The 70,388-nt window shown below is 44.8% G+C and overlaps 6 protein-coding genes across 6 annotated transcripts in view; 5 read left to right on the forward strand and 1 right to left on the reverse strand.

Annotated features, from left to right (window-relative positions):
- The window catches only part of LOC136393708 (keratin, type I cuticular Ha3-I-like), a 5,822-nt gene extending 903 nt beyond the window's left edge, over positions 1-4,919 (forward strand). The window contains exons 2-7 of the mRNA XM_066366337.1: positions 1,352-1,434; positions 2,213-2,369; positions 3,265-3,426; positions 3,520-3,645; positions 3,820-4,040; positions 4,793-4,919. Of these exons, the coding sequence (XP_066222434.1) occupies positions 1,352-1,434; positions 2,213-2,369; positions 3,265-3,426; positions 3,520-3,645; positions 3,820-4,040; positions 4,793-4,919 (876 nt within the window). The remainder of the gene's footprint in view (positions 1-1,351; positions 1,435-2,212; positions 2,370-3,264; positions 3,427-3,519; positions 3,646-3,819; positions 4,041-4,792) is intronic.
- A 7,291-nt stretch (positions 4,920-12,210) lies between these two features.
- Positions 12,211-17,671, forward strand: LOC136392162 (keratin, type I cuticular Ha3-I). Its single transcript, XM_066364213.1, has 7 exons — positions 12,211-12,597; positions 14,019-14,101; positions 14,578-14,734; positions 16,124-16,285; positions 16,379-16,504; positions 16,679-16,899; positions 17,099-17,671. The coding sequence occupies exons 1-7, from the start codon at positions 12,250-12,252 to the stop codon at positions 17,214-17,216; spliced, it is 1,215 nt and encodes a 404-aa protein (XP_066220310.1). The 5' UTR covers positions 12,211-12,249; the 3' UTR covers positions 17,217-17,671.
- A 12,689-nt stretch (positions 17,672-30,360) lies between these two features.
- Positions 30,361-30,911, forward strand: KRTAP17-1 (keratin associated protein 17-1). The gene has a single exon (XM_066366338.1). It carries the CDS (start codon positions 30,361-30,363, stop codon positions 30,697-30,699), a length of 339 nt encoding a protein of 112 aa, XP_066222435.1. The 3' UTR covers positions 30,700-30,911.
- An 8,120-nt stretch (positions 30,912-39,031) lies between these two features.
- On the forward strand, positions 39,032-40,882 carry KRTAP16-1 (keratin associated protein 16-1). Its single transcript, XM_066366339.1, has 2 exons — positions 39,032-39,486; positions 39,772-40,882. The coding sequence occupies exons 1-2, from the start codon at positions 39,032-39,034 to the stop codon at positions 40,880-40,882; spliced, it is 1,566 nt and encodes a 521-aa protein (XP_066222436.1).
- A 5,359-nt stretch (positions 40,883-46,241) lies between these two features.
- On the forward strand, positions 46,242-47,192 carry KRTAP29-1 (keratin associated like protein 29-1). Its single transcript, XM_066366340.1, has one exon. The coding sequence runs from the start codon at positions 46,242-46,244 to the stop codon at positions 47,190-47,192; it is 951 nt and encodes a 316-aa protein (XP_066222437.1).
- Positions 47,193-68,454: 21,262 nt separating this feature from the next.
- LOC136392330 (keratin-associated protein 4-12-like) lies at positions 68,455-68,886 on the reverse strand. Its single transcript, XM_066364426.1, has one exon. The coding sequence runs from the start codon at positions 68,884-68,886 to the stop codon at positions 68,455-68,457; it is 432 nt and encodes a 143-aa protein (XP_066220523.1).
- Positions 68,887-70,388: the final 1,502 nt, after the last annotated feature.

The raw sequence follows: 70,388 nt of genomic DNA on the forward strand, positions 1-70,388 counted from the left end.
CACGCAGGAGGAAGTGGGACTAAGTATAGAGTCAGCACACAGGCGGGATGTAATGTATAGGGTAAATCAAGGAGAGCTTCCGGAAAAGGCACCATCTGAGCAGAGTTTGAAGGATGAACGCTATACCAACTGCACAGGCCCTTGATTCTCAGAGGGGATCTACTGTCCGCTGTTCTGGCAAAGTGAATGCCAGAGAAGGGCCTTGTAATTTGAGGAGCATGCGTTCATTGACCCACACTCAGTACTAGGCCTGGTGCTAGAGTGAAGGAGGAAGAGTATCTAATAGCAGAGAGAGTTGTGGAAACGAATGACCATGGTGAAGGTGATAAGAAGCGTAACCAGCTATGGGCAAAGTACTGTGAGGGTTCACAGAGGACGTGATCCCCTGTAGGAGCTGGAGAAGGAGGGAATGTGGGCTATGCAGGGGATCTTGCTAGGTGGGTGAGGGCCTCCCAGGGCACTCCAGCTAGAAAGAGAAGCTTTGTCAACAAAAGCCTGTCCAACGTAACATGAGGGGGAAGTGGAGAGAGGTCAGCCCGGCATATAGTGGGTCTGAGAGTAGGATAACCAACTTGTCCCAGTTTGCCTGGAATCTTCTGGGTTTAGTGTCTCAGGATCCCCCTAGTCCTAAGCAAACTGGGACACTGGTCCCCCATGTGAGGCTTGGTACTCAGCATGCCCAGTTCCTACAGAGAGCCGACAGCAGACCAAGAAGAGAGACTTTATTACAGAAGGCACATTTCCCATTGTTTGTGTGTGTGTGTGTGTGTGTGTGTGTGTGTGTGTGTGTGTGTGTGTGTGTGAGACAGAGACAGAGAGGGGGACAGATAGGGACAGACAGGAAGGGAGAGAGATGAGAAGCATCAATTCTTCGTTGTGGCACCTTAGTTGTTCATTGATTGCTTTCTCATATGTGCCTTGACCCGGTTGGGAGGCTACAGCAGAGTGAGTGACCTCTTGCTCAAACCAGGAATCTTGGGCTCAAGCCAGTGACTTTGGACTTCAAGCTAGTGACCTTTGGGCTCAAGCCAGTGACCATGCTCTCAAGCTGGTAAGCCTGCACTCAAAGCAGATGAGCCCATGCTCAAACTGGTGACCTCGAGGTTTCGAACCTAGGTCCTCCTCATCCCAGTTCGACGCTCTATCCACTGCTCTACCTCCTGGTCTTGTGACTGTTTCAGTTTTGAAATGATCAGTTTTATGCATCCTTCTTTTATCCTCAAACTGAAAATCTGACAAGATTCTAAGCTAACTGGAAGACATGTGGCTGAAATAAAATAGCTTTTCATGTGAAGACACAAGGTACTCTCTCTTAGTATATAACTCATTTCACAATTCATCCTGGCTCCAGATCCTGTGCAGCAAGGCGGAGAATGCCCGGCTGGTGGTGCAGATTGACAACGCCAAGCTGGCCGCGGATGACTTCAGGACCAAGTGAGAATTTCCTAATGATCAGAGAAAGTCTAGAAAGGGGCAGGCTGAACTGCAAAGTGGTGGACTCTGCCCTACGAGCCCAGGAGCAGAAGCTGTCTGGATGCTACAGAGGGGAGGGGGCTCCTGCGTTGGCTTAGCAGGGTCAGTGTGCCAAAGTCTCCTCCCTGAATGCCAACATGCTGTGTTTTAAGTGTAGTGTGAGGGAGCTCAAGAAATCACCCACGCTTTCTCTTTTTCAACTTACTATCTGAAAAGTGAATTTCACACCAATTTCTTGGTATACGTGAGACACCCTCAGCCCATTAAAACACAGGGGGCAAAATCCATTTCAGAGAATCAGTCAATTTTGTCTAGGTATGGCCATTACAATCATAAGAGCCTTTGCATTTTGTTGGGACTCTACAGTTGACATTGCAATTTTACCTATCTTTTCCCTTTACCTTCAGGCCAACCCATGAAGTGTTAGTGTGGTTCCCATTTCACAGACTGGGAAATCAAGGCTCAGAGAGTATGGAGTTTATAGACTAGACTCGCTTAAAGCAAGATGACAGGGCTTACTTGACAGCAACTTGTGAATGAGACGTGTAAGGCGAATGCAGTTACTATTAGATTAGAACCTTCTCTCTGGGTCTCAAAAGAAATAGGTCTTTTATTCAGCACGGTGATATTATTTCCCTTTCATAAACTTTGAAAAAATTCAAAATATAGGTCAGCCAAGTAAAGCCTGGGAAAAATTCTCCCTCTTCAAACCTCCTTTGACCTTTGGCTGTGTGCTCAGGTACGAGACGGAGCTGGGCTTGCGGCAGCTGGTGGAGTCAGACATCAACAGCCTGCGCAGGATCCTGGATGAGCTGACCCTGTGCAAGTCCGACCTGGAGGCCCAGGTGGAGTCCCTGAAGGAGGAGCTGCTCTGTCTCAAGCAGAACCATGAGCAGGTAAGGAAGTCCCAGCCCCCGACATCCCAATACTGAGAGTTCCATGACAAGGTGGGTCTTTGCTAAGCACCCTTGAGCTAACACAACATCTGCTAGTTGCTCCAAACATATCTGGAGGATTACTGTGGAATGAGTCATGGGTCTCCATTCTTTTTTTTTTTTTTTTTTTTAATTTAAAAGAGTGTAGTCAGCTGACCTATTTCTACTTTGGGGCCAGACCTGTGGCCAAAAGTCCTGACAATAATGTTTAAAATCCTTTCCACTATTTGATAAGATCTATTATCTTCTGAAGAGATGCCAAATGAATGATTAAGACTGAAAAGAGATAGCAAACTCTTTGTATATGTGTCACCTGGATATTAGAACTCAAGCTGGATGGATGGATGAGGACAATGGGAGAAATGAAGGAACTCAAATAATGGTTGATTCAGACCTCCTGGGTGAATGTAATACTAGGAAATCAGATGCTTGTCTCAAATACTAGATGTTTTGATGACAATGGAATAACCCTTAATAGCGAACATATCATGGTAGCAGACATGAAATAAATGGGAGCTGTTAAAACTGGTTTCTCTATATTTAAGTAGAAACAATTATAAACCAGCTACCATGCCAGACATATCACTGAGAAAGAGAAAATCAGAAGAAAATGAAATGATAGCATCTTGGAGAGGGAAGAAACATTAGCAGTCATTTGATCAAGCAGTCTGACGAGCCAGGAGAGACAAAGGCAGGAAGCCTGCCTCAAAGGAGGGTGCTTAGCTGGGCTTCGCATCAACTGGGCTCCTGAACCCTAGATTTCAGTGCAATCCTCTTCCTACCACATTAGACTCCCTCCAAGACAGTTTATTTTAGACTCTTTCTGTGGGTTCACTCTTCCCCCTTCCTCCACCAGGAAGTCAACACCCTGCGCTGCCAGATTGGAGACCGCCTCAACGTGGAGGTGGACGCTGCCCCCACCGTGGACCTGAACCGCGTGCTCAACGAGACCAGGTGTCAGTATGAGGCCATGGTGGAGACCAACCGCAGGGACGTGGAGGAATGGTATACCAACCAGGTGGGCATCTCGGCGCATGGCCGCTCAGAACCCCAGGCCCATTACGGCCCTTAGGGCAGGGCCTGATCCTGTGTGTCACCTTTGGTGTTTCAGACCCAGGAGCTGAACAAGCAGGTGGTGTCCAGCGCAGAGCAGCTGCAGACCTGCCAGGCGGAGATCATCGAGCTGAGACGCACGGTCAACGCCCTGGAGATCGAGCTGCAGGCCCAGCACAACCTGGTGGGTGTCGCTCAGACTTCCCGGTGACAAGGGTCAGGTCGGGGAATCAGAGTCACAGGGATGCCCTTGGGGTCCCAGTCTCCTTGACTCTTGAAGCTTGTGAGTTCTGTGGAAGAAAGCCCATGGAGGAACCTGGTCAAGCAGCAGCTGTGTGACACCCCCGTCTTCCCACAGAGAGACTCACTGGAGAACACGCTGACGGAGACCGAGGCCCGCTACAGCTCCCAGCTGTCCCAGGTGCAGTGCATGGTCACCAACGTGGAGTCCCAGCTGGCGGAGATCAGGAGTGACCTGGAGCGGCAGAACCAGGAGTACCAGGTGCTGCTGGACGTGCGGGCACGGCTGGAGTGTGAGATCAACACGTACCGGGGCCTGCTGGAGAGCGAGGACTGCAAGTGAGTACCCGGCAGGCAGCGCAGGCCCTGTGCTGCCAAAGGATGAAAGAGGGACTTCGCGGGTCAAGTTTCAGAAGGCAGTGTGTTTGTAGGGACTAGTTCTATATTACAGCAGTGGGGAGTGGAAGGGATTTGTTCCTACCATTACCTGGACTAAAGGTATTTTCTGGACCAAAAGATACTTGAGAGACTTGATTGTTTTCCCCACTGGTGAGCTTTTGGATGCTGATGGGTAAATAAAACTTTATACCTTCGAGGTTCTATTTAAACCAAACACTTAAATCCATTGTTTCATAGATTCCAGCCAGACCCATCTGAGGCAGGCAGAGTAGGGACTGAATCATCATCATAAAGATGAGCATTTGAACATCAAAAGGGAAGATGACTCAATAACTCATAGGGTCCAGCACTTGTCACTTAACACAGAATCTTGAACAGTCTTGTGGATTTTTCGCAACTCTGAATGGTAGGTCTTACTCATCCTGTCTTATGGGAGAGGCTGAGACTTAGAGGGATGGATTGACTTCCCCGCGTCTGCAGGGTTACGGAGGAAGGCCTGGGATCACACCACATCTTTGTTCTTTTCTGCCTGTACTGTCTCGGACTTTGTAGGAGCAACTGGGACAGGCTTGGCTTCCCCAGATGTCAGAGAATGAATTCTACCTGTTTCCTTGGGTTGAGCTCCCTCTCTTTTTCTTTTTTCTTTTTAATTATCCCTTTCATACTGACAAGCTAATGATTCTGTGTCCCAGGCTGCCCTGCAACCCCTGCGCCACGACCAACGCGTGTGACAAGCCCATCGGGCCCTGCGTCACCAATCCCTGCGCCCCGTGTGGCTCCCGAACCCGCTATGGACCCTGCAGCACCTTTGGGTGCTAGACATCCTGGTGCCAGCAGGAGGACTGCACAAAGACAGAGGGACCACCGATGGACCAGCCTGTTTCTCTGACAACCACCACAGGACCCCACCCCGAGCATCGTCATCAATCATGGTCTGGGAGAACTTATGCCCAGGGCGTGGCCGGCTCTGAGCCCAGCCTGATCCTCTTCATTCAAGGCTGTTCTCCTGTAGTTATTCTGTGAGCTGAAGGTCTGACAGGTGTGGGTCTGAGATGTTTTGTGGTTCTCTCTGTTGCTTTGACCTTTCCCCTTGGCAGTTCCCCAGTCCCTTTGCACACCCCCTAATAAACTTTCCTCTCGCAAAGCAGAGATGATCGTATCATTCTTTTCCAAGTGTTTGCTCGATGTGTAAGTACTCCACATAAATGCACTGGAAAGCTTAGGCGTACTGTGTAGTAGAATCCTCTCCTAAAACATCTTCATCATTATTAATTAACATTCATTAAGCACCATGGGCTCCAGCATGCTCTCAGGCCAGCAGAAAACCAGTGGGACCACTAAGGCAAGAGGCCTCATCTAAATATGATAAACATATTCATTACGGGACCTTGCTCAGTAAAATACAACGGTTACCATTTCTAGAAGGTTACACTTTATTTTTTTTTCCAAGTGCTTACAAGAAGAGGGACAGGAGCTAACCTCCACTGAATAGTAATCAAGTGCCAGGAACTACACTACTGATTTTTTTTCTTTTCTTATTTGCTTAATAACAACCATGGGACTGACCCCAGAGCTCACTCTCCGAATGTCACTTACATGTGAGGTGTGACTAGGAGAAAAAAAAACTGATTTCAAGCAAGCACACAGTTTGTATGTCTTTCAAAACTGTCACCTGGGGAAAAAGGTCGCTAGTAGTACCCCGAACATCTCTTGAAACTCTTTGGGAAATATGGAAGAACTCATATAACGGTAGAAAGAGCCATCTCTTATATTTGAGTATTACCCCACAGATTTCTGAACTGTTTCTCTTCTCATTTGAATGTTTTAACCATTGGGACTAAATTTGGACTTTGAGGTTTCTCCCTCCAAAAAGATTTCTAGAATCAAACTAAGACACTGAATATCAATGGAAAGGTGACAGTTTTGCTGGTGCCCTGCTCCTGCTGGTGCCCACTGACGTCTGCTCAAGGTTACTCTAAAGCAGGGGGAGTCAACCTTTTTATACCTACCGCCCACTTTTGTATCTCTGTTAGTAGTAAAATTTTCTAACCGCCCACCGGTTCCACAGTAATGGTGATTTATGAAGTAGGGAAGTAACTTTACTTTATAAAATTTATAAAGCAGAGCTACAGCAAGTTAAAGCATATAATAATAATTACTTACCAAGTACTTTATGTCGGATTTTTGCTAAGTTTGGCAGAATAAATCTTTATAAAACAACTTACTATAGTTAAATCTATCTTTTTATTTATACTTTGGTTGCTCCCCTACCACCCACCAGGAAAGCGGGAACACCCACTAGCGGGCAGTAGGGACCAGGTTGACCACCACCGCTCTAGATCTTTGAATGTTTACTCCACTGTTCAATGCCACCATCCCAGTCTTTGGCCAAACTACTAGTTATATCTCCTTTCCTTCAGATGAAGCTGACACCATCTCCCCGGGCTGTGACCAATGCCTGCTCCAATCTTGGTCTTAAATTCTTGAACTCTCATACTCAGCTCTTTGAATGTTTACTCCCCTGTAGCTGATATTGTTGGAGCTCCCTTACGCATGAGACCCTGGGAGGCAAACGAGTGACACTCCACGCTGTGTACAGAACGTCCCAGAGCCAGGTGCATTCAGCCTCTCTTCCTCGCTCCTGGTCTAGATCTCCAGGTCTTGTACAAATACCCTTATCCAATATATCTCATCAGTCTTCTGTACAGGCTGGGACCACTGTCCACCAATACTTACCTGTGGGTGCCTTTTCCAGGGACAGGTACCTCTCAAACACCTTTGTCTTTGAGTTTTGTTGTCACTGTTGAAAAGTCTATTGCCAATTTAATTGTTGATAATCCGTTTGTTTTTTTTATTTTATTTATCTTTAACTGTTTCAAAGACTGTCTTTTTGTCACCGGTGTTGTGTCGCTTCACAGCATCATCTCTAGGGGTGGGTCTGGTTTTGTTCTCCTGCTTCGGATTGAGGTGCTTCCGGAACTGATTCATGTTCTCAATACCTGTGGGAAGTTCTCAGAATATTGCTTCTGTCCTATTGTTTTCCTCTTCTGAATTATTATTATTTATTTATTTATTTATTTATTTATTTTCTGTATTTTTCTGAAGCTGGAAACGGGGAGAGACAGTCAGACAGACTCCCGCATGCGCCCGACCGGGATCCACCCGGCACGCCCACCAGGGGTGACGTTCTGCCCACCAGGAGGCAATGCTCTGCCCCTCTGGGGCGTCGCTCTGTTGTGACCAGAGCCACTCTAGCGCCTGGGGCAGAGGCCAAGGAGCCATCCCCAGCGCCCGGGCCATCTTTGCTCCAATGGAGCCTTGGCTGCGGGAGGGGAAGAGAGAGACAGAGAGGAAGGAGGGGGGGTGGAGAAGCAAATGGGCACCTCTCCTATGTGCCCTGGCCGGGAATCGAACCCTGGTCCCCCGCATGCCAGGCTGACGCTCTACCGCTGAGCCAACCGGCCAGGGCCTCCTTCTGAATTATTTTTAAAAAATAGCTTTATTGATGTCTAACTCATAATATACAATATAATTCATATACCATAAAATTCGCCTATATGAAGAATATTGTTCAATGATTTTAAATCTATTGATGGAATTATGTAACCTTTACCACAATTGTAGAACATGTCATCACGTGCAAAAAGAAATCTTGTACCCAATCAGTAGTCACTCCCATTGCCCCCACCCTCCAGGCTTAGGCAACTCCCATTGTCTCTCCATAGACTCACCTATTCTGCACATTGTCTAGACTTGGAATCAAACAGTCTGTGGTATTTTGTGATTGGCCTTTTAAAAAAGATAGCAAAGTGTTTTAAATATAACCCGGTAAGAGACAGTTCAGCTTCTTCATTTCTTTCTTTTTAAATCTTCCTGTAACAACAAGCATACATTTTTATTTTATTTTTTAAGTTCACCTTTTCGTTAAGGGTACAGTCTTTTGAGAGATGTGGCTTTTTTCTAAGGTCTGAGTTCCAACTGTCTCACAAAGACCAAAGGCCTTGTCTTCTGTCCCTCATTTCTCTAGTCTAATTTACCTTTTTCCATTTTAGACGCTTCCACAAACTTGCCGTGTGAACTTTGGCAAGTTTCTCCCTGCTCTGGGTCAATGTTTTCTCCATTTGCAAAGTGAAAGAGTGAGTGAGATGACTGTCTAGGGCCCTGGTAGTGCCAGCATTCTAGGATTCTAGACTCCAGATGACTTAGACACTCTTTGCAGGAATGAAATTTTATCGTCATATATGTATGTGGGAAATCCCATCTGAGGACGTCGCTCAGTGAGGTGACCCTAATCCCCAGCCTTGGGCTGCGGGCTGACAGTCAGTTGGTAGAGTTTCTCCAAGGCTTGCTCCTCTTGGCCCTCTCTCCCCCTGTGGCTCAGCCCCACACACCAGTCAGTTCATGGGCTACCGGCCGTTTGATCCCATAGGAAGCTTAGTTTCCCTTCATCACTTCCTAATAGCTCCCGTTTGGGATTGGCAAGCTCAGTAGTTACCACAGGGGTGTGAATGCCAATCATGACTAAGGCTTTATTTCAGAATAACAAGCTCAGGTGCACTTTAATGATTATGTTGGAATGGGAGCCTCACCTGGCTCTTTAGAAGACTTGTAAGAATTTCCTTTCGTAATTTTTAATGTCAATTTTATGTCTTCTTCTTGTGCAAAAGTAAGGTATATGTTTTCAAAAATTTGAAGAAGGGGAAAAAACGCATTCATAACCCTGTCATTTAAAAGTATCCAGTGTCACCTGATTGCTGGTGGCACAGTGGATAGTGGTGACCTGGAATGCTGAGGGTCCCGGTTTGAAACCCTGAGGTTGCCCACCAGCTTGAGTACATACATGTCACGTACATGTTTGTTGGCTTGAGCACGGGCTGAGTTCGCTGGCTTGAGCCCATGGTCACTGCCTTGAGCTCATGGCTGCTGGCTTGAGCAAGGGGGCACTGACAGTTGCTTCTAACTGTTGGGATATAATTGTATCATCATTGTAGAAATAACAATTGAAATCAGGGAGGCAACAAAGTACTTCAGTATTGCTGAATTCTATTAATTTTCATGCCCACACTTCATTCTTTTTCAACAGAGCATCTCTATGGATAACAAATTTTCCTTTTCTTTCTTATTTTATTTATTTATTTATTTATTTATTTATTTATTTATGTATGTATTTTTTAGTGTTGCAATGAATAAAGTGTTTCTTTTATTTACGATATTATCTTCTTCAATTTATTTTTGTCCTCTTTTTCATTGTAAAAAAGTTGGTCATCTTATCTTTCTTTATATGCCTAATAAACTTTTAATGCCTAGTAGTTCCAGAGACTGTGTAAACCTGGCCTCGGATTCGTGGGCTACCAAGATGCATGTAAAGTTCTGTGGAAAGAGTGTGGGTTTGGGCCCCACACACCTGGGTTTGAATCTCAACCGTGCCACTTTCTATCTCCATAGGTTAAAGACCACAGATGACCTCAATTCCTTTCTGAGCCTCACTTTGATAACAGTATCTTCTCCATGGGCTTTAAGATAAATTATATAAAAGTGTCTGGCAAATAATAGATTTTCCATATCTGGTACTTTAAAATACTCTCTCACTACTTTTAGTTTCTATCCTGGGTAATGGCAGATCAGGTTGGTTGTGAAATTACTTAACATTTGTGCAGTGTGGTGATGGGAACTGAGGGTGTGGGAGGAAGGGTCAGCAGATTTGGGTTCTAACTGTAAGGCCCTAAGGAAGCCATTTCTCCCTTCTGAGTCCCAGCTTCCCTGTTTGTAAAACGAGAGAGCTGGGTGAGATCATCATTAAGATCCCTGCCATCACTCTTATTCCAAGGTTTTCCCTTTTTCTTGGACCATTTTGCCACTTGAGCTCTACCGTAAGAGGTGGAAGGGAGGAAAGGGGCAGACAAATGCAAAGCAGTCTGGTTTGGGACCCGTACCTGAGGCTGAGGGGCTTGTGCCCTGCTGTGCGCACCTTGATCTGAGTTCTGCTCTGTCCCCTGTTAGGACAACAGCAAGGAGCGCCTCCTCTCCCTGGGCAAGGCATCTAGGCACATAACTGAACTCGTTCTTCATGGTCTCTCTTTAAGATTTTTAAAGAAGTCTCATCTTAGGCCTTGCAACAAAACAGAAGTTCTAGGCACAGACAGTTTCGAGTACGTCTACTTCTTGGGTAATTGTTCCTACATCACCAACTGTTAGGAATTATCAGATCCAAACAAGCCGGACCACTCTAACTGCTAAAAGCACACCAATTATTGTAAGAAAGTCTGTGCTGGTAAAAGCAAAGCTCACCAGCTTTAGAATCAGGTGCCTGAGCTGATGGCGGCAGGACTTCTCTGAACAACGAACATCTCAACTCAGGGAGTTTCAAATCTCGGTTTACCACGGTTCAGCGTGGGGGTTATTTTAAGAACATGGGAGCTGTATTCAGTAGGCACACCTGTGAGAACCTGGAAGGGTCTTGGCAACATGCTGGCCAACGTATCTGAGACCTGTATCCGTTCTGACCTTACAGGGCCCCTTTGCTGCAGCTGGTCTGACCTTCCCCTCCACTCCGGAGCTCTCTTCTCCCTGACTGTCTGTCATACCATGAACCGGCTCTCTTCATGTTCTCTTGCATTTCCCCATTTCCCCCCTGACTCTTTCTTTATCCTGCCCTCTGGTTGGGGAATTGGCCTGATTGGTGCTCAGCCCCTTGTTGCTTTTCTCTTTGTGCCCTCTCCCGGGTCCCATTTCTCCAACACGCGCATCTGCACTGGCATTAGGTCCGTCATGAATTCCAGTCAACTCCGAGGACCTGTTGCACATTCCCCTGTTCCTTTAAATGCATGCTTATCAAGAATGAATCAACATCACTCCTCTCCTTAGAACCTTCAATGGCTCCCCATTGCCCTCAAGATAAAGCTTAAACTCAAGGAGATGTACATGGCCCTTCATGCCTTTAGGAAACTCTGCTAGTGAGGGAGGTAGGCACACAAGAAATGACAGTTGCATGCTCAAGGTGAGACGAGAGCTTGGAGAGGAGGATGAGAGGATGTGTCAGAAGTTAGGGAAGGAGGCAGGTCAGTTATACCTACACAGCAGGGGAGGATGGAGAGAACCTGCTTCTCCTCCACCCTCATCTGTCTCTCCCTGGCTCGCACCATCCTCACTGAGCTTCTCCCCGTTCCTCTAATGCTGAACTTCTTGGCTTATTGAGGTTCAGTAAGGAAAAAGTTGGAGGTGGAGGTAGTTCATTTATTTAAGCAGTGTAGTATGATGGAAAGAACAGAGACTCATGCTGGCATCCTGGCTTCACAACATATTAACTTCTATTCTCTATACTTCGGTTTGCCTATCTGTATAATGGGAACAATATCATTTGATCTTGAAGGGTCATGGTGAGGAGTGAATGAGGTCATGCTTCTGAAAAGTGTCTAGCAGTACCTTAGGCCCGTGCAGGTGCTGAAAAAATGCCAGCTCCTCCGGACCACGGCCCTGGTCTTGGCCACCATTTCTCACAGTGCCCTGTAAAACTGTGGGTCTGAGTGAGGATCTGTTACTTGGTTGATGGACATCATCACGGATAGAAATGGTACCCACAGTATCAGGAAACAGGGCCACTGTGAACCAGGCTGTTTTAACAGTTCCAGAGCGATCTAGTCCTCTTTCTGAGAACCATGAAATTTGGAATCTGGCGTTTGGAAATTTGACCTAGAAAAATATACACAGGCAGGAACTAAGATTTTCTATCTCAGCGAGAAGAGCCAGAGGCTTGTCAAGAAGCCAGGGCTGTGAAGCCAGGAAGCAAAGGAGCAATCGTGTCCCTGGCCCACCACACCCACTAATAAAGGCCAGGGCGTTCATGAGGCCACCTCTTTGAAGCCACTGGGAAGCTCCTACCCCACTGACGCACAGCGCGGAACAGGAGTCCTGGGTTTGGGAGAAGCCCGAGCAAAGACTTTTACGAGGTGAGGGACTCTTCTGAGGAAATGTAACAAGTTGAGGGGAAGGGTTTTGGACATTAGCAAAGTAAGCAAGAATTAAAGGGCTGCCATCCATGTCCACACCCTCTGTGGCAGGGGTATAAATGTTCCCAGAAGTAGGAGACCCACAGCTCCCTGGAGAACCGGGACTCTGTCTTCAGCCGGGTGCCTCGTTCCCTCCCAGCACCATGCCTTACAACTGCTGCCTGCCCAACCTCAGCTGCCGCTCCGGCTGCCCCTCGCGGCCCTGCGTGGCCCCCAGCTGCCACAACATCCCCCTGCCCGGGGCCTGCAACATCCCCGCCAACGTGGGCAACTGCGGCTGGTTCTGCGAGGGCTCCTTCAATGGCAGCGAGAAGGAGACCATGCAGATCCTGAACGACCGCCTGGCCAGCTACCTGGAGAAGGTGCGGCAGCTGGAGCGGGAGAACGCGGAGCTGGAGTGCCTCATCCAGGAGCGCTGCCAGCAGCAGGAGCCCCTGCTGTGCCCCAGCTACCAGTCCTACTTCCGGACCATCGAGGAGCTCCAGCAGAAGGTGAGGGGTGAGCTCCCCACTGCCTGGGCAGGAAGTCTCAGGGAGGGAGTCTGGGATATGATTCAGAAACCAGAGGAGCTCTTAGGGTGATTGATGCAATCAACAGGGGGTTCAAGCCTGGCTTTTCCATTTTCTCTTCTGGAGGGCCCATGTTATTCTAGGCCGGGGACTGTTAGGTCTGAATATTTGCATAGTGTTAGTCTACGTGGAGGTAGCAGCACTTTGCATAAATAAGCTGTAATTAAAAGCTGCCTCTGAAGGCTGCTGTGCTTTTGCCAAGCTCTGGAATTATTACCCTGGGGTGAGAGAAACCACTGAGCCCAAGAAGGGAGCTGAGGAAGCAGAACCTTCTGTAGAGACTGGACCATTTTTTTTCTCTCTCTCTCATCGGGATCTTTGACTGCTCCGCCCTCTTATTGCTGCGGGTACCGAACTGCCTGGACTTCCCTGTCCTTTCCTAGACGCCCCTGGCTTCTCCCGGCGTGTACTTTCCAGCAAAGGCATAAAATGGTGGGCTAAAACCAGAGACAGTGAAAACTACTGACCAGGACATAGTGCCAAGCCATCCTGGGTGGTCGGGAGGGCACGGCTGCTTCCCTGACCCGGCCCCCTCTCCCCTCCCCCACCACCCCATCTGCTGGTTCTGTGTTGATCGTCCCCACTGGACTGGAAGATTCTTGAAGGCAGGATCTAGTGCTTACTCATTTTTGTATCTTCAGCTCTGAGAACCACGCCAGACATAAAGGAAGTTTTAAAAGATAAATGCTACTTACTACCAGTTTCTTAGTATTGCTTTTTAGGAAAGAAAAAGATCATTTATCTACTGAGACTCTTCTTGCCTACAGGGGGGGTCCTCAGGTTACGACATAGTTCCGTTCCTCCGGTAGTGATATAACCTGAATTTTGGTGTAAGTCAAAATACATCCTAGCCTAAGTCACTTGCCTATCCTAACACAGTTGTAAGATCATAATCTAGAACGTAAAAAACAACTAAGCTACAAAAATGGCTTAGGTAAGCGTACTGGGGGACGCCAACTCCCTCACACACCGTGTTACTGCGTATTCTTCTGCCACGCACAACCAAACTATTTGCCCACGTGGTCTGTAAGTAGGATGCTAACAGCGTAAGCCAAAACACTCACGTCTCAACTTTTTAAAGTTTTTCTGGGAGTGAGCATTGTAAACTCAAAACATCGTATGTCGAGACTGTCGTAACCCGAGGACCCCCCGTATTTTGGTTTTCTTCTTTTCAAATTTAATGACTCAAATATTTATTGATCACATGGATAGTGTTTAATAATCTTATATAAGATCCACTGTGATTTTTTTTTTATTCTGCTCCTTCCAGATAAATGAATTAGTAGGGACTGCTGCTGGCTAAATGTAACCAAGCTCACAGCAGAATGTTCTGGGCCTTGTAGATCCTGTGTGCCAAGTCTGAGAACGCCCGGCTGGTGGTGCAGATTGACAACGCCAAGCTGGCCTCGGACGACTTCAGGACCAAGTGAGTGGCACATGGGTGGGTGTCGCCCTCTCTCTGCCTCTCCATCCCCTTAGCCCGTCTTCAGCACTGGCGAACAGCGACAAAGCTTCTCCTTGGATGCTTTCTCCGCCACCTCCTGGCTGGCCGGAGCTCCGAGGTCTCTCCCCCACATTCAGGCTCTCCCTCCGCTCCTCACACAGCAGCCTGCTGCCCTGATGCTCCACTCGGCCCACGTCCAATCAGGAGGCTCTGGGACGTGTCTTAATTTTGGCAATCTCGCCGTTTTTATGGGCTTTTATCCCCTGAAGTCCACTGGCTCTTAATTTATTAAAAATTATTAGCAGTGGATTTTTCTCCAGGAGGCACTGCTCAGTATTAAAAATCTAAATGAAAGAGACGACAGATGTAAAAAACTCAAGCCTCGACTCCCAGTTGTCCGACAAACCAAACCAGAGTCAAGGCCAGGCCTGCCTCTGACGCCCCTGTGCGCACCACAGGTACGAGACCGAGCTGGGCTTGCGGCAGCTGGTGGAGTCGGACATCAACAGCCTGCGCAGGATCCTGGACGAGCTGACCCTGTGCAAGTCCGACCTGGAGGCCCAGGTGGAGTCCCTGAAGGAGGAGCTGCTCTGCCTCAAGCAGAACCATGAGCAGGTAACGTCCCCCCAGGGGCAGCAAGACGGGCCTGGCGAAGGCCAGCTTCCAACCTCACAGGTGCGGGAGAGGCTCAGCTAGCCGGGGAACGTGTTCTCCAAACAAAAACGGATTGGTCAAGAATGAGTAATCGAAAAATCACTGATAGCAGATGAGGATGGCGACCAGGCAGCCTCTGCCCCAGGTCAGAGCAGGAGGGGTTGCAGAGCTCTTCCATCCAAATTTCCCATTTCACACTGGAGACGACAGACGAGCCTCTCCTCTCAGCCATGACGGCTGAGCTGGGAACAAAACCCCTCTCTTCCTTGTCACTCGGAGCTTTTCCTGCTAATCAGAATCGCCCGAGGGAAACACTGAAAAAAACGTTCACCACCACTGCTTGGCTGCACGAATAAAGAAGACTGATATTTCATGCAAGCTTTAAATTCCCAGAGAATGCAAATGATGAGGTTTCGTATTAATCAAGTGTGTGTTGTGCGCCATTGCACTAAGTGGTTGAGAACTCCAGAGGTAGTTCTCATTTTATAGATGAAGAAATTGGGGCTTTTAGAAGCTTCTAGAAGCCACATGGTAAGTGGTAGGGATGAAACCCAAGTCAAACCTGACATCCACCTTGCCCTAGCTCCACACAATGTTGGCTCTGTGCAGAGGTGAGCAGTGACATGAACAGATACTTATTCCCTTCAGCAAAACCTACACTGGTGGAATCAGCAAATCACCAGTTAAGTTCATTCTATGCCAGAATGGCAGAGATTGAAGTAAGCATTTTTTAATTTCTCTTTAGCCAAACTCTATCCTTGTTACCACTCATGGTTAAGAATCTAACGTAAGAGGCTCTATGGTACACCAGCAAAAATACCGAACTTGATATTTGGGGTCCACATTGCAAATCGTGGTCCACGACATCTCCTCTCCAGATGAGGAGTGGTACACTGAATACATGGGGGAAAGAGACCATGGACCTGAAAGCACTTTGTAAAGTGAATACATTTAGTCATGAATATAGAACCCAGTGAAGGAGAGGAACGGAGGGAACTGGGCTGTTGAAACCTTTCAAGTGTTGAATTGCATTCTTAGAGGAGAGGACCAGGATCCTTTGTGATACCTTCAATTTGTAAATCTTTAAAACAGCGGTTCTCAACCTGTGGGTCGTGACCCCGGCGGGGTCGCCTAAGCCATCGGAAAATACATAATGCATATCAGGTATTTACATTCTGAATCATAACTGTAGCAAAATTACAGTTATGAAGTAGCCACCAAAATTATTTTTTGGTCTGGGGTCACCGCAACATGAGGAACTGTATTGCGGGGTCACGGCATTAGAAAGGTTGAGAACCACTGCTTTAAAAGTTAATAAATATTGTTAAAATATTTTAAATCTTCCATCAGGAAGTCAACACCCTGCGCTGCCAGATTGGAGACCGCCTCAACGTGGAGGTGGACGCTGCCCCCACCGTGGACCTGAACCGCGTGCTCAACGAGACCAGGTGTCAGTATGAGGCCATGGTGGAGACCAACCGCAGGGACGTGGAGGAATGGTATACCAACCAGGTGGGCATCTCGGCGCATGGCCACTCAGAACCCAAGGCCCATTACGGCCCTTAGGGCAGGGCCTGATCCTGTGTGTCACCTTTGGTGTTTCAGACCCAGGAGCTGAACAAGCAGGTGGTGTCCAGCGCAGAGCAGCTGCAGACCTGCCAGGCGGAGATCATCGAGCTGAGACGCACGGTCAACGCCCTGGAGATCGAGCTGCAGGCCCAGCACAACCTGGTGGGTGTCGCTCAGACCTCCCGGTGACAAGGGTCAGGTCGGGGAATCAGAGTCACAGGGATGTCCTTGGGGTCCCAGTCTCCTTGACTCTTGAAGCTTGTGAGTTCTGTGGAAGGAAGCCTGTGGAGGCACCTGGTCAAGGAGCAGCTGTGTGACACCCCCGTCTTCCCACAGAGAGACTCACTGGAGAACACGCTGACGGAGACCGAGGCCCGCTACAGCTCCCAGCTGTCCCAGGTGCAGTGCATGGTCACCAACGTGGAGTCCCAGCTGGCGGAGATCAGGAGCGACCTGGAGCGGCAGAACCAGGAGTACCAGGTGCTGCTGGACGTGCGGGCACGGCTGGAGTGTGAGATCAACACGTACCGGGGCCTGCTGGAGAGCGAGGACTGCAAGTGAGTATGAAGTTAGTTCCTTTCCTGGAGAGCGCGTGAGGTTGTGGTGGGGATGAAAGTCTTCTCAATGCAAATGAGTTTATAACTTCAAGCTTCTGGTTGGCTGCGAAGGAAGAAAGATATAAACAAAGTATGTTTAGTATCTTCCCATTTCTTCAGCTCATTTTACCCTAACCTGCCCCAATGCTTTTGTCTTCAGGCTCCCCTGCAACCCATGTGCCACAACCAATGCATGTGACAAGCCCATTGGACCCTGTATCTCCAATCCTTGTGCCCCACGTGTTCGGTGTGGGCCCTGCAACACCTTTGTGTGCTAGGGGCCCAGTGCCAGGAAGAGGAGAAGGGCTCCAAAGTCACATCAACTCCACTTCATCCAAACATCTCCAACAGTGACCACTTTGGAGAAAGGAAGACACTTCACTTCTAACATCACCAGCTTCCAGGGTTCACTGCTAGTCTTCTGCTGAATTTCTGATTTGGCTCTTTACTCTGGGACATCAGAGCCTACTGGCTGTCTCTATCTTCTGAGTCTCACAGAGAACTCTGGAACAGGGTCAAGTAGTGCCTATTATCACAGTGACATTGTGCATACCGTGTTATGCTTTAACAGACACTCACCTAGATGTGATTTTAAAATAGTTACATTAAAGATGATATTGCTGATCGGCGCACTATACCACTAAACATAATTGGGAGAAATCTTCCTTGTCACTCTTTTGGTCTTTGGAGATGCAATAAAAGGTCCCTTGTTAGCCTCCTAATAAAATCTTATCCTGGCAGAAAACTGATCATTGTCCTTTCTGTTCATCAATTCCATAAGAGGGTGCCTTATATAAATAACAAGTAACCAGTGTTCTTCCATCAGATGAAGGGGTCATTCACCCCCAACGTGTGGTCTGTGACTTCCTTAAAGGAAAAGTCTGCACTAGACGTCACCCACTGATGTAGATTTCATGTTCAGGAGAGAGGTGGTGGGAAGGAACAGCAAATTCAGGGGAGCATCTGCAAACGTTTTCTGTCACGCTCTTCAGAGGGAATATGTGAGACAGTCACTGAAACAGATCAACAACGGGAGGAAGTGCATCTGGAGAGAAAGGCCGTGCTTCTTGGTACCATGAAGTATTGTATAACCTGGGAAGAACTGGGAAAAATATACTCAGCCAAGAATTCCCTTCCTCCGACTCAATCTCCACATACTCGAGAGTCCCCTTTCTCCCAATAGCTATCACAATCAAGCAAGAACTATTTTTGTGCCTGAAAAGTTCATATTAACATATGCAGAAATATATTGTACACAGATCCAGACCTTCAGGTCAATGTATTACAAATCATTAAACCAAAATGTTAAAAAGATTCATTTTCAATCACATTCTCTCACCAAAATGGAATTGTTAATATTACCTTTCATATCACTGAGTTATATTATACTTTGGGAGCATCAATGTTTATGTCTATTTCACAATAAAAATTAATATAATAAATAATAACAGGTTGTTTATTCCTTTAAAATTTTTATTAGTCATGTATAGTATATCTTTTATAATATGCATAATGTTTTACAGATGCCATATATATACATATTGTAAAATGCATAAGAATAAGTAAACATATTATAGGTGTGCACTCCAAATTTTTCCAATAGGGGTATAAAAAGAAATATCGTGAAACCCAGAGGGTTGGTGAGCCTGTTCCCCCATAACCCCTCACTCTCTGTATAAATTGGGACATGTCATCTCAACCTGACATAAGGTGTGGGTGGAAATTCTTTGGAACACCACATGTATGATTAAAGAGTTCAAAGTGAGATAGTTTTGTTTTCGTCACAAAGATCCTTTGCACAATGAGAGACAAGCATTAGTTTTATACACGTGCATTTTTTCTGACAGGTAAATTCACCCCAGATGGCTACACTGTGTGAAATGGTGTGTCTGTCTGAAGCACCGAGTGGATTCCAACAGTCCCGTCTCCCAAGGTTGTTCTGGGCTGTCAGGAGAGAGCAAGCACCTACGGTCACCCCGGTGAAGCCCCGGATTCACAGAATGCCCCTGTCCTGCTCTCTGTGTCTCCCTCCACCCCCTAATTCCCTCCTGCCCTTTCAGTGTCTGCCTGAGTCATGGGCAGATGTCCTGTCCTCAGCTTGAGTGTCTTTGGTGAGTTAGAGAAAGGTTTCCTTTCAGGATGGACACACCCACAGGTGTCTGGTTTGACCAGCGGCTCATGAGCTGGTCTTCAGCTTCCATGCATCCCATGCTGGGCGCTCTTGTCCCCGCACAACTCTCACAACTGCAGGGGCAGCCTTGAGACCACCATGCAGCCTGCTCAGAGCCCGGCCCTGGGCTCTATCCAATCCATTGTTCCTGCTAGATTCCCCTTATAGTTTAAATGACTTTGAAGAATTTTCACATTTCTTAACTGATCCTTATGGTGCCTTTTATGGCAGACAATTAGGAGGCAGACAATTAGGTGCTCAACAAATAATTAACCCACCTGCCTGCCTGAAATAAATAACCCATTTAAAGCAGATGAAGAAATAGAGCACAGAGAGGTGGCTGGAATAATGTCACACAGCAAAAAAGGCTTTTGCTCATTAGGAGGATCCACACTTGAGTGACTATGAGAACAAGAAACATGTAGGCATGTCCTTGTCTTTTTATAATGATAAGGGAGTAAGTCCCCCTCTCTTAAACTTAGCAATAATGTTCTTTGAGGGCAGTGTGTCATTCCTACATTAACAACCACGACACTCACAGGATTAGTCACAAACTTCATTGTGAAAGAATTTTGGGGACAAGCACATGAGCTAAAGTACAACTTCTGAATGAAGCCCAATAGAAAACAGAAATTAAGTAAGGAACTTATGAGGTTTGACTGCACAAAGTTTGAATCTTTTTCAGTTCTCCTTGGAGGCACTGAAACGTAGACACGGAGCACCGCCTGTCATGCCCACGGCACGGTGCTGCCCAGAGACCCGGCCGAGACCGGAAAGCTCTGGTCTCATCCTTGATGCTGCTCTTGTCTCTACAGAGGCTGGGCATCTCTTGCTGCAAAGAAAGCTGATCACAGGTGACGAAGTAAGATATACCTTCTAGAAAGTTTGGGGATTTAACCAAGAGAGCCAGGGTGTGTCTAAAATAATCTTTTTTTTTTCCTCCTTCTCTAGTTAAGTTGGGACCAATGACAAATGAAGACTTGGTGAAAAAGCGAACCTCTTGGTTGAACCAAGGAGTTTTTTCAAACTCGCATGAATGGCATATCCAGTGAAATAAGTTGATTGAAAAATCCTAGTTAATCTTTAATCCTATATCTTTGAAAAAGCTGGGACTTGTATGTACACTTATAAAGACATAAAATGCTAGGAGAATATATATATAAATTCATGATGGTGTTTGTCTCTGGGAAGAAGAGATAGAGACTGGAATGTAAATGGGTACAAAAGTCAAAGAAGTTCTGTCTTATCTTTAATGCTTCTTTTTAAACATTTACTTGATTTTTAAACACAGAGCAAATATGAAAAAGTCTTAAGGGCCACTAATCCTGAGTATGTTGGCATAGGGTTTAAATAGATTCTCTCTGTTCTTTGTTTTGTTTTAATGCCTAGCTGGTTTTTTTTTAAAAGTATTTTACTGCTATGAAAACAAAACAAAACAAAACAAAACACAGAAGAATTGGGCGAAGAGCAAGCTAATCTCTACTTCAGCCATTGATGGCTGTGGGGATCCTGGGTATCAGAGTATCAGACCTTGGAGTCTTATGGGCATAGCTGTTTGCCCGATGGGAACAGACACACCCAGAAATAATGGGCTGAGTAACCAGAACAATCCATATTCTTTTTTTTTTTTTTTTTTTTTTTTTTTAGAGAGGAGAGGGAGAGACAGAGAGAGAGAAGAGACAGAGAGAGAGAAGGGGGGAAGGAGCTGGAAGCATCAACTCCCATATGTGCCTTGACCAGGCAAGCCCAGGGTTTTGAACCGGCGACCTCAGCATTTCCAGGTCGACGCTTTATCCACTGCGCCACCACAGGTCAGCCAGAACAATCCGTATTCTTGTGTTTGGTCCTGGACACCCACAGCCACAGCCACAGAATGATGGCAAATGACATTCGTCCAGGTCCTTGCAATAAGGCAGTCGTGTAAAGGTCTTTGTGATTTTCATACTTACGGCAAGGAAAAAAGAAGACAAGTGAGTCAAGTCCACTCCTTTACTACAAGGAGTCTGGTTCTCCTGTCCACGATTTAAACAAAATGAGTATTTCCCTCTCTGGGATGGGCTGGGAGCACCATGCTCACAAACAAGTATGAAAAGACTCTCAACCAGAGAGGCATCAGTAAAGTGCATGGTTACCAGGGGTGACTGCACGTGGGTGTACAAGTTCTCTAAGGTATCTGTGTAGCGGAGTCATTGTCTTAGGAAACATCCCTGCTCAGAATGGTTTCCTCTTTCAACTTCAAAACCTAGATTTTTATTAACAACATCATCCAGCGCCATTCTTCTTGGTCAGAAATTTTACCATAGAAGTAGATAGAAAAATGGAGGTTGTGGAGGGGATTAATTTTATGTGTCGACTTGGTTAAGGGATGCCCAGGTAGCTGGACCACATTACTTCTGGGTGTGTCCGTGATGGTGTTTCTGGAAAAGATGAGCATTTGAATCAGTAGACTGAGTAGAGAAGCTCCATCACCCTCACCAACAGGGAGGAGTCATGTGTTGAGGGTCTGAAGAGAACGAAAAGAGCAGTGATTTGCTTCTCTCCTCCTTCCTTCAACTTCCTTTGAATAATCCCCCTAGTTTCCTGTTTATTTGAGGGAGGGGGTAGGGACACACACACACTCGCAAAATAGATTGAGAATGCAATGTTTCAGTTAAAGGGTTATTAGTAAACACCAGAAAATGGCTGATACCAGATAGCGCTTGGTTTTGTTGTTGGGAGAATGGAGAGGGAAGAGGCGGAGGACGACTGCACGCCGTTAGCGTCCCACGGGGTAGGGAGAAGATTATCTGGGAGAAGAGAGACACTGCGCACCAACAGCTCTTACTCCTGTTGACTCAGACCCTCCCCTCAAACCTGGACCACTTTGTGACTGCAGAGGAAGTGGCACTGAATGACTTTTAAGGATCATTCATAAAAGGAACAGCAGCTTCCACCTGCTTCTCCTGGGCTGCTGGAGACCCCGACACTGCACCACGGAAGCCCAAGCAGCCTTCACATTTTTGCAGATGATGCACCAGACATCACAGAGCAGAGACCGGCCGTGCTCTGCCCCTTCAGAATTCCTGACCCGCAGAATCCATAAGCTTAACCAAAATGTTGTTGATGTATAACACTATATTTGGGTGTTTGTTATGCAGTAGGAGAGACCAGAACAAGGACTTTCTCTGGGGCCTCTGGTCGGTCTTCACCTTGGGTAAGAACCAAATGAAAACATCAGACTGTTACTTCTCATTTTCCAGCATCCATAAAACTCTACGGGAGGTCTAAACAGGGCTGACTTTCTTTTGTTGGCTGTCTTCCCAAAGACCACCCGCACAGATATTTTCCAGCTTGTTTTCCAGTCCTTTAAAGATAGGAATATATTGCCTATCCAGGCAGTGGCAGAATGGATAGAGCGTCAGCCTGGGATGCAGAGAACCCGGGTTCAAAACCCTGAGGTCGCCGGCTTGAGCATGGGATTATAGACATGACCCCATGGTTGCTGGCTTGAGCCCAAGGTTGCTGGCTTGAGCTAGAGGTCAATGACTCGACTGGAGCCCCGCGGTCAAGGTGTATATGAGAAGCAATCAATGAACAATTAAGGTGCCACAATGAAAAGATAGCAATATACTGTATTATAATCTGTGTTTGAAAATTCCAGTATCTGATGCCTTTGTGGTCTGTTTATGTTCTGTTGTTTCTACTGGTTCTCACTCATGGTGCCTTGTTACCTTGTGTGTTTAGTTGTGAATGACTGTGAGTTGTTTATTGTATCAGTCAGGATAGGTTAAGTTACAGTTTCCACAGCAAGAATGAATTCCCAAATTTCCCAAGTCTTATAACAAGAGTTTATTTCTTGCTCATGCTCTAAGTCCAACATAGGCCATTAGGAGGCTCCAATCATCATACTTACACAAGACCCCAGGTCGACAGTACCTCCAACTCTAGCTATACTTTGATGGACTTGCTTGGAAGGGTGGTGATTTTCTGCAATGATGCATAAAGCTTTGGCTTTGGTTGATAACATGTGAATGTGATTAACAAAAGCAAGTCACTTGGTCATACTTGACTTCAAAGGAGGTAGAGAAGAGCACTCCTGCCCTATATTTCTGAAGGGCAGAGGGACAGAAATATTTGGTGAATCACACTAATGAGTACGACCTTCATTTTCCTTGGAATTTGTGGGACTTCGTTGAGGTAGGATGATGGTGTGTCACTCCAGAAAGGACGGGCATTTGCCCTTGCTGGTCCACTCAGGCACCACCGGTCAGAGGCCTCTTTACATTCATGGCATGAAGTTTTGGAATCACGCAGGTAACGTGCAAGACCAGTGCCCTGTGGTAGGAGTGGGTGGACTGAGGTTATATAGAGCTCACCATTATGCTAAGGGTACGGCCCCCTGGGGTCCCAGCTCTGTGGGGACTGGATCTCCTAGAGGAGTCTCTATGATGAGTGGGACCTGGACTTTATTTTCTGTTTCTATTCCTTGAGAGCTCATGAAAACTGTCATTCAAATTTGTTAAATTCAGCAAATGCCCCTGAGTGAGAAGCAGTTTCAGTGCCCAGTCACCTCTCTGAGTACCTACCAATTATTTAGTTCTTTGAGAATTTCTGGGAAATCTGTACTATCTTAATCCTTTGATGCTTTAAGAAGATTCAGGTGTTTATTTTTGTTGTTTTTTTTTTAGGGAAAAATAGCATATTTAGTGGTTTTCACGTTGGCAGCTCAATTAAAATAATTTAACCTGCCACTTCATTTGTAATTAAATCTCTGGAGCTGTACTGTCCAATTTGGAATCCACTGGCTACATGTGGCTATTTCAGTATAAATACATAAACATTAACTTCAATGAAAAATTCAGTTTCTCCATCACATTAGCCACATTTCCAGTGCTCAGTGGTCATGTGCATCCGGCGGATTCCACATTGGGCGGAGCAGATGCAGAACATTTCCGTTTCCTGCAGCAGGTTCTACAGGACAGCGCTGTTTCCAGAGCCGCCCGAGCAAAGCAGAGTGTGAGAAAGATGAGTGGAGAACGGCGGCGGGGACCCCACTCTCTCCCAGTTGACCCTTTTGACTGTATTGCACTACAAGGGGTCATCTCACACTTACTCATAATTTTGTTTATTCATTCGTTTAGTAAATATTTAGGAGTGCCCACCATACAGTAACCACGGATGTACACTGGTGAGTAAAATAGCTATGGTCTCTGTGGTTGTAAAACTTACACTCATTTGAATATATTCTTACTCTAACACTTATTTTAAGACCAAGGGGTAATTTTCTCTGGCTCCCTCAAGAAAGGCTGACAGAGGAAGGAGGATGGACTTCAGTAGCAGACAGATCCAGTTTGAATCCAAGTGCTGCACTTTCTAGTTAAAGTATTTGACCACCATGAGCCTCAGGTTCCTCATGTACAAGATAAGGATAATAATACTTATTGAATAGTTATCTTGGATATTAACCGAGAAAACACGTAGAAAGTGCTCAGTGCAGTACCTAGCACAATAGGAGGGGCTGATAATGTGACCCCTTTGCCAAGAGATGGTTAATTGGACACATGATTTAAATCAGTGCCATGTAATAGACAAAGCTTTTTACATCAAACCAAAGTTTTGTTGAGTTGCTTCTGGTAAAGCCAGAATCAGAACGAAACACCAGAAGCTGCCTGTGTAATGTCACTTGATGAACACTAGGGGCCGCCAGAACAGATGCCATGCCCAGGTTTTTTTTTTTTTTTTATAAACTCAAGCAGATTTTTTTATTTTATTTATTCATTTTTAGAGAGGAGAGAGACAGAGAGGGAGAGAGAGAGGAGAGAGAGACAGAGAGAGAGAAGGGGGGAGGAGCTGGAAGCATCAACTCCCATATGTGCCTTGACCAGGCAAGCCCAGGGTTTCGAACCGGCGACCTCAGTATTTCCAGGTCGACGCTTTATCCACTGCGCCACCACAGGTCAGGCTATGCCCAGGTTTTTAATGACTCCTGCTGTACCTCTTCATCTCGTTCTTTATTGCAGTGGTCCCCAACCTTTTTTGGGCCACAGACCGGTTTAATGTCAGAAAATATTTTCACGGACAGGCCTTTAGGGTGGGACGGATAAATGTATCACGTGACCAAGACAAGCGTCAAGAGTGAGTCTTAGACGGATGTAACAGAGGGAATCTGGTCATTTTAAAAAAAATAAAACATCGTTCAGACTTAAATATAAATAAAACAGAAATAATGTAAGTTATTTATTCTTTCTCTGTGGACCGGTACCAAATGGCCCACGGACCGGTACCGGTCCACGACCCGGGGGTTGGGGACCACTGCTTTATTGCACACTTAGCATTCACTTAATATGCACGTGAGTCCCCCAATTAGGAATACCAGGGCATTTTTGTAAAGCAGTATCTGCCACACTTCAAAATAAATTCCTAATGGATAACAGCAATAAGTATAAAAACTGCAACTGTAAAAACTAAACTAAAATAAATAGGTGTCTCATTTGGGGATGGTGAAGTTTCAAAGTATAAAAGCAGCAGAAAGGAAAATGTGGTGGGAATTCCTATATAAAAAGCATTATATATGCATAAAAACACTATGGACACAATTAAAAAGAAATGATATCTTGGGACAAATTTTGCAACATGTGTGAGTGACAGAAAGGAAAGTTAATATATGTAGCTTAAAATAAGTTCTTATAAATAAATTAGTAAAGATGAATGGCTTAACAAAAAATTGGCATGAGCAGCTAATTCCCAAAAGTAGAAATAAAAGTGGCCTGTGAAGTAAATGCATTAATAATGAAATAAGTACAGATAAATACTACAATGAGATTTCATGATCAGACTAGGAATGATGACAAATCTCTTGACAAAGAAGTCAGACAGAAAAAAGTCAAGAAACATGTGATCTCCCTCATAGGTGGAATATGAAACTGAAAGTTACAGATACAGGCATCAGCGTGGTGGTCCCAGAGGGGACCGTGGGGCGTAAATGGAAAAGGGGGTCCAATTACGGTGACAGAAGATATGACTTTGGGCGGCGGGCACATCATGCAACATACAGATGGATGATGTATCATATAAATGTACACTCGGAACCTTTATCATTCTATTAACCAATGTCACCCCAATAAATTCGTTTAAAGTAAGCAAGTTTTGCTTTTAGTATTGAAAAACTAGAAACAGCTCAAATATCCAACAATAAGGAAGGTTTACATCACCATGAAAGTATAAATGCTCAAATGTTTATAATATGTAATAATCAACATATTTATAAGCATCTTCTCAGGTTACGTACAATATTCAGCGCATAAGTCAATTTACACACCATGATCTTGATTTTGTAAAGCTATGTGTCAAGATGAAACCTTAAATACTTGACTGGTCTTACCTTTCTTCTGCAATTTCTCTCACCGCTGCTCTTTCCTCATGACTTGGGGCATCAGTGGGGTCTTTCTCATATTCACTGCCCCCGCTTAGGGTTAGTACTGTAGAAGTGTAAAGAGAATGACTCAAGTCAATGCTTAGCTTATGCAATTTAAATAGACTTTTGCAGTAAAAAGAGCGACAGAGAAGATCTTTGGCCTCCTGGATGAGGTGAGGGAAGGATGCAGAATTTGTGGAGAGGAAACTCAGATATCTCAGCTGGCCATCGGAGGGAGGATGATGGTCAGGAACAAGAGAGGACCATGCACATTTCAGTGGAAGCACACCATGAACCACGGCCATTCTCTTTTATGCTATGATACTATCCAAGTCCACCAAACTCAGATACCATCTCCAGATAAAAGATGGAAGAGAGAAATCCCAAATGATTTCTGAATTTATACAGAACTGACTTAACCTCCCCCATAAACTGGAATGAAGTTTTGAAATAGGTTTAAGCAGACTTAGAAAAAAATAGTTATACTTTCTAACATACCTTGAAACATGGATTTAGAATATTGTAGTTGATATATATATATATATATGGACTTGTACATATATAATCTGTATGTATATACATTTATATTTATATGTAAATATTTAGAAAAAACACTGAAAGGAAAATAAGAATATTAGAGGAGTAAATATCATTGTTGTGGGTTTATAGAAGATAAATTTAATTTTTTATATTTTTCAGAAATTCCACAGTAAGCAAGTATAAAATTTATAACGTCAACTTTATTATTACTATTTAACTACAGTGTTAAATGACAACCTGGGGAACTATTTTTAACTCAGAGACAAGGTTTTCATTTTCTATTTCACAATGGATTCCTATCAATCGAAGAAAAAGACCAACAACCCCACAGACAAGTGGACAATGAAAAAGATGATTCACAGAAAAGGAAACACAGATAGCATTTGAGCATTTGCAATATTGCTTAGTTGTATTAACGATAATAGAAATGCTAATTAAAACTGTTTCAAGGTCCTCTCTTTTCCCTATCGGATTGTCAAGGTCACCAACTTTGATAACACATTGTACAGGTAAAGCACGGAGAGACAGGTATTCTCACACATTGCTGGTGTGAGGGTAAACTGGTACAACCTTTATAAAGGGTAGCCTGGCGACATCCATCAAAATGACAAGTACAAAAACTCATTTACCCAGCAATTTCTCTTCCAAGAGCTTATGGGAGGGATATATAAAGATATGCTAAGTTATAGTATAGCAATATTTAAAATATAAAGTTCTTATTTACAAAATATTGAAAATTAGAAACCAATGTCTTTCAATAGAGAATTGATTAAATGATTGGTACAATAGAATACTATAAAGAATTTTATATACTGATATGGAATGAGTTCTAAGATATCTTGCTAAGAAAGAAGAAAGTTAAGAACAGTGTGCATATTACACTATCATTTGTGTAATGAACGGTAAAATAGAAAATATATATTACATATATACATATACATCTATCTTTTTGTATATAAATAATAGCTAATGTTTATCAAACAATATGTGGCCAGTCACTGATCTAAGTGCTGTATTTATATAGTGAATAAAATGCCATTGGAAGACTAGAATCTGCAGAAGATTTGGGTCCGTGTGTAAATTATCTAACCTTCACAGTACTTATGAAATTGGCACTGTATCACCGTTTCCATGTTATCAATGAATAAGTTCAGGCAGAGAGGGGTAAGTAATACTGGGGACAGAGGGAGGTGGGTGAGAGGCAGGGCTGGCAGGACACAGGAAGAGAAGGAAGACTGTTCACTGCATTCCTTTTGCACTTTGATCACATGAATGCATTGCCTATTATTAGAAAAGAATGAAAAGAATGTGTCTTCAGTGAATGTTGCCATATTATACTTACCCAGATGTGTCCATCTGTGGATGTGGAGTGGTGGCAGGAACACCGGATCAGGAACCAGAACATTTGTGGTCAAGTCTATCATAAATGTGTCCTATCCCAACCTTATCATTTTTTATATTAAAAAAGTGCTTGCGGGTGATGGTCATGGTGGCATTAAATTACATTGTTTCCTAATGTATTTGATAATCTGAGGCATCTGGGAAACTTTCAAATATATAGCTTCTCAAGCTCCCATGAGCATATATTCTGGTTTAATAGAACTGGGTGCAAGTTGGGATCTGTGTTTTCCAAAAGCCCCCAACCCTAAACAGTTCTGAGTGTAAAATCTTGTTTAGAAGCCCTGGACCACATAATCTTTTGGGGTCCCTCTTACGTCTAAAATTCCACATCCCATGATGTACTGAGTGTCATGTCAGATCCAAGCAACCCATCCTTTCTCCCTGTCTCCATTCCCTCACCTCCTGGTTTTCAATTCTTCTAGCTCCTTCTAGAGGCTGCCTTCCCTCCAGGTTCATCTAAAAAATGGAAAAAAACAATTGAAAAGGAGGGACTGTGTCCCTTGATCCAGACCACCAATCCCACCGCCACCCTCACCCCCACCTCTCACTCTGGGCGCTGCCTTCCAGAGGGCTGAGCCTATAGGCTGCAGAATTGCTACTATCATTCCAAGAGGATGACAAGGTACCAAAACCCAAAGGAGACAGGAAATTTAATACATCTCAGAATTTACACATGGACCCAAATCTTCTGCAGATTCTAGTCTTCCAATGGCATTTTATTCACTAGATAATACTCTGGGTATTTTGTACCCATATTCCTCATTCTGCCAGATGGTTTTAAACAAGGACACAACATTTCCATTTTAATGCGGTGTTTTGGATGCTCAGTGATCTCCTTTCTTCTCTTTCTTTCCTTCCTTCTTTTCTTTCCTCCTTCCTCCCTCCTTCTTTTTCTGTTCCTTCTCTTCCTTCCTCCTTCATCTCCTCCTCCTCCATCTCTTTCTCCTCTCCTTCATCTCCTCCTCCTCATTCTCCATCTTCTCCTCTTCCCTCTTCTCTACAATCTCCTCCTCCTCCATCTCCTCCTCCTCCTTCATTTTCTCCTCCTCCATTTCTTTCTCTTCCTTCATCTCTTCATCTCCTCCTTCTCCATCTCCTTCCCCTGTTCCTATCAGTGAATGGCCTGGGGCTGGGGTGTTGCAGGTTCTGACCACTGCTTTTCCGGCCCCTTTAGAGAGAAGGGTGAGTGAGTGTTCAGTTCACTGCACAGCCCAGAGAAATGTGGTTCCCCAGCCTCTTGCAGTTTTATGATGAGTCTCTTTCCACTTCATAGGGCAGTTATTACTCATGATTGCTGGTCACTGACCAAGCCCAAACAGACGTGCGGCACACTCCACATACCACACACACACAAATATTTGCCTGGCTCACATGGCTGGGATGAAGATGTCTTTCCAACTGGGAGGAGCCACATGACCAGACCTTCTCAGCAGCCTCTGCCTGTGGCAGACAGCACAGGGCATCCAGCTTTTACCATTCTGGTCTCCCAGGACTGGCATCTGTGACGAAAAGGGTCGGCCGCCCACCTACATCAGCAAAGATGTGGAAGAGGAGCACCTACCCCAGAGCCTGTCTGCCGCGGGCTTCTCTTTCCTCTGCCCAACCTGGGCTAATGATGGCTGGCCCCTGTGTGACCGTGATGACAGGTCTTTCGGAAGATGTATTTTTACCCTCTGGACAAATAGCAGTTGGGACGAGTAGGGCTTTTTTATGAGTTGAGGTACTCAGGGCTGGAAAATAAACAGGCAGCTAATGAGACGTTCTTATGGACACTGGCATAAATAATAACAAAGAAAACATCTGACCCTTGTGCCAACACCCTTGGGGAGGGGATATAAAAGCTGCTGCCCGGCCGGTGACTGTCAGACTTGGGGAACTCGGGCTGCGTCGCTGATCTGCGCCCTGACCAGCGGGGATCATGGGGTGCTGCCCAGGGGACTGCTTCGGCTGCTCCGATGAGCAAGACTGCTGCGATGAGTGTTGCTGCCAGCCGTCCTGCTGTGGCTGCTGCGGGTCCTGCTGCCAAGGGTCCTGCTGCGGCTGCAAAGGCGGAGACTGCGGAGACTACGGAGGCGGCGGCTGCGGGGGCAACAGCTGCTGCTGCGGGTCTTCCTGCTGCAAATCTGGCTGCGGGGGCGGCGGATCTGGCTGCGGGGGCGGCTGCTGCGGGAGCTGCTGCGGATCCGGTTGCTGTGGCTCCGGTGGGTGCTGCGGCCCTGTCTGCTGCCAGCCCTCGCCTATCTGCGACACGAAATGAAGACCCCCTCCACTGAGGCAGTCCCAGGAAAAGCCTCCATCTGCTCCAGGTGGAGACCTCCTGGGGTCCAGGACCTTCCAAGACAGTGTCCTGCCTCCCGTGTTATTTGTAGAGGAGGCTTGTTCTCCAGCGCCCGCCCTGCCATTTCAAGGCTCCGAGAACAAGAGCCACGCGCTGGTGAGGCACTAAAACCACGTGCCATCCAACGTGATCCCGGAAGCCGCGAGGGCGAATCCCCGTGGCTTGATTTTCATGGAGTTGAATTTCTTGTCCTTGTAAGGCATCCTCTTATTCAAGGTGTCTTTGGGACTGACCCCTCTTCTTCAGCTTTCTGCTGCTTTTGAGATGCAAAAATTCCTCCTTGTTCACTTCTTAATAAATTCGAGCACGCTGGCATAACCGAATTAGTTCTGCCGCCTCTTCTTTTGCCCCCTCTTGGGCAGTGGGCCTGAAAACTTTACTCTGGCGCCCACAAAGGGCTTTTGAAATGCTGTTTGTGGACCACCTGCATCATAGTCCCGGGGGGGGGGGGTTAGTTAAAATGGTGATTCTGAGGCCCTCCCTGAGACAGCGGGCTGAGCAGACTCAGCCTGGGAATCTGTGTTTCTAACGAGAACCCCGGATAATTCCTATGCACCAGAGTTTGAGAACTGCACATGTAGACTAAAGCTTCCATGTGCAACACGAGAGCCACTTGGGGAGGCTTTAAAAATTGCAGATCACTGGGCTTGGCTGCTAGAGATTTTATCCATTAGCTCTCTGGTGGAGGCCCTGGGCCCTTCATTTTCTTATAATTAGAAAATATATTTTTCTAATTATAAGCAAAGCTCCGGGTAAATGCTGCTGCTTGCCAAGTTGAACCTTGAGCAAGGTGCACGGCTCCATTCTGCATTATGGTACTCCTAGAATGATTCTGTCCGAGGCTTCAGGTTTGGTCGGAACATTCTGGCAAAGTCGGAGGAGGAGGCTTGGTAAGACAAGCTTGGTTCTGAATGGAAGGGATTGCTGTAGCAAAATTCTGACAGCACGTGGGCTCCAGTGAAGTTCTGGGAGGCCCAGGTCCTTCCTCCAGCCTCATGCTTCAGCAGAGTCTCCCGATTCTGGGTTAGGATTCTGTGTCCTGGAACCCACTGCGTTTCTTCTGCAGGAGGCCCAGGGACCAGAGGGGTGAGCATCGTCTGCTAAGTGGATCCTGAACCGGGTGTGTGGGGGTTCAGCTGGGAGGTTAAAATTCAAAAGATAGTTGATTCAACCTTTTGCTGAATGTGACCTTGAGCTGATACACATGAACTATTATTAATTCTGCTCTTACTCTGGGAGAACAATATTAATGTTATTCCTACAAAGCAATGTTTTATTCAACATACAAAAATATATTTTTCTAATCATAAGCATAGATAGCAATGATTCCGAAAAATATGAAAAAATACAGAATACTTAGGGTTTATTACTGACACGTATCTTTCCATACTCTTTTGTAAATATTTTTTCAAATAAAACTGGGATGATGCTGCTTTTACTTTTTGCCTTTAAATTTTTTTGTTTCATTTTTTATATGCTAACTTTGAGATATACTACATGTAATAAATACTCCCATTTTAGTGCACAGTTTGATTAGATTTGATAATTGTATATACTTAAGTAATATACCACTAGTGCACTCAAGATCTAGAACTTTCCATCACTCCTCAAATTCTTCAGTGCCTTTCTGTAGGCAATCCCCTCACTCTACTACAGTCTCAGAAAACCTTTGATCTGCTTTATGTCACTATAAAATTTGCCTTTTCTAGAATTTCATATAAACAAAATCATACACTATGAACTTTTACACTTAGAATAACACTTAAAAATATTTGTTCATGCCCTGGCCGGTTGGCTCAGCGGTAGAGCGTCGGCCTAGCGTGCGGAGGACCCGGGTTCGATTCCCGGCCAGGGCACACAGGAGAAGCGCCCATTTGCTTCTCCACCCCTCCGCCACGCTTTCCTCTCTGTCTCTCTCTTCCCCTCCCGCAGCCAAGGCTCCACGGGAGCAAAGATGGCCCGGGCGCTGGGGATGGCTCTGTGGCCTCTGCCTCAGGCGCTAGAGTGGCTCTGGTCGCAATATGGCGACGCCCAGGATGGGCAGAGCATCGCCCCCTGGTGGGCAGAGCGTCGCCCCATGGTGGGCGTGCCGGGTGGATCCCGGTCGGGCGCATGCAGGAGTCTGTCTAACTGTCTCTCCCCCCGTTTCCAGCTTCAGAAAAATGAAAAAAAAAAAAAAATTTGTTCATATTGTAGCTATCAATAGTTCATTCCTTTCTACTGAGTGAATAAACAACATTATATGAATTAACTACATTAAAAATATTCATCTACTGAAGGACGTTTGGATTACCTGCAGTTTTTTGCTATTGTGAATAAAGCTGTTATGAATATTCATGTACAATTTTTTGTCTGGACATATGTTTTCATTATTTTGGATGAATGCCTAGGTGTTGGATTGCTGGGTAAGTAGTAAGTGAATAGTTCTCTTCATAAGAAAGTACCTAAATGTTTTGCAAAGTGGCTATACCATTTTGTATGTACTCCAGTTGCTCCGTGTCCTTGCTAACACTTGATATTGTCAGTCTTTTTTTAGCCATTCTAGCAAGTTTCTAGTGATAGCTCCTTGTGTTTTCATTTTGTTGTTGTCGTTGTTGCATTAAAAATACCAGCAGTATTAGCAATATCTTGCTTTAGGAGAGAATTTTAGATTTCACTCTGCTCTGGTTCAGTTTCAGTCTCTACTATTTAGGTCAAGTACCGGCTCTTTAAACCCCCAGAAAAAGCCATGGTCAGAACAGGAGCATGCCAAAGGGACAAAGTTTCCAAGAGGTCATTTGGCCTACACTGAGCAACTGTGATTAATAGTAGCTGCTTCTTTCATTGCTCATGACCATAGCCTCATAGAAGGGTAAATGGAAGGTAGTAATTTCTTTGAATTACCGATAGAGGATTGCCCTTCTTAGCTGTCTGCAGAGGTCCTCATTCATTCATTCATTCTACAAATATTAATAGTGAACTGCCTATGTATCAAACACTGCTCTGGGTGCTAGGTATACATCAGGAAGTAAACATAATTCTTCTCCTCCTGGTGTTTATATAACATCAATGGAGACAAGAGCTACAGAAAAGAATAAAGTAGGGATGGGATAGATAAAAGAGCTGCCTATTCTACTTAGCAGGGAAGGATTCTTTGAAGTGATGATATTCTAGCATATTGGATGATGCTATGCAAATTTTTCAGCTGAGAGCATTTATGTGAAGGATTTTTTTGGGGGGTGAGGAGCATTTCTAATTGAAATATCATTGCTGGTTTAGCTGAGGAAGAGATGGTGGGTGGAGAGGAGAGGAAATGGAAAGGAAGAGATCAGGGTCTTGAGGTCTTCTCCTTGCCTTACCCTCTGCAAAGCTTTCTAAAAGTTCTCTTCTTCTATTGCCACATCTCAAAGGGCGGCACTCCCTATCACCAATCTTTCACTTTCAACCACTAAGTCTTGTATATTCTGCCCCTTTAAAACTTCTCATATCATTTCTGTCCTAAGGAACTTCCCAGTTCATATTGTCACCAAGAAGCTTTTGGGTAATAGTCCCAGACCCCTAATGGTTGGCCCACTTCCAGCCTGGACCTCCTTCTTCAATCACATCTCCACAGTCAGGGAGACCTTTCCAAATGACAAACCTGGTCAAGTTACTCCCCTGCTTAAAACTCCCAGGTGTCAGTATAAAATCCAACTTATTACTGTAGTCTATAGGCTTTTCATGGTTGAGTGCCTAGTAACCCCTCTAGACCTGTCACTATGCTTTCCAGTCCCCCTGAAATTTTCATCCTGGCTATGGAACCAATTGCTTCTTCCAAAAAGTATCATGCTTTTAAGAAGCCTTCCCTAACTTACCCAAAACCACGTTGGTGTTTCCCCTGTGTGCCCCCATAGTACCTCATGCGTCCAAGTATTGTATCACTTGTATGTATACTGTACCATAATTGCTTATGGATGTATCTGTCTTTCTTCTAAACTTGAGCTCATTATGGCTGGAATTGCAACTCATTCATTTTGTATCATCACACAGAAAGAACCAAAGATGGCTGTGTTGAATGGATAAATACAATTGAAACTGAGCAAATAATTGCATAAATTATTGCATAAACAGAAGAACAATGAATGAATGAAAAAATGATTTAGCTTTTCTAAAGCTGCCTTTGCATTGATGTTGAAAGCACATGGTGGAGGCAAGGGAAGGCCTCGGTGAGCAAGGATATAAGGCCTTGGTGTTTAGAATCCTAGGGTTTGTTTCTCACCTCATGTCTGTCTCAAGCAGTAGCACTGACACAATGATTTGAGAAAGCATTTGTGTTGTTCACTTTTGTTCACGATGTCTTTGGTAAAAAAAAATCTGTCTTTATTCTTTACCCTTTGGGTCTTGGATATATCTTTCTTTAAAGAGCTGTTAAAATCACCAGAGGACAATAAAGTATACAGATATTGTATTATAAAGCGGTACAGCTGAAATTTATATTTTATTAACCAATGTTAGTCCAATAAATTTAATTTAAAAAATCACCAGATGTAAGAAGAACTCTGGAGATCTTGATGTGGGGGTGAGAGGAAGGAAAAAAAACAGAAGCAGAGTGGCCAGTTCAGGTGTCTTCCAGGGACAGGTAGAGGCAGTGGTCTGGGGCAGGGCTGCTCACAGAACAGGAAGAAGGACAGCATTATGGGCGGCTAAGCCTGTGACATGTGGCTTTGACAAAGTCTCCTGAGGAAGTCTGTCCAGATAGGATGGTGAAGGGGAAGAAGAGCAGCTCTAGATTGGGGGCAAGCTTTATGGGATCTCTAGTAAGTGACAAACTTTTTTATTCCAACTCCCCTTCCTTTTCTTCATCTGTAATGGAGGAATAAGGTTCCCTGTCTGATGGGATTGCTGATAATTTTAAATAAGGCCACTGCTGTGAAGTGCAGTCATTTAAAATCTAGCCAGAGGCTTCTGGTCAAGATGTGGTGTAGGTAAATGTGGTACCAGCTTCCTCCCACAACCACATCAAAATTACAACAAAACTACAGAACAACCATCATTCAGAAATGCCTGAAATCTGTCTGAGTGGAATTCACAACTGGGGAAATAAAGAAGCCACAGTGAGACTGGTAGGAGGGGTGGAGACAAGAAGATTGTAGCTGGTCCCACAACCGCATGTGGAGGCTAAATATCAGGAGGAATACCTCCGCTGCAAAGGTCCTCCCCGAGGAACAAGGGGTCCCCGAGGAGCAAGGGGTCCCAGGCCCACACCAGCCCCCCAGCCCAGGGTTTCAGTGCCCGGAAGAGAAGTTCCCATAACCTCTGGCTGTAAAAACCAGTAGGGATTGTGGCTGGGCAAGATGGAGGGCTGCTGGAGTCTCAGGCAATCCAAGGACCTGCATACAGACTTACTCTGACTCACGTCCTCTGAGCTATAGAGGTGGGGCAGCAACTTGAAAGGAACCGAGGACATATGGGGAGGAACTGAACTGTCCAGCATTAGAAGAGCTGGGGGGACAATTTTCTCTAAGACAGAAGTGACGGCAGAGGCCATTGTTTCTTTGCTGAGCTCTCTCCCTGCAGGAAAAGGTGGTACCATATCTGAGTCTCCGTCAATCAGGCTAACACTATTAGCCCTGTCTTGGTGATTCCCTGAAACCCCACCCCATCCAACTTTCTGTCCCAATGAAGTCACTTCCAGTGGTGTTTCCATATAATCAGCCTGTCTTGGCTCATGATGCAGACTTTCCTAAAATCTCTCAAAGGTCCACAAACCCCAAATAAACATCCTCTGGCCTCAGTATGCCCCGTACCTATTGTTAAGCACCCTGAAGCCCAGCACTAGCAGCAGCTGGCTCCAGTTTGCAGCTTGGCCTCTCCTGGGCACCTCCAAGCCCAGCACAGCTGGCAGCCATCTGCAGATTGCTTTGTAACTCATGCCTGGTGGGCCCTGGTAAAACATAAGTGGTGGCTGACCTTGCCCTGTACCTCCCAGGAGACCCCAGAGCCAATGCACCCAGTGGTATGCTTAAGACCATACTGATGCACCACTGTCCAACCACCTCCACAAATGACACACTCAAGGGGTGGAGTCATTGGGCAACAGAGCCCCATTAGATAATTCTTGCTTTGTTGGGTGGGCCATTGCACAGCTAATCCCCCAAGGTGATCGGTGGTGACAGCTAGTCCTTTTAGCTGATTGGCCTGGGGGTAAATCCCTCCCATTGACATGCCAATAGCAATCAAGGCAAAATACAAGAAGAAAGTGTACATGACCTACATGGGAGGCATACCTTGAGTTCCCTGCTTGTGTGAATGGGGAAGCTGGGCCATTAGACCCTGCAGAACACCTACCACATTAAGCCAGTCTATAAAATCTGGGAACATAGCAGCTCTATCTAATCCATAGAAACAAACACAGGGAGGCTGCCAAAGTGAGGAGACAAAGAAACATGTCCCAAATGAAAGAACAGAACAAAACTCCAGAAAAAGAACTAAACAAAGTGGAGACAAACAATCTACTAGATGCAGAGTTCAAAACACGAGTTATAAGGATGCTCAATGGATTTAGTGAGAACCTGAACAGCATAAAAAAGGACCAGTCAGAAATGAAGGCTACACTAACTGAAATGAAGACTAATTTACATGGAATCTACAGTAGAATAGATGAAGCCAAGCATCTGATCAGCAATTTGGAATAGAAGGAAGCAACAAAACACCCAACCAGAAAAGCAAAATGAAAAGAGAATCCAAAAAAAAAATAAAAATAAAAAAAAAAGGTGAGGCTAGTGTAAGAAGCCTCTTAGACAACTTTAAGCTTACCAACATCCACATCCGGGGGTGCTGGAAGAAGATGGGACCAAGAAATTGAAAACCTATTTGAAAAAGTAATGACACAAAACGTCCCTAAATTGGTGAAGGAAATAAACATACAGTCCAAGAAGCACAGAGTCCTAAACAAGATGAACCCAAAGAGACCCTACCAAGACACATCATAATTAAGGTTAAAGACGAAAGGCAAAATTTAAAGATGAAGAGAACGTCTTAAAAGCAGCAAGAGAAAAGCAGTTAGTTATCTACAAGGGAGCTCCCATGAGACTGTCAGCTGATTTCTCAACAGAAACTGCAGGCTGGAAGGGAGTGGCAAAATATATTCAAAGTGATAAAAAGCAAGGACCTACAACCAAGATTACTCTACCCAGCAAAACTATCATTTACAATCGAAGGACATATAAAGAGCTTCCCGGACAAGAAAAAGCTAAAAGAATGCATTACCACCAAACCAGTATTACATCAAATATTAAAGGGTTTCCTTGAAGAAGGAGAAGAAAAGATAAAAATATGAACAATAAAATGGCAATAAATGCATATCTATCAACAATTAAATCTTAAAAATGAAATAAGTCAACAGGCAGAACAGAAACAGACTCATAGATACAAAACACATTTTGGCAGATGTCAGATGGGAGAGGCTGGGGGATGGGTAGAAAAAGTGAAGGGACTAAACCCAACTTGGTGTAGCACCAACTTGGTTGTTTCAGAATAGTCGTGGGGACATAAAGTACAGCATAAGGAACACAGTCAATAATATCCTAATAATATGTGTACTGTCAAGTTATATAGTGTCTAATCACTGAAACTAATATAATAAGTTATGTCAACTGCAATTTAAAAATAAAAAAATTATTTAAAAGAAAAAAAGTGAATATGATTCTAAAATAAATAAAATAAAATCCAGCCCAGACATCCCCGCTTCCACAGAGCTCATCACTGGCCTCCCCACTAATCTCTGTATGTCTATTGTTAGGTTTCTCATTGCATTGCAGTGAGTTTGCCTGCATGCTTGTCTACCCACCAGAGTGATATATATGAGAATGGGTGAGTAGGTCTCATGCATGGGCATTCCCTGTGTCCAGACTAGGGCCGGTATGGAGGACGAGAAGATGGATAAATTATAAGTTCCGTTCTTCTTCCTCTGTTCATAATGCTCAGAAACGCGGGTCATTCAGCTTGGAGGTGAGGATGCTTATTTCCAGATGACCTGTAGCTCCAAGGATCCCAAATTTAACAAGTCAGTAAACAAACAGCTTCTTGATGGGTAGATAAACAACATCAGGTCAACAAACATTGGCATAATAAGATGTTCCTCTCAAAAGCGGCCCAAACAGCAAGGAGGAAAAGACGCAGGAGCTCAAAACAGCATGTGACGATGGGGGATATAAAAATGAGGGCCCCAGAGAGCTGCCTCAGTCAGGTAGCAACCTCGCAGCACTAACCAAGTAGCAGAGGCACCTCCATCATGTCTGGAAGCTGCTGTTCTAGGAAATGCCCTTCCATGCCAGCCATCTCTCTCTGCTCCACTGCGGTGAGCAGCAGGGGGCCTGTCTGCTTGCCCAGTTCCTGCCGGAGCCAGACCTGGCAACTGGTAACTTGTCTAGATGGCTGCGGATCATCCAGCTGTGACCCACAATGCTGTCAGCCCTCCTGCTCCGTGAACAGCTGTGTCCAGCCCGTGTGCTGCGAGGCCACCATTTGTGAGCCTTCCTGCTCCGTGAGCAGCTGTGCCCAGCCAGTGTGCTGCGAGGCCACCATTTGTGAGCCTTCCTGCTCCGTGAGCAGCTGTGCCCAGCCTGTGTGCTGTGAGGCCACCATTTGTGAGCCTTCCTGCTCCGTGAACAGCTGCGTCCAGCCTGTGTGCTGCGAGGCCACGATTTGTGAGCCTTCCTGCTCCATAAGTAGCTGTGCCCAGCCTGTGTGCTGCGAGGCCACCATTTGTGAGCCTTCCTGCTCCGTGAACAGCTGCGTCCAGCCTGTGTGCTGCGAGGCCACCATTTGTGAGCCCTCCTGCTCCATAAGCAGCTGTGCCCAGCCTGTGTGCTGCGAGGCCACCATTTGTGAGCCTCCCTGCTCCATAAGCAGCTGTGCCCAGCCTGTGTGCTGCGAGGCCACCATTTGTGAGCCTTCCTGCTCCGTAAGCAGCTGTGCCCAGCCTGTGTGCTGTGAGGCCACCATTTGTGAGCCCTGTTGTTCCACGAGCAGTTGCTGCCAACCTGTGTGCTGCGAGGGTGCTTCCTGCCAACCAGTCCTGTGTATGCCCACCCCCTGCCAGCCCATTGTCTGCAAGCCCCGCTGCTGCCAGAGGGTCCTTTGTGAGCCCAGCTGCTGCCCAGCTGTCTGCACTGTGCCTAGTTCCTGCCAACCTGTGGTCTGTGAATCCGCTTGCTGTCGGTCAGTGTGCCCCACACCTAGCTGCTGTCCATCTGTCTGCTCTGTAGACAATAGCTGCCAGGCTGTTTGCTGTGACCCCACTCCTTGTGAGCCATCTTGCTCGGGGCCCAGCATCTGCCAACCTGCTCCCTGTGTGACCCTGGTGTGTGAGCCTGTCTGCCTTCGCCCTGTCTGCTGTGTTCCGAGCCCTTGTGAAACACCTTGTGTTTCTACCACCTGCCAGCAGCCTTCTTGTTGTGTCTCCAGCATTTGCCAACCTATGTGCCCCAAGCCCAGCTCCTGCTCACCTAGAGTCTGTGTGCCTCGTCCATGCCAACCCACTGGCTATGTAATCAAGCGCAGTCGGTCCATCGGCTGTGAGCCTGTTTCCTACCCGTCTACCTCCTGCCAGCCTCTCTGCTACCGCCCAGGGTCTTCTGCATCTGCCATCGCCCAGCCAACTTGCTCTCGGACTTTCTACATACCCAGCTCCTGCAAACAGCCTTGCACGACTCCGGTTTCCTACCGCCCAATTTACCGCACCATCTACTCTGGACCCCTCCCGTACAGGCAACCGTATACGACGTCCATCTCTTACCGCCCTGCCTGCTACCGCCCTCCCTGCTACCGCCCTCCCTGCTACCGCCCTGCCTGCTACCGCCCTGCCTGCTACCGCCCTTATTACTCTATCCTGAGCCGCCCATCCTGTGTCACTTCTGTCACCTGCCGCCCGGTGAGCTCCAGCCTGCTTCGTGCTGACTCCTGCAAACGGGATTGCAAAAAGTCCACCTCCAGCCAACCAGATTGTGCTGACTCCACTCCCTGCAAGACGGAAGTCTCAGACGTCAATCCTTGCCAGCCCGCTGAGGTTAACTCCACCAGCCCAACCGCCCGGGAGGCCACAACCAGCCAGCCTGCTGCCACCAAGCCTGCCAACCGCTGAACTGACCTCAGCCTCACCAACGCCTGCAAAACGAACCTCCGACGAGAGAAAACTTGACTGCCCTCCCCAAAGCACATCATGACTTAGTTAGAATCTTTTTCTTTCTGCACCATCACTCCCCATCTGCTTAGGCTTCAAAGAACCCATCAGAAATGACAGCATCTTAATGGTCCAAGTGAAGCCCTCCTGAGCACCGAGCGGAAGACATTCTGGGTTCTGTGCTCTGCCGCCATCAAGCTTTGCCACATCATCTCAAGTCTCTTTCCTGGCATAATTTTTTCCCCCCAGTTCTCATGCGTGTGTTCCCTTGCTGTGCGCACGCTCACTCCTTGCTGATCTCTTCAATGAGATAAGGTTACTTAACTGTCCAATAAACATAGCAAAGTTGAAGTGACATGCTGTTTTCATTGCTTTCTTGTTTTGTTTTTTTTTGTATTTTTCTGAAGCTGGAAATGGGGAGAGACAGTCAGACAGACTCCCGCATGCACCCGACCGGGATCCACCTGGCACGCCCACCAGGGGCTACGCTCTGCCCACCAGGGGGTGATGCTCTGCCCCTCCGGGGCGTCGCTCTGCCGCAACCAGAGCCACTCTAGCGCCTGGGGCAGAGGCCAAGGAGCCATCCCCAGCGCCTGGGCCATCTTTGCTCCAATGGAGTCTTGGCTGCGGGAGGGGAAGAGAGAGACAGAGAGGAAGGAGGGGGGGGGAGAAGCAAATGGGCGCTTCTCCTATGTGCCCTGGCCGGGAATTGAACCCGGGTCCCCCGCACGCCAGGCCGATGCTCTACCGCTGAGCCAACCGGCCAGGGACTCATTGCTTTCTTGTTAATGCCATATTCTCATCAGCTGACTTGCTTCATTTCTGAGAGCACCTTTATTGATCCATTCATCCATCCAACAAGTTTTATGAAATAGCGGTTTGGTGCGAGGGACTATGTCAGGCTCTGGGAATGAGAAGACAAAACTCTCGGTTCCTGCTCTCAGAGAAGCTCATGCCGGTAGGGAGACAGATGGACAGACAGACAATGAACTATCCTCCATTATGCTAAATACCAAGTTAGAGATAAGCACAGACATTGTGAACTCAGCAGGGCATAATGGGAAACCAGGGAAGGATTCTTGGGGACTGTGATACTGAAGCCTTTTCTTTCAGTACAAGTAGGAGTTCACTAGTTAGAAACCAGGAAGGAGTTTTCCAGGCAGAAGAAATATATGCTTGTGAGCACCCTGTTCACTAGGTGAGGCCTGGACAAAGGTGTGCTTTTGTCCAGAGGAGTGGTGAGCTCTGAGGTCAGAGGAGCTGCCCTTGTCGGGCCTGAATACTGGACAGAGGCGTTTGGATTAGGTGTGGGGCTGACATGAAAGCATCAAGGAGCTGTGCAGGGCAGTGACGTGAAGAGCACTGTGTTTTGAAATGGCCCTCTGGCCTTGCTGTTGAGAACTGCACAGGGAGCATGCTCTTTGATATAGGGAGACTGGGGAGGAAGCCAGTGGCTTTGGGGTCCCCAATGGGATGAAAACAAGTGTGTGCAGGGACCATACTTATTATAAAAGAGGTAACCTGGATTTCTTGTGCAAGAGCTTTGCTTATATTTTCCTAGGCCCTATAAGACAATTTTTTTTGGGGGGGTATAAACTCCATATATAGTCTCTTATAATCTTGTGTGTGTGTGTGTGTGTGTGTGTGTGTGTGTGTGTGTGTGTGTGTGTGTGTAACAGAGAGAGAGAGGGACAGATAGGAACAGACAGACAGGAACGGAGAGAGATGAGAAGCATCAATTCTTCGTTGCAGCACCTTAGCAGTTCATTGATTGCTTTCTCATATGTGCCTTGAGCAGGAGGCTACAGCAGATGGAGTGACCCTTTGCTCAAGCCAGTGACCTTGGGCTCAAGTTGGTGAGCCTTGCTCAAACCAGATGAGCCCACACTCAAGCCGGTGACCTCGGGGTTTCAAACCTGGTTCCCTGCATCCCAGTCTGACGCTCTATTCACTGTGCCACAGCCTGATCAGGCTCTTATGACATTTTAAGCATGGAATCTCTTCTGGTCACTACTTTCACTTAGTATACAGAATGAAGTGCTATCCCTTGTCCTCAAGGTGCAGCTTGGGCTATCCTAAGCATGAGAGGGCAGACCAGTGCTCTCAACTTTGCCACTACTGATATTTTGAGCCAGATAATTCTTTGTTGTGGGACTGTGCTACGTGCTGTATGATGCTAAGCAGTATCCCTGACCTCCACTAACTAGATTCCAGTAGCCTCCCTGGATTGTGATGAGCAAAAATGTCTCCAGACTCTGACAAACATCGTCTGGAGGGGAGTCTGTGTGCAAAAACCACCCCTGTTTGAGAAGCACTGGGTTAGACAATGGCAGAGGGAGAGAGTCAAAAGTGAGTGAAACTTATCCTGCCACTCATATTGGAGTTGCTGTCAATTAGGCTATTCGAATTTTCTCTGTCTCCTCCTAGTGAGGAGTTGGCCAGATTTTAAATCTCTGTGCCAAGCACAGACTCAGTTTTTCATGTCAATCAGTCATTCTGTGAGGAGGCTTCTTCTCCCCTATTTCACAGGTGAAGAATATAAAAGACAAACAAATCAAGTGCCCAACAACAGAGACAAGAACACTGTGATATAGTCATGCAATAGATCAGTACGTTGCAGGGGAAAAGACTAGACAATGGCTACATGCAACATAAGTGAACATTATCAATGTAATGTGGATTGACATAAATAAGCCTCAGAGAACATATAAATATCTAACGTTCAAAAACAACACACACATAGATGTATTTACATATATGAGTAAACATGTGTGTATACATATATAAAAATATATACCTTATATTATATATACTGTGTATGATATATTATATATGTATGTATTTTATATCTATATTCATAAGGGGCTGATAAACATGAAATTCAGGATAGTCACAGCTGGTAAGGAACATACAAATGGCAAAAACCCAGTTCTGTCCAAAGCCCGTGTTGTTTACGTATTGCTGTATTTCTTGATGTGATCACAACAGCCCTTGGTGACTCACTAGATGCCCTTGGTGCCTTGAACCACAACAAGATGAAAGTTGTCTCTATTGAGAGATATTTTTTTAGCTTTATTGAGGTATAATTGACAAATAAAGTTGTAAGATATTGAAAGTGTACAGTATAATGAATTGATATACATACACAGTGAAAGAATTTCTCCTACCTAATTAATTAACACATCATCACCTCACATATTTATCATTTTTTAAAAATAAGGACATTTAAGTTGTCTCAGCAAATTTTAATTATACAACCCAGTATTATCAACTCTAGTCACTATGTTATACCCATTAGATCTTCCGAACTCATCTTATAGCTGAATGTCTGTACCCTTTTACCAAACTCTTGAAAGGCTTCTTTAAGAGGAAAGGAAGCAAGAGGAGAATTAGAGAAAACTGGATGTAAAATAGATTTCTTCGAAACAATAACAACGGTATGTATGGTTAAAGGATATTGGCATGGCTTTTAGAGTGAAGTTGACCTGGTTTCTCAAATAATATATTTAAGTTCCATCTTGATGACTTACTTTGGTTAAGACCAAAAGTATTTTCTCTTGCAAAATGAGAGCTTTGGGATGTAGACATTCAAGAATAAAACACATGTCAGGGACCCTTGTAGTTTGCAAGATGCCGAAATGAGTAGTGATGAGATGAGGGCAAAAGAAGTCACTGAGGCTGGGATATAAGAAGCAGTGGTGGAGGGAAGGCACTAGACCCACAGTGGGCAGAGTTTCCCAGGCATCGGTCAGTCAGAAAAATTTCTCTTTTTAAAATGAGAACGAGGGGGTGGGTTATAAGGAAATGGCATTTTGTATCTGGCACTTTGAAAAGTATCTTCCAAGATTTCCAGCATTTTCCAGAGTTGTGAGGCAGATAGTAAGAACAAAAATAACCTGAGCGACAGCAATGCAGTTGATGAACTTTTGGTACTTTGAACCCTGGGTCATGAGCTAAGGGGTCCAACAGAGTGAGTTAGTAGCAGATCCAGAAGTCTAGACCAGCCCAATCTGGCTCCCAAAACCATGGTCTTTCCACTCCACCGTGTATCTGCCTTGTGAGCCAGGCCAGGACGTGGACCTGTGCGGGATGAGTTAGTCAGCTGGTAAGCAGAGCCAGGACCAGCCCAGAAGAGGGGAAGAATCAGAAAAACGCCTTGCAAATAAATCCCTCTTGGAAGAGGTTGATTTAACATTGAGACAACTTTGCAGCAATGTCCTCACGTCACTTCTGGTTGCTATGTTTTTAGATTTAAAGAATTCAAATGCTATTGACTTCATAGTGTACGTTTAACCTTTCTTGATGAAACATTTGGCAGTTTTAAATTTCCAAATGAAAAGATTGTCTTTGGGTGTATTGATAAGCAGAGGTAAGTATGCGTAGCAGTTTGATCTGGCTGATGGTTACAGTCACTGGAGTGCGCAGATGACCCCAGCACGGAGCTGGAGCCACCTGTCCGTTAGCAGGCTTCTCTGCACAAATGTCAGCCCTCTATCACTATGTTAGAGTCCCCCCCCCCCCTCCCGGCTCCTCCAAAGTTGGAACGGCTAATAGATAGTTAATTTCAGAGGTTTGGGGTTAGCCCAACCTAGGTTTGAATCTTATTTCTACCCTTTGTTGCATAATTTTGGAAACATGGTTTAAATTCTGCGTTAGTTTTGCTGCTTTCAACATGGTGATGATAATTACACCTACTAACTTAGGGCCATTGCACAGATCCTATGAAAAATGCAGCCAAGGACTTGGTACATAGTAAGTATGCAGCAAATGAAGCCATTACTATTGTTAAAGTTGGATTTCAGGAAAGCCAAATGGGAAGGTTCTAGAAAGGATGTCCTGGGATGCACTGCCTGCTTGTCTGTTCGCCGTCTCTGACATCGTCCTCCCTTAACTGGGTCAGGCTTCATTTCCTGATTGAATGGTGCAGAGCTGTCTTCCTGGTGGAGGAGCGAGCTGCTTTGGCTGGGCTGCGGCCTGATGGGAGGTCAGTGCCGAGGAAGGCTGGCTTCGGGGAGGCTGGCACTCAACCTTCAAGGCGACAGCTCATCCCAGAGCACGAGCAGCATCAAGGAACCCAAACTTAGCAAAAAAACTCTCCACTCAACAGACAAGTTTTAAAAGTGGGGACAACATCAACCAGGCTCCTGAAGCTTGCTAATCAGATGTTTGTGTGCAGACTGGTAGAAACAATAACAAGGAAAGATGCTATCTGTCAGGCCAACACCCCTAATGAAGGACTATAAAAGCCCCTGTGTAGCAGGTGTCTTTCAAACTCAGTATACTGAGTTTGTGCCTTCCCGGCAAAGTTAGCGCCAGCACCATGGAGGACAGCAATTGTCCTGGAAACAACACGGCTACTCCAGCTGTGTCCACCATCACCATGCACCCAAATGGTGGCAACTTCCGAAATGGTATCTGTTTGCCTAGTTCCTGCCAGAGCAGAAGATGGCAAGAAAACCGTCAGCCACCAGGCAGTGCCCCACATAGCTGTGAACCTGCTCCTTGCCAACCTACCCGCCTTCCAGCCACTTCGTGTGTGAGTTTGGTTTACCAACCCCTCTGCTCCTCCACAGCCTGCTGTGGATCCAGCCCTGATCAGCCTCCGTGTCTGGGAAGCTCATGCCAGCCCTCCTGCTTGGAACCCGCCAGTGGTGAGGGGAAGTTCTGCGAAGCCAGCCCCAGTCAACAGAGCTCCTGCCAGGAACCTGTCTTCATGTCCGGATCATGCCAGGTAGCTTGTGGCCAACCAGTCTGCTGTGACATTAGGTCTGGCCGGCCATCTAGCTCTGAGGTAACTTCCTGTCTTGAAACATCTTGCCCACCAAGCAGCTATGCAGCTAGTCCATGCCAGCCAACCTGCTGCCAAGGAGATTCATGTCACCTGATTAGTGGTAGAGATCAGCCCTGCAAAGCAACTTATTACCAGCCCATGTGCTACATTTTTAAGACTTGCCAATCAGTCCCCTTTCAGCCACCTACTCGTGCGTTTGGTTCCTGCAATCCTACTTACCGTGTGACCTCCCCTTGCCAGCCACTGCTCTGCCAACCTTCCATATCCTTTATCTGCCAGCCAGTGGCTAACTGCCAGCCCCCTTGTCCTGTACAGAACTCTTGCAAACCAGCTTCCTGTGGCACCATGTGTACTGGCCAACCAACTTGTGGTGGACCCACTTCCTGCAACCAAAGTGCCTACAAGCCCCTTTCCTCCCAACCAGCCTGCTGTGTGACAGGGTTAGGCAAATCGTTCAGTGGTGGCTCCAGTTTCTTCTGACCAACTCTTCCACATCTCTGCAAAGCCAGCACCTGCTTGCCGACTTCCTGCCAACCAGCCATGAGTCCAGCTTCTGTAAGGCAGCTTGGTTGATGGAGCAGTCTCCATACTTCCTCCGACATCTGCAGCTGTCTGCAAGAGTACAGCCATCCCATGGTGCCGGCCTCCAGCTGAGCACAAGCGCTGCCTGCCTGCTAACGTTACTCCCCGTCCAGCCCTGCATTCTCTCCAGGTACCAGTGAGGGAACTTGCCCAGCCACTAGGAGAGCCTTCTTTTTTTGTTTGTTTGTTTTGTTTTGTATTTTTCCGAAGTTAGAAGTCGGGAGGCAGTCAGACAGACTCTGGCATGCACCTGACTGGGAGCCACCCAGCATGCCCACCAGGGGATGATGCTCTGCCCATCTGGGGGATTGCTCCTTTGTGGCTGGAGCTATTCTAGCACCTGAGGCGGAGTCCATGGAGCCGTTCTAAGCACCTGGGGCCAACTTGCTCCAGTGGAGCCTTGGTTGCAGGAGGGGAAGAGAGAGACAGAGAGAAAAGAGAGGGGGAAGGGTGGAGAAGCAGATGAGCACTTCTCTTGTGTGCCCTGACCTGGAATCAAACCCAAGACTTCCACATGCTGGGCCGGTGCTCTACTGCTGAGCCAACCGGCCAGGGCTAGGAAAGCCTTTTTAACCAAGGAGAACCTATCAGCACGCGTGGACCTGTACAGCTTGCATTTCCTCATGTCAGTTCATTTCACTTCAGCAAAGCCTCCTTTCCAGTTTTTCTTTTGATGCTGCCCAGTCTTTAAAAAGACTCCTTCGCTGCCAACTGGTAATAAAAATGTGACTGGTTAAGCATTATGAATAAGACTCTCAGAGTCTTTCCGTGGGTCCTCTGAGTCAGTGGGTCTGCATCTGGTCTGCAAGGGCAGCGGGTGTCTAGAATTGTGGCGCTCAGGCTGGAAGAGAGTAAGGATGACTCCCTGGTTTTCAACCTTTATACCACCAAGAGCTTTTTTGAGTCAATTGGACTCAGCTTCCCGACAGTGAATAGATTTGGGAAGCCAAAGACAGATATGGTCCAGGGAAGCCATAGATTAAAATAAACACAAGGTTTCAGCCACTGAAAACAGCTAAGGGTTGATTCACCTCTTGGCCAATTTAAATAAAATAAAAAAACTCTTTAGAAACCATTGGCAGTTGTTTGCTCCATTTTTGATAGTTTAAGAGACAGTTTTAAAAACAATTATTCAATAGTTTAAGGGAACTTCTGACCAAGTTTTATATTTCTAGTGTGTAACTACTGAATATAAACCTTTCTAAAATGGTAGCCTTGGTTTCCATTGGGGAAAGCCTGGATGAAGATTTGCAGCGTGTACTTATAACAATGGCGCAGAGCCCTTCCTCGAGGGACTCTGGCTCCCCATTAATCAAGGGGTACTTGGTCTGCACAGGCAGGCAGGTCTGAAACCCCCCAAAATTCTCACACAAGTTCATAGGGGGATGTACACTATGGTGTTTTTGTGATGACACAGATTTTAAAGAAAGTTTGTGGCCTACCACTAGGAGAGCAGGCAGCCAATATAGGGTGAGTCCTACCCTGAAGTACTGTATTAGTCTGGTTCTCCAGAGGGAAATAATTAATTAATTTAAAGGAAAAGCACACAATTATTTGCAACTGAAGTCTGAGGTCCAAAAAAAAAAAAAAGTAAAAAAAGGAAGAAAAGATGAGAGGAAACTTGGTATCTCAAAAGACATTACTGTGGAAGGAATGTCTTCCAGAAATGACACTTTGATGGGTACCCTGTTTAAATTCTCGCCCCATATCTTCCATGGAGATTTCAGAAATGCTGGAGGAAGGATGAGGCTCTGGGAGGTGGGATGGATCCTACCTCAGTCCTGCACAGAATTTTCAACAACGCTCCTTACAAGTTGAAGGAGTTACCTTTCCTTAAAGATTTTGCTTCTTAATACTAGAATTCTGGAGATACTTTGCACTAGTTTTTCGATCCATCTAAGTCTATTTTATTCCTTTTATTGTTCCAATTACAGATTTATTTCTTGGCTGTACGGGCAAATGTCTCCTGGCCATCTACCGACATGCAGGCTGCATGTTTTAAACATGTCAGGTGTAAGAGGTGTTGGGAAGCCTTGTATCTTTCCTATGCTTGGTTGGCAACAGTTGAAATAACAGAGCCTTTATGAGCTCCTTTTAGGTTTGCTAGAACTTGTTCATAAAACATCTGAACCTCCCATTATAAATAATGTTCTGCCGAGCCTGGACATGCTCTGAACTAAATCTTTACACTTCAGTCTTGGGTCAGGAGCAAGTTGAAAAACACATGGAAGTTTTGAGACAAGTATGACAAATCCCACCATCCAGATTGACATTTTTTTGTACCTGCTTTGGATCTTTAGAAACCGTAATTGAAGCAAAACATTTTTGATAAAGTTGAAGTCCCTTTGACCCTCTCCAGTGCCGTTTGTCTTTTTCCCTCCTCAGATACAGCCCTGTATGCCCTTCTAGTCACTGTCCCATTATATGAAGACACAAGCAACACATATGCACTATTTATAAAGTATTCATACAATATATAAATACACAGTGTTAGGGTTTGGAAATTTAAGAATTCAAATATATATATATATAAAATGTAAAGTTATGAAATTTACTTTTTTCTTCATTATTGTTTTTAAGAAGAAATATTTATTAACAATTAAGATATATAGTAAAAACAAATAATTAAACTTTGAAATGAATAATTAATTACTTAATATGAATTAAGAATACAATTTTAAGTTGCATTTTGATACCTGGATCTGTTTCCTTATATTAGTTACCTATGACTGCATAACCACTGATCCCAAAACTTACTGTCTAGAAACAACAAACATTTCTTATCATGGTTTCTGTGGGTTGGAGACCCCGGGTGGCTTCGCTCGGAGCCTCCAGCTCAGGGTCTGTAAGGAGGCGGTTGTTGAGGTGCTAGCTGGAGCCGTAGTCACTCGATGGGTTGGGCAGGGAAGGATTTACTTCTGAGCTCACTCCTGTGGCTGTCGGCAGGCCACAGGTTCTGCCAGGTGTTGGCCAGAGATTTACTTCCTTGCCACCTGGGCTTCTCCATACTCTGGCCCATTGCCCACCTGGCAGAGCAGCTGGATTCTCTCAGGGAAAGTGGTCTGAGAGGAAGAGACTGAGCACCTAATATGGAAGTCACAGGCCCTCTACAGCCTAATCTCGGAAGTGACATCCCACCATGTTCACTGTATTCATTAGAAGCAAGTCAGTGAATCCAGCCTGCAATCAAGGGGAAGGGACTACAGAAAGGCATGAAAACCAGGGGGTGGGGATAGTAGAAAGTCATCTTAGAGGTTGCCTAACACCGCCTGCATCTTGGTCACCCCGTGATTCACATGCTAAATACACTCCTTCCCTCTCTCATCTTATCACAGCATGAATTCAAAGGCCAGACTCTCACCATTGAAATCAGGTCCAAGTGTAGATGAATGTCCTTGGCCATAGCTCCTAAGAAGCTTTCAGAGTACAATTCCTCCAGATCTGTAGGCTTGTGAAACTAAAGACACGCTTCTCTGGCTCTCACACAGCATACAATAGTGGGACAAGCATAAGATAATTAATATAGACATTTCTTTCCTAGCGTTGGGGAGAATGGGGGCTATAAAGCAGTCACTAGTCTAAATCTGAAATCTAGCTGGGCAAATGTTGGAAGTTCTTGATTAGGTTTCCATGTCTGGCAAGAACGCTCCATGGCTCTTGGTTTTGCCCTGTGGGCTCTTGGTTCTGATCTCTGAATCATCTTTCTTTCCTCATGAAAAATAGCCAGCAGAATTCTGGAGGTCCAAAGACTTCTCATTCTATGCTGTCCTTGTACTCCTCTGTTCAAGTTGGAAATACTTTTGCATACACAATTCTGTGATGTCTGGGACTTCAGTTAGAAATATCCAGATGACTAGGGGCTAGAATCACCTAGCTTCTTCGCTCACGTGCACAGTGCCTGGGCTTGGATGACTTGAAGCCTGGGCTTAGCTGGGACCATCAACCAGAATGCCTAGAGGTGGCATTTCTGCATAGCTTGCACTCCTCTCTGCATGCTGTCTGGTTTGGGGGAGGGATCATTCCAGGAGGGAGCACACAAGCTGGGTCTTCAGCAAGGCTGGCGGCAAGTGGGCCCATTCCCAATGCAGGTTTGATCACAGCAGCTGTGCCCGCATCAGGTGGGCCAACAGCAGGTGGTCCTGGAACAGGTGGGTTGGTAGCAGTGATTGTAGCACGAGTGGGTCATGGTGTCAGGTGGGGAGAGTGGGTGTCCACACAGAGTCAGGTTTCCAAAATATATATATCTTAGGATATATTCTTTCCTGGGTTTTTATATTGATTTTGTAAAACTTAGCATCACTGAGAAGGAAAGACCCTTTCCTGATTACGCTCCTTGTAATTCTCTATGACTCTGAAGGATGGCTTGGGAGGAAGCTGCTGACTAAATGTGATACATCTTACTAAAAGAAATAGACTGGTTGATTCCTCAGTTGTTCTTCAAATAGGTTTTGTCTTTGAGATGATGAGGTTCAAGAAATGATCTTGGTAGTGCCTGGAATGGGATATGAGGGAAAAGCTTATGGCCAGTGAAGAGGTCAAGATGTTAGATAAATTAACTGTATAGAAGTTAAAGTCACTGAACATAAAGACAGGTCTAGAAAGACAGTGATCCACAAATGAATGATGGAAGCTCCTGAAAACAGATAGAAAATAACGAAAAGGAAGGGTAATGGCAGTACAATCTGATGGTATGAACTTCAAAGCAACTAAAGTTTCTGAAGGCAGAAAGGGGTGATGGCTTTGTTAGTGGCAAAGCCACTTTGAGAAGTAGGTTTTCTACTCTGACAAGTACCTTGGTCAAAATTCAGGGCAATAAAGCCTGAATGATCATTGACTTCATAAACTGGCTTAAGAATCCTGCAACTCACCCGTTTATTTACACAATCATTCTGTGATGTTCCTATTACTTTTATTTGAGTCAATACTTGACCATCTCCAGAGAATGGGATACTCTACCTCCACAGGAAACAATGTTTCTCTGGACAGCTCCAAGAGTGAGTTTTCACTTATTTTTGCCAAATTAGTATTGATAGCTCCCATAATTGGTCTTGTTTCTTTACCCCATAAGGCCACACAAGATACATCTAACCTGTCTTCTCCAGACAGATATTCCCATATTTGAAGACCCTGGGGCATTCCTTTCCCCCAAAGATTTTCTTTTCTCTTGGATAATCATCACCAGATATTTCCAATCTTCATTATGCAATTTGGTTTCCAGTTCCACTCCCAGGAGAGTTGCTCTCCTCAAAACACTTTCCAATTATTTAATATTTTTTAAAAAAAGGGACACTAGAAGAGTTTAAGTCAAGATCTGGCTATTGTCTAACCAGCCCAGGATGTGAAGTAATCATCCTTTTCTTTTGAGTATAACTTATATTTCCCCAAGGTTATGTCTGCCTAAAGATATAACTAGGTACTATTCTTTGTTATATACCTCAGCCCTGTTAGGAAATTTGCTGGGACTTGAATGACTAAATCTCTGTTTAGTAAGGTGGCATTTGTCTTCCTATAGGGGACATTTGTGTCACTCCTCAAATGGTTTTCTGGTTCCTGTGTTTATATTCTCTGCTACTGACTTTGCATGCCTGTTGCTAAGTTCATATTCCTTCTCCAGTCATAATAATGTCATTATTGTCATTGTATGGAACAGAGAATTCTTCAAGTTCAGATTTAACATCAACTTCAGGTATAGGGCTCCTTATGTTAAGTTCAAGTTAGCCATAGTGTTTCCTCCCTCCAGACGCTTCGAGTATCTGCAGAAAACTCTTCAGTAGCTCTGCCCCAAGCTGTCTGCCTAACTGTCCCTTAGTACATCTTTATCTAGGGTCTCAACTTGAATTTGGGGTCAAGTGCTTATTGTTATTGGGAAAAGTGAGCTGTGTTGTTGGAAATGAGGCATGTCTTGGCAACCGTTGCGCTGAATTCAGTCGATATTTCTGCACTGTCTTCATAAGGTATTGTGAGAGTCCTTTTCAAATGGCCCTGTTGAAATTCAGATTCATATTCTATTAAATTTCACTGATCAACTAATATAGCAAAAATACAAAGTTAAATCATTTGCTATGACTTGGTCTAAGTGGGCCCGTGTTCTTTTTTCTAGGGGTTCACAAAAGGTCTTTTGAACAGTCCATTCTAGAATCCTTTTCAGAGGCGAGATCAAACTTAAAGGTGCATGATTTGCAGAAATGTGAAAATGGAGTAGGATTTGCTTGTCTGAACACATCTGGCATCTCTCGTTCCCTCAGATTCTTCAGGGTCAATGTGTGCTTTGCTTCTGTTCTCTAAGTGCTCTGGGACATGATGTGCATAGCATGAAGTGACATAAGTTTACTCAGAGAATCTAGATGTGTGTGAAATCTATTTGTCCTTATACGTGTCTAGTCATGTTTCCAATTTGATTATTCCCCACTGTTTAAAAAGACACCAAGTAAAAGTCTTCAACCTTCACATTCTTTGTGTAACATTCCACAGGGAGCTGTCAGATCTTATCTCAGCTCAGGGTTTCAGTAGGAACTAAGGAGAACAGATCCCTTTTGCAAGCCTGAATTTTCCTTGCCAGAAACTGACATGTTGACAGTTCATGAATCATGAGTTGGGTGAGAAGTTGACTCAAATGTATCACCCCCAAAATTAAAATAAAATGAAATAAACTAGCACCACAGTGAAGAGTTTACTTCATATTAAACTTAGATATTATTTTGAAATGAGGTTTGATCTCCTTATTCAGATCAAAAAGAATGAAACCCTCCCCTTCCTTTTACGCCCCTCTCCCCCATACACACTGTTGAAAGTTTTTATTTTGGTTTGGAAGAAAACATCACAATCTTCATTTTTTTTAGAAAAAAATTAACTCACACTTGAGGGGGAAAACAATATATGAATAAAACATGAAAAGCCCTGGTACTCTAACACCCCACCTAAATCCTGGTCCCCTGGGGCAAACTTCTGGTTTCCGTTTATTATGCCATAAATCTTTCCCTTTCCAGATGGTTGGTTGCCTTCCCTGTTTGAAAGATGGAAGGACAGGAAAAACAGCACTGATTTCTAAATCGCAAGCACAAACACAGGATTATCAACACAAAGTAACAGAAATTTGTCCTGTTTGATGTCTTTGCTTAGGATTGGTGTATAAAAAAATACTTTTTAATTATTTTATGGTTGTAAAGCCAGTAGCCACGGACTGGGCCACTATCACAGCAGCCCGGCCCTTGCAGGTTCGCATTGGATTCGGACAGTCGGTAAAGAAACAGCGGAGCCAAAAACTGATGGGCCATAGCCTTTAATCCTACCTTGCACCCGGCGGGCAAGTAAAAAATACACACTGGGCTCCAAAACCCTGTCACACTCAGTGCTCACAAAGCCACTGACTTATCCGAGTTTCCTAGAATCAAAGGTTTCCAGCCCACCAGCCTTCTTCTCCACAGTTCCACATCTCCTTCCTTATCCCAGATACAAACTCTACACAAACTGGCATCTCACTCAGCACTCCGCCATCTTGGCTGCTTCTCCTGGCCTCCTCCACATGGCCTTTCTCTGCTCTCCTCTGCTCTCTCTTCTAATGATGATCTCAGGAACCAAGAGCCCAAACTCCCGTTTTGCCCCCACTTTATACTGTAGCTTCACAACCTCTAATCCAATATACAAAGTAGGGAAGTCTCTAATACAAAGTCACCTCTGAGGCATGATTGGATTGTACCACCCCACACCAAAAAGGGTAGGAAAGGCTTAATCCCAAAACCAAGCCCCAGGCTACAAGGATTCTGCCTGCCTTTAGCCCACCCCAACACACATTAATACCACCTGGGCAACGGCCTCTTTAACAAAGTGAGCATAATACATTTTATCTGCCCAACAATGGTGTTTTTCTTTCCATTTCTGTGTGGTGTTTTTCTTAATTAATTAAAAACAGTTTTTTTCATTTTATTTTATTTTTGTCTGCCTCAGAGAACCGGGATCTTCCTTCATTTTTCTCAGTGGTGTACCATCCCTATTTAATGCTCGGTTCCTGAGCCTTTCTTTCTAATTAATAAGTACTATCTAATATAATTAACTGCAATTCTTTAAGTTAGGTATCTTAGCTCCCAAAGGTGATTTGCTGAGATTTGAATGTGGTAGAATCTGTCCTTTTTCTGTCACTTCTGTCAGTCTCTCAAACATTGAATGGCAAATGATCAATTGTTTTCAATCTACAACAATGAAAATTTCATACGGTTCAAACTAACATATTCCATACTTGGCCTCTTTCAATCAAATCCTAATACGAAGCTCCTTATAACTTTCTCTGGTATGTCCTTATACAATAGAAAGTATTTTAAAAGGTATTAGGACAATAATCACACACAGGAAAATAGTTTTAAGACAACTTAAGCCATTCTTTTTACCAATGTCCTTTAGAATGGAATTTTGCTTGTCATTTTGCTGGTTGTTTTGATATCTATTTTAACAACTAGGGTACATATCAGACTTGTCCTGAGAAATTCCACCCCCGAAAAGCAAAAACTATGTATAATTTCTCTTATTATGGTAATCCCAAATGTGGGATAGGCATAATGGACTTTGATAAAGACGGTTAGGGCTAAAAAAAATATGTGTGATGACTGAGGCAGCCTCATAAAGGTCAATACTGAAACTAAAGATGAGTAGGGAGTTGTCCCAGTGCCTATGAATCAGAAAAACAGAATGGAAGAGGACGCTGGAGACATAAATGGTCCAAAAGACATGTATAAAGAGCCTATATAGCCCTGGCCAGTTGGCTCAGCGGTAGAGCGTCGGCCTGGCGTGCGGGGGACCCGGGGTCGATACCCGGCCAGGGCACATAGGAGAAGCGCCCATTTGCTTCTCCACCCCCCCCTTCCTCTCTGTCTCTCTCTTCCCCTCCCGCAGCCAAGGCTCCATTGGAGCAAAGATGGCCCGGGCGCTGGGGATGGCTCCTTGGCCTCTGACCCAGGTGCTAGAGTGGCTCTGGTCACGGCAGAGCGACGCCCCGGAGGGGCAGAGCATCGCCCCCTGGTGGGCCGAGCACCACCCCTGGTGGGCGTGCCGGGTGAATCCCGGTCGGGCGCATGCGGGAGTCTGTCTGACTGTCTCTCCCCGTTTCCAGCTTCAGAAAAATACAAAAAAAAAAAAAAAAAGAGCCTATAGGTCCCAAACACATGTGGGATTTTCCTATGTGTGTGGTATGACATTTGGTGTTAATTTTGTTCATCTCATTGGTGTGCCCATATAAATGGGTTCATTTGATAACAACAGTGCTATGGCATCAGGAAGTAAGTTTCCTCTTATAACCCACTTTCTCAGAAACTTCTTGGCAATGCCCTGAACCTCATTGGAGCTGTAGAAATATTTGACGGTAGTGACTTGATGATGACTAGTTTGATGACTAGTTCAGAGCTGCTGCAAACCAAATGAGTGTGTGTTCTTGCGATGGGCTCCTGATGCTCTACGGCAGCCCTGGCTGAAGTTCATCGTCCTAGTCCAGTGTCTTAAAATTTGGCCTCCTGCCTTTGTGCTGTGGGGATAGAGGTGGAAGCATTTTGTAAAATATAAGATATCCTCTAAATCTAAGGGCATATGAAGGGTATACTGTACACATAATTTAGGTCACAAAAGGAAATAGGAGATGAGCAGCATTTATTAGGTGATAAATTGTGAAATGCCTTAGTTGCAAAGGAGACAATTCAATGACTGTAGTGGGTAGAGAACAAATTAAAACACAACGAGGAAGTGTGAAAGAAAGCATTTTAGAGGTGGAAAAATTAACCATTTAGTAAGCCAGTTAGCAGGGGTGAAGGATGGGAATGGAGTATCATACACATATCTAATTTCTAATGACATTCATTAGTTAAATCCAAATTACCACCAATGGCTATTAAGACCAACTTTTTAACAAGGGCAATGAAGACTAGGATATGCTTTTAAAATTTTTTTAACCAAATTCTGTTATTTCTCTGATAACATATTATTTTACCAGCTTGTTTTATATATATATTATATACAGAGTGTCCGTAAAGTCATGGTGCACTTTTGACCAGTCACAGGAAAGCAACAAAAGACAATAGAGATGTGAAATCTGCACCAAATAAAAGGAAAACTCTCCCAGTTTCATACCTATTCAGTGCAGTTCAATGTGGGCTCACGCACAGATTTTTTAGGACTCCTTAGGTAGCTATCCCGTATAGCCTCTACAGACTCATCCCTGACTGATGGCCTACCAGAATGGGGTTTTTCCACCAAACTGCCGGTTTCCTTCAACTGCTTATCCCACCGAGTAATGTTATTCCTATGTGGTGGCGCGTCGTTATAAATGCGCCGATATTCACGTTGCACTTTGGCCACAGATTCAAATTTAGCGAGCCACAGAACACACTGAACTTTCCTCTGTACTGTCCACATCTTGACTGGCATGGCCATGGGCTGCTCCGTTGTATACACAGTGTTACGTCATCATCTGCGCATGCACACATGCTGCCACATCATCGTACAGAAACTGGGAGGGATTTCCTTTTATTTGGTGCAGATTTCACATTTCTATTGTCTTTTGTTGTTTTCCTGGTACCAGTCAAAAATGCACCATGACTTTACGGACACACTGTATATCTAACCATTAGAAAAGGAGTCAACTCCATTGAACTGAACTACTGGAAATGAGGAGGAAGGAAAGATAAGTCATTCAATGCAAGGGTATCCTACTGTGTCATGCACCTTTCTTAGGACAGACCGGTATGGAGAAAGTTAATATTTGCCCATTAGAGCAAAGAAGAAGAGGAGGAAGCAGTGATTCAGGCACTGAACACAATGAAGATTTGGTAATTTAAAATATAGAAAACTCTATAAATGCTATTACAAACAACAACAGCATATTGTATAATAGCTAATTGTGTAATAGCCGAGAGATTGTTTAATGCCTTCACAGACATTGTAGGTTATTTCAAGGGCCAGCAGCCCAAACAGCTCTTGTAATTCAAATTCTGGTACCTATATTGCAAATGCTGGGGTGCTCATTACTTCCTGAGAGAATCCTTATTTCAGTCAGCTCAGATGGTACAAAATTTATCTCTGATGCTGATACCCATTTAGTTTCTTTATGTCTTTGATTCCTCATGATTTTTCAAGTGGGGGTTCACTGTGCTCACTTGAAACATGTCTCAGCATTTGAGAAGTAATTTGCCTAAGGACAAGAAACTAAAACTTGTTAAAGAGACTAAATTTTCTCTTACACTATATCTATTTTGGGCCATTAATTCCTCTTTCAATTTTTTTCTACATAGTTCAAATATTATCCTTTGTATGCATAAGTGATACTGAGGGATCCTCCTTTCTTATGTCTATGTCATGATTACAATTTTACCAATGGATCTTAAATCATATTTCTTCTTATAATCACCTATTTGTGTGGGGAAAGTACTTTCATAGGGGATTTTTTTTGGTCTTAGTGGTTTTTTTTTTTGTATATTAAGTATATTTCTGGTTTGCCATATTTATTACCATTGGACACTTAAAGGAGACTGCATAGGAAGAAATGGGTTAACTCTGCTAAGAATCAACCTTAAGAGGTCAAAGATTAATGAAATGTGTCCCTTTTCATCTTAATCTTTGTTCTAAACAAGAATGCAAATAAGGCTCAAGAACTTGGTTTTTATCATGCGCTTATCTTGGATAAGGAATGTTTTTGTTCAGAAAGAAGATTTAAAAGCTTTCTGGCCAGGGACAGTTTATAAACTCTGAACACAGGGACAATAAGGAGAGGTAAAGCATGCATGCCTTCCTTATCAGCTTTCCACTATCTATGTAATTTAGGCTCATTTGATTTACGTTTTGGGCACGGAGGAAGAGTCTGACAGTGGTCCATTCCGGTGCTGTAAATCAAGGTTCTTCAAAGGAGAAGGCCTGGGGATAGCTAACACAGGATTCAAGCCCTCTTAGCAAAGGCCTCTAATTGAGAGATTTTCATGGAGTCAGAAAGGGAAGGAATTGGGAAGAGACTGTTGTGCTAGTCTTGAGACTGAGCAGGACTTGCCCTCTAGGACCCAGTTTCCACTAATATTTGCAAATGGAAACACTGTTGCTACAGTCTTCCAGATCTTCCTAAAAATTCTTGGCCATAGGGTAGCTAGAGGAAAATGATGGCAGTGACCTAAGTCACTGTGGAATCAAATGATTGTGGGCTTGATTCCACGGATCTGGCTGAGGCCCAGGAGCAGGGGAGGCTTCTTGGGCAGCTCAGATTAGGGATTGGAGATTCCGAGAGGCTAAAGAAAAGCAAGAGGAGGGGAGGAAACAAAGACCAAGCCCGACTACCTGAAATGAGCCCTGTCCTTGCCCTGGCAGTATTACATTGCACCAGCTGAGTAACCGAGAGGTGGACTTTCATGTTTGATCCAAATCATAACAAGTGTGCAACTCATGGAAGGGAGGAAGGGAATATGATGGGTGTGAACAAAGACACACAAAAAATATAAAAAAAAGTCATTGCAATATTCTAATGATAACTACACATTACTGAGGATCTTTTTTTTCCTTCTTTCTTGGGAAGAATAGAGAAAGATAAATCATTCCTGTCATCCCAAAATATAATTAAATGTATTATCAATAACCAAAAGATATGGTAGAAATGAACCAAAAACACATTTCATGATGGAAGCTGGCGATGCAGTAGTATGAATAAAGATGTGTGATAATGGGGACTACAGCGAGGTACCACCCAACACGTGGAATCTACATTAAAAAAGACGGAAACTGAATTATGCAAAGTCACCTCTAAAGGAAGGATGTCTTCAGAGTCTGAGGGATTCATTCAAACCTGATTGAAGGTATAAGCATGGTGAAACTTGACTGAGGGTGTTGGTCTCATGAAAACTCAGAGTTAAGACAGCACAGAAGCAAATGCTTGCAGTGTCCCCGCCAAGCACCGCTCAGGGGAGATGGAGAGTTAGTCGCAGGACTGTGAATTTTCAAGTCCCATGGGGGAGAACTATTGTGAAATAAATGTGTCAAATGCCACTTGACATTTAGTTCCTTTAACTTCTGGTACTGATTCCTTGTTCATATGGTAGCTGAGAAGTTCCTGTTACAGTTAATTCCCCTGTAAGTTCACAAACAGGCATCCTCGCTTTATGGGCTTGGCTAATGTGAGTCTGCTACAAGAGGTGGCTTCACCCTTGGCGCGTAAACAAAACCAGGGCCAGAGTCTTGATCAAGGCTGTGAATTTTAATGCCTTTTGGAAGACAGCCTTCTCCCTGCTCCCTGCAAGGGAATGCCTATTTTCCCAACAGTGTGCATGTTTTCTTTAAAGTATAAGCTGCTTGAATGTTTATGAACTTCAGAGAATGATAACATGTCAGTAACCAATCAATTAAATAATGATGGGGTAAGGCAGAGTGTTCAGGGACCTCAAAGAATCTCAGGCATGGCAGGAATCCTGATAAACTTCCTCCCAAGTGGTCATCAGTTCCAACACTGGAATGCCTAGTAATTAAAATTTTATATACCCAAGGTGGTCCATTCCATCCTGGGAAAGCTCTTTTAAAGAGCTTCTCCACTTTTCAGGGTATATTTATTCTCAGCCACCTGAACTTTTTCTCCATCAGAAGCATCTATGCTGTACAATCAGAATGGCCGAGCATGTTCTGACCCTTATTTCAGTGCCATTTGCCAGGAAATCACATACTTTTCCCTCTAAACATGACAATTATCTTCTGCTCTGTAAAACACAGCTCAGTCATGAAAGCATTTCTCTAGACTGTTTATCATAAATTTTAAGATGGTTGTAGAAACTTAAGAGAATAGTCCTAAGAATTTGCTTGTAAGATTCTTAGAGAGAAAGGGGGATGCCCACTATTCCAAGGCTGACATCGCAATTTTATGTTAGGACTGATGAAGTAGATCAGACACTGGCACACTGACCTTTCCCTACAGGAAATAAGGAAGAAACAAATCAAAGTGAAGCAGGCTCCTGACCAGGCGGTGGTGGCAGTGGATAGAGCGTCAGACTGGGATGCGGGGGACTCAGGTTCAAAACCCCAAGGTCGCTGGCTTAAGCGCGGGCTCATCTGGTTTGAGCAAGGCTTGAGCCTAAGGTTGCTGGCTTGAGCAAGAGGTCACTGGCTCAGCTGTAGCCCCCTGGTCAAGGCACATATGAGAAAGCAATCAACAAACAATTAAGGTGCCTCAACAAAAAATTGATGCTTCTCATCTCTCTTCCTTCTTGTCTGTCTGTCCCTATCTGTACCTCTATCTGTCTCTCTGTCACAAAAACAAACAAACAAAGTGAAGCAGGCTCCACTTCACTAAGAAGCCTCCCAATTTAACAAGATAATTAACAGAACATTTGGTTGTCAACCAAGTGCGGGGGAGGGAGAAGTCAGATTATTGACACATTTGATTGACAGGTCTATCATTTAGGAGAAAGTGCCAATTTGTTTCCTAAAGTGGTCACACCACCCTTCACCCCCCTCCAACATGTAAGAGAGTCAGTGGATTCACATCCTCCCTAAGTCCTGATATTGTCAGACTTAAAAAAAATTATTTAAAATTTATTTATTGATTTTTAGAGAAAGAGGAAGGGGGGGGGAGGAGAGAGAGAGAGAGAGAGAGAGAGAAAGAGAAAGAGAAACACTGATTTGTTGTTCCACCCATCTGTGCATTCATTGGTTGATTCCTGTATGTGCCTTAACAAAACCTACAACTTACAACCTTGGTGTATCAGGACAATACTCTAAATTACTATGCTACCCAGACAGGGTTGATATTGTCAGACTTTAAAATTATTTTTCAATATAGTGGTTGTAAACTGGAATCTTGTTGAGGTTTTGATTTGCATTTTCTCCGTTACTTAAGATTTTGAGTATTTTTCAATGTTTTTGGCTATATGTGTTTCCTCTAACATAAAATTACTCGCCACATCTTTTTCTCAATTTTCTATTGAGTTGTTCATGGTTTATGGTTTGTGGGAGTTATTTATCTTGAGACCAATCCTTTGCCTCTGTGTGTATCGTGAATATTTTTCTCCCCAGTCAATACCATCTGGGACAAAAGAATTGAGCTCGGTGAGCCCATGAATTCATGAGAATAATAAATAGTGATGTTGTTTAGTAATAAATAGTTTGTAATAAAGCAACAGATAATTAAAATAACTTTAAAATCTGTTTTATCCATATCCTATGCCTAAATATCCTTTCATAATAATATTGAATTTTGTCTTATATCACTATAGCTGATCAATCTTCCAAGAGATTCAATATATCAAATCTATTTTGTTCACTTTAAAAGCTTAAACTTTTGGTTTTGTTAAATTCATTATTTTCTTTCACTTTCTGTTTTATTAATATCCACTCTTCTATTTTTAAGTATTTGTTTTCTTCTGTGCAGTTGGGGGCAATGCTATTGCCTTTTTCTTAATTAAAAAAAACTTTAAAAAAAAAATTTATTGATTTTAGTGAGAGAAGAAGGGTGGGGGAGAGAGAGAGAGAGACAAGAGCATCGATCTGTTCCTGTATGTTCCCTGACTGGGGATCCAACTAGCAACCTCTGTGCTTCAGGATGATGCTCTAACCAGCCAAGCTATCTGGCCAGGGCTCTCTTCATTTCTTAAGATGGGGCATTTAACTCATTAATTTTGAAGTTTTCTTCTCTTCTTATATAAAAATTTAAACATATAAATTATCCTGAAAACACTGCTTTTGTTGCAGCCCATGAGTCTTGATGTCATATTTTATCCCATTCCATATATTTAGATAACTCCTCTATGGTATGGATTTTCCTTTCGTGGTTGGTACATTTATCCACTTTCCCCGCCCCTCTTAGCTCTGTATGACATGCCCAGAAGGGGTGCTATTGGCATCTAGTGGGTAGAAGCCAGCATGCTGCTGAACATTCCTCAGTGGTCACTTTTACCCTCCAACAAAAAAATGATCTGACCCAACAGGTCAACAGTTCCAAGGTTGAGGAACATTGGTTTAGACCAATATCTAAAGATAATTAACAAATCATTGCCTCAACTCCTCTTCTTCCCCTATGGTGGACTAACTAGGCAGTCTCTTCAGAGACTACCAGGTCCATCGGGGTTGATTTGTGTGCCAGCTTCAGCTCATAAAGCGCAGGACGGTGTCTTGTGGAAGCAGTGGAATGGCTCAAAGGGAAAATGTTCATGACACGGTGAGCTCAGTTCCCAGGGCTGCAATCATACTTAATCCCCTCGGTAATGTGGTTAAGAGAAAAAAGGAACGGAAAGTTTAGGATTCCATGAAATATGGCCGAAGGTATGTGTTTTACTTGATCTGTGGCCCGATGAAAGAGACCACCCATAATGCCATCTCCTGACATCAAGAACAGTTGTGTCTTTAGATAAGTTTCTGGTTTAAATGTGCCAGGAATACAACAGATGCTTAAACATAGATGTTTCCTAAAACCAGCCTAGAGGGCTTATGTGTGCAAATGGTCATTGAGGTTTTAAAGATAGGTGGGAGAACACATTTGAAAAAGAGAAATGATTTGCATATGTAAAGGTTTATTTTCAAAGATATGCAGACAATCCAAAGCACACATCTTCCCAGTACTCAGGCCACTGTTCTCCTTGTGCTTGTTATAAGGTGCAAATGTAAGACGCTGGAGCTAGACTCAGAGGCCCTAGCCCTTGACTAAATTCTGTCCATAACTAGCCAAGTGACCTCTATTCATCTATAAGAGGGAGGTGATCATCTTGGTTCTGCTAGTTTAGGGGTCACTGCCAGGCTCAGAAGAGGTAAGACTTGTGAAATAAAATATCAATGTAAGGCCTTAAGAGTAAATGTGGTACAAAATGTAAAACACAACATAGGCTGGGAGATAGCAAAAACTTTACTGAGAAGGAGCAGGAGAAGCTTCCCATGGCTGGGAAGATGACGCAGTCAATCACGGAAAGACCGAAGAATAATGGATGCACCAGAAAAAGGACTGCAAAACTAGAATACACAGGAAGAAAGCTCTTATAATGATGTGTGCTTTAGGCGATTTAGAGGGAAAGTGGTGATATTTTCTGCAAGGCTGACATGCTGATCATAGGACCTACGTAGGTCAAGGAGACCTGAGACCTGCTGCCATTACAGAGATAACAGCAAATAGAGATGAAGAAAGTCAGACTGAAGTCGCTGCATCTCACCACGCCTACTCACAGAACGTTTGAATCAAGATCGACTAACAGAAACATGGTGGCAGCATGCCGGGTGTCAGTAAAGCCTAGTTTTGTGGCAGTAACTGATGAGGTGACAGGATGATTGTGAGAAGGTTACTTTGTGTCACAAGATTCCATGGTGAGGGATCAGCAGCAGGAAGGCTGGCAGCAGCTAGACACACAGCAAGGTCAGCAGCAGGTGGTCCTGCAGCAGGTAGGTGGTCTGACAGCAAGTTGGGTGGCAACAAGGCTGGCAGCAGCTGGACCCACCGCAGATTTGTCCACAGAAGCTGGACCCACAGCAGGAGGTCCTACAGCAGGTAGGTTGGCAGCAAGGGGGGCAGCACGAATAGGTGATGGTGTCAGAGATGGAATATGGACGTCCGGTCGTGGTGAATTTTCCAGGATCTAATGACTCCTTTCATGCTGGGATTTTTATACATGGTACTTCCTGAAGTTTGGACTGATATGCAGGACTTTCCTCATGGTGTTTATATTTGTTTTCCAAATTCACTGGGGCAGTTGTAAAAAAAGAAGTTGTTCTTTAAGGAGATGAATCTTTAGAAAATAAGTGTTTAATATGTTCCTTAAATGAGAATAATTCATAGGAACTTTATCAGATAAAAGGAAGGTGGTCACATCATCAGCATCGTTCCTGCTTTGATCATATTCTGGTCATAGGATATAGTTCCTGATGCCTCATGAGGGTCAGTACACGTGTCCTCCCCAGTTGTGTTTCTTCGGCTGTACTAGATTGGGAAATGCCACATGCTGTGGTGTGTGGCAAGATGCTGATGTGTTCACAGGAACAAACTGTATCCATGCCTGAGTCCATGACTGTTGCCCCACAAAAGCCCGATTCTAGATGAAAACAGATGTCTTTCTGGAGCTACCTACCCCACCTGTGTACCCAGTTCTATCACAGACACTTGGGTAGCAAATGTTTGGCATAATCTCTTCCATATGCACAGTGGAACCAAAGCAGGTGGGTAGAAGTAGAAGCTGGGACTGAGAAAGCATCAGTATTTTTCTTCCTGGGTGACCAGTAGTCCTGATTACCTGGGACTGTTTCCCTGGACATGGTTCTCTCCAGTAGTATAACCGGGGCAGTCTGGGTAAACCAGGATGAGCTGGTGACTCCAGTCCTAACCTTGTTCACCAGCAGAGTCAATGACCTCATGTAACTGACTACGCATTTACTCTGTTCTCTTTTTCTGTTTTTTTTCCTTTCTTCTTCTCTCCTTCCCTTACCTTCCTCCTTCTCTTCTTCTCCTTTTCCTTCTTCTTACTCTTCCCCTTCCTTTTTTCTCTTCTCCTCCTTCCCCTCCTCCTTTCCCCCCACCTTTTCTTCTTCCTCATTCTTCTTCCTCATACATAGATACAGCCCTTCTAGAAACTGCGGGTTTTCACCATACCAAAGAATCCAACATTGGATTTGAATAGAGAAAATCATTTTTTTTTTTGATGAGGTTTTGAACACACCATTTATATATCTTGGACCTTAGTGGGTTCAAGCCAATTTCCATCAGCCAGATCTGCATCTCCAAGCCTAAGAGCTTTTTACTGCAACCACAGAAAGCCATGCTGCCCGTGTGTGTCACACTGAGAAAAACACTCAACCAATGCTCCTGGAGAGTTGTTTATAGAGTCAGCTCCCTCATTTCTCAGTTAGGAGAATCCTCAGTGTGTGTGTTTTACATCACTTCTGATATGTGCTCTTAGGTACAAGCTTCAGGTGCCCACTGTGTTACTGGCTTAACAGTCTCGCGTCCACATTCCTCAACCAGAGAGACCCGCACTTTCCAAACAAACCACTTGAACTTTTTCTTCAGAGTAACTTCTGTGAGAAACTATGACATTACTGTAACTCCTCAGTTTCAATTTCCTCATCTCTAAAACAGGACATTTAAACCTGACTTGAACATTTCGTCCACAATGAAAGATACATAGATACAGCCCTTCGTGCAAACCCAGCAAATAGTAGGTCACCCAGTGCAGGTCAGCTTCTCCTCTCAATCACCCAAGCACCCACTAAAGAACAGCAGCCAGAAGTTCCAGTCTTGGCTGTCCCTTCAAAGCAGCTAAGACACACAGCCTCAGAAGGTAGCATGTGTCCTGGGTGCCAGCCTGGTTAGCTCATCAAAGGTGCCACTACTGCTCCCGAGGAGGTGATCCAGGTTCCAAACTCTTCTATTCCCTCAAGACCAGTAGCAAGCCGTACTCAATGAGAGCTTAGGCAGCACTGTTTGTTCAGGACCAAAGCACCAGCCTTCTGTCCAGCGTGGCTGCTGGGAACGCACAGGGTCTCTTACTTTCCTTCTCTCTCACATTCCTCCGAGTCCCCTGGAACACAAATCTTCATTCTCTCAAATATTTCATAGTCGACGCGCAAAACACAGGAGATTGTTTTGTTTCCTTAGAAGGTTTGGGAATTATGGATTTCTCAAAGTCATACACGCCCATCACTTAGTTTCTCAGTTCTCAACTTTGTTCTTACTAAAGTCTTACTAATATCTTGATTAAAATTGACAAAGTTGGGGAACATATAATGTTCTGCAGGAAGTTACTTAATTCCCTTTTACTCTAGTCCATAGGTATTCAGTAGAAGGAGGCCATATAAGAACTTGATTTACATGATAACAAAGAACAAGTCTGTTTAGACGAGCCTCTTCCTCCTCATAAGGACACATTGGATGCCCCCGGATGCCTGATACTCAGCATGGCTGGCTGGACAGCACCCGAGACAGGAAAGGGTCTCCACACAGGAGAGCTCTAAAATGTAGCTCTTAGTGCCTAACATGTAGCTGAGGTGGGGGACATTGATTTGGGAAGAAACTAGTCAATGAGTGTTATCTGCATATGCATGTAAGAGAATGTCACTTCCATTGTTAAAGACACTCAGATGAACATCTTGCTGGTGCCCAGGACTTTTTCTTATTCATCTTGAAATAGAAACTTAAGTGCCATTGAGCAGAAGCAGAAGACACAGTCTTGGGTCTGAGTCTGTCCATATCAGCTATATAACATCACCCTTTGAAGTGTTCTCCTATGAAAAATGGAGATATTTGTGGGAGACTGTATGTGGCTCAGAATGAATAATGTGTATGATATGCAATATGTGTAGAAATCCTTACATCAGGAATGCTGCACGTAAAACAAAACACAATGTGGAATGCAAAGAGGCACAGAATTTATTAATACAGGTAAGACTCCCTGCATCTAGGAGCCAACTCAAGTGATAAGGAAAAGAAGAAAGCAGGATTACAGAGCCATGAGTACACTAGACAAGAAAACATGATTGTGAAGATTTTCAACAGTTGCAGAAAACCTTTGTAACAGTTATAAGAATTTGTTTTTCTAAGTTACATAGAGGAAGAGGGTGACGATCTTGACGACAGAGTCAAAGTAGAGACCATCCTCCACATTGAGGACATCTGAGGCTGGCACATGATCTACATCAGGGGTAGTCAACCTTTTTATACCTACTGCCCACTTTTGTATCTCTGTTAGTAGTAAAATTTTCTAACCGCCCACTGGTTCCACAGTAATGGTGATTTATAAAGTAGGGAAGTAACTTTACTTTATAAAATTTATAAAGCAGAGTTACAGCAAGTTAAAGCATATAATAATAATTACTTACCAGGTACTTTATGTCAGATTTTCGCTAAGTTTGGCAGAATAAATCTTTATAAAACAACTTACTATAGTTAAATCTATCTTTTTATTTATACTTTGGTTGCTCTGCTACCGCCCACCATGAAAGCTGGAACGCCCACTAGTGGGCGGCAGGGACCAGGTTGACTACCACTGGTCTACATGCTTGGGAGGAAGAGGACTGGGAGAAGTCCTCTGCGCTCCATCAAGCTGATTCAGAAGCTTTCATCAGGCATGTGAGTCACAGACATTATGGTACAGCACGCTGGTTGTCAGCAAAGTCTAGAAAGTGAATGTTTTCAAAATGTCGAGTCAGGTAACAGGTGTGGTATGAAGATGGCAGTTCTTTGGTGAGGTGATCAGCAGCAGCAAGGCTGGCAGCAGCTGGACACACAGCAGGGGCGGCAGCAGGGGCGGCAGCAGCTGGACACGCAGCAGGGGCGGCAGCATGGCTGGCAGCAGCTGGACACACAGCAGGGGCGGCAACAGCAGCTGGACACGCAGCAGGGGCGGCAGCATGGCTGGCAGCAGCTGGACACGCAGCAGGGGCGGCAGCAAGGCTGGCAGCAGCTGGACACGCAGCAGGGGCGGCAGCATGGCTGGCAGCAGGTGGTCCTACAGCAGGTGGTCTGACAGCAGATTGGACGGCAGCATGGCTGGCAGCAGCAGGACCCACAGCAGGGGCGGCAGCAAGGCTGGCAGCAGCAGGACCCACAGCAGGGGCGGCAGCAGGTGGTTCTGCAGCAGGTGGTCCTGCAGCAGGTTGGCTGGCAGCAAGGGGAGCAGCACATGGTGTCAGGTGTGGAGGGTGGACTCCTGTTCAGAGGTGAGTTTCTCAGATTCTGATGATTTCTTCTGTTCTGGAGCTCTTATATACTGGACTCCCCTCCCCCCAATTTATATCAATGAGCAGGACTTTCCTTGTTATTGTTGTTGATATTGTTTTCTATAGCCACTGGGTAATTATAAAAGAGGAAGTTATTCTCTAAATGTTATTAATGTGTAGAAAATAAGTGTTTGATGTGTCTCTTAATTGAGAATAATTCATAGCAACTTTTTCAGATAGAAGGAAGATGGTCACATTGTCAGCATCGTTCCTGCTTTGCTAATCTGGTCATGTGATGCAGTTCCTGATGGCCTCCTGAGGTTCAGTACACTTTCACTCCTCAGCTCTGTTTCTTTGGCTGCACTCTGACTGGCACTCATTCCTGGGGTGATGGGCATGGTGCTGACAAGTTTACAGTGACAAACTGAATGCATGCCTGAGTCTGAATCTGTGTTGAGGAGGAAAAATTTCTCTTTTACCCTTCTAGGTTCTTCTTGCTGGTCTAAGAATTAAATTGACAAAAAGTGTTTAGCAGAGAAAAAACAAACTTGAGTTTAATAAGATGGTACCTCTTGTATGCATGGGAGATAGTCAGGAACTAAGTCACTCCCTCAAGATGGCATAGGCCTTCACTTTAAAAGCCATCTTCAGCTACAGACAAAAGAAGACATTGCGGGGGGTGAGGGGAGCAGTTACGGGAGGCTGCCAGGAACAGCAGGCGCGCAGGGTAAAGTGGTTATACAAACTTACTTCCTTGCCTTCTCCATTAATAAGAGTTTCTAGAGACTGGGGTATCCCCTCTCCTAATACAATGTGGGAAACACCTTTACTAGATGGAGATTTTCTTTTTTTTCTTTCTTTTTTCTTTTTTTACTAAGTGAGAAGTGGGGAGGCAGAGACAAATTTCCACATGCACCCCGACCAGGATCCACCCGGCAGCCCCCTACTAGGCGATGCTCTGACTGTCTGGGGCTGTTGCTCCATTGCTCAGCAACTTAACTATTTTAGCACTTGAGGCAAGGCCACAGAGCCATCCTCAGTGCCTAGGGCCAACTTGCTCCAACTGAGCCATGGCTGTGGGAAAGGAAGAGAGAGAGAAAGAGGTAGAGAGAGAAAAAAGAGGGAGGGGGAGGAATGGAGAAGCAGATGGTCATTTCTCTTGTGTGCCCTGACCGGGAACCGAACCTGGGACTTCCACACGCCAAGCCGATTCTCTACTGCTGAGCCAACTGGCCAGAGGAAATATTTTTACACATGTAAATGTCTCTTACAAAAGGGTAACTTATAATTGGTTTCCAGAGCTGCTGTATCCTAAAAATAGCCAGCTAAAATGCTCCTTATGCCTAAGACACATATTTTGGGCTGGCAAATTCTGTTCCTTACAATTCTGCCTTTGAAACTTTCCCAAGAAGCTTCATAATTCAGAAACTAATTAAATAAATCTTTTTATAGCTCATTGAATCAGTT

The sequence above is a fragment of the Saccopteryx leptura genome, chromosome 2 (genome assembly GCF_036850995.1).
Source record: "Saccopteryx leptura isolate mSacLep1 chromosome 2, mSacLep1_pri_phased_curated, whole genome shotgun sequence".
Taxonomy (NCBI): domain Eukaryota; kingdom Metazoa; phylum Chordata; class Mammalia; order Chiroptera; family Emballonuridae; genus Saccopteryx; species Saccopteryx leptura.

Excerpts from the sequence above, each read along its gene's own strand:
- KRTAP17-1 (XM_066366338.1), top strand. The coding sequence starts at position 30,361 with ATGGGGTGCTGCCCAGGGGACTGCTTCGGCTGCTCCGATGAGCAAGAC.
- KRTAP16-1 (XM_066366339.1), top strand. The coding sequence starts at position 39,032 with ATGTCTGGAAGCTGCTGTTCTAGGAAATGCCCTTCCATGCCAGCCATC. Across the intron at positions 39,487-39,771 it reads AGTAGCTGTGCCCAGCCTGT|TTGCTGCCAACCTGTGTGCT; the intron begins GTGCTGCGAGGC and ends TTCCACGAGCAG.
- KRTAP29-1 (XM_066366340.1), top strand. The coding sequence starts at position 46,242 with ATGGAGGACAGCAATTGTCCTGGAAACAACACGGCTACTCCAGCTGTG.
- LOC136392162 (XM_066364213.1), top strand. The coding sequence starts at position 12,250 with ATGCCTTACAACTGCTGCCTGCCCAACCTCAGCTGCCGCTCCGGCTGC. Across the intron at positions 16,505-16,678 it reads TGCAGGCCCAGCACAACCTG|AGAGACTCACTGGAGAACAC; the intron begins GTGGGTGTCGCT and ends GTCTTCCCACAG. Across the intron at positions 16,900-17,098 it reads CTGGAGAGCGAGGACTGCAA|GCTCCCCTGCAACCCATGTG; the intron begins GTGAGTATGAAG and ends TTTTGTCTTCAG.
- LOC136392330 (XM_066364426.1), bottom strand. The coding sequence starts at position 68,886 with ATGTGCTGCTCCCCTTGCTGCCAGCCAACCTGCTGCAGGACCACCTGC.